The sequence below is a fragment of the Peromyscus eremicus genome, chromosome 10, assembly GCF_949786415.1.
Source record: "Peromyscus eremicus chromosome 10, PerEre_H2_v1, whole genome shotgun sequence".
NCBI classification, from domain to species: domain Eukaryota; kingdom Metazoa; phylum Chordata; class Mammalia; order Rodentia; family Cricetidae; genus Peromyscus; species Peromyscus eremicus.
This window is the reverse complement of record NC_081426.1, coordinates 78,957,785-79,029,873: the sequence shown is the minus strand read 5'-3', so window position 1 is coordinate 79,029,873 and position 72,089 is coordinate 78,957,785. Positions and strand designations below refer to the sequence as shown.

The window sequence follows — 72,089 nt, the reverse complement described above, 5'->3', positions numbered from 1 at the left end:
AAGGCAACCTAATAGGAGGAAAAGAGTCCCAAGAGAAGGCAAAAGAGTCAAAAACGCACCCACTCCCACTGTGGGGACATTTCTATAGTTTGTCACTTAAACTTTTTGAAAACAGTAGTGAATATCCTTCTTTTTATGAAATAAAATCTTAAAACGTCTGAATTTCTAGATAACTATGAAATGAACATTGCTAAATTAATGAACATGGAGCACAGTTGCCTACAATTCTGTATATTGAAAGTATGACAGTATCATTGACTACATATCATTATTTAAATCTATTTATTAAAATAGTTGAATGTTTAGAGTGTTTGCCAATATCTTAGTATTCTATGCTCTAATATTCTAGAACCACAAGTACTGTGGCAATGAATTATCAATTAATTTACATTGTGGGGGAATTACTTGGTTAGTTTGATCTTACCATGTAGTAAAACAAAGCAAATGGCTTTCTAAAACAAAGTTTTATCTTTCTTAGTAAGATGGTGCTTACGATTTGAGGACTGGTTATTTGTGTAGCAAATGGAAGCCATTAAGAACCAAAATATTAGTTAAAACAACACAACTTTTTTCTGTATAAGAGAAGTTACCACTAGGTTTTATGTGTATAAAAAAAAATTCCCAAGATTAGGTATTTAGACCGTGCTAGAATGTGATAGCTAATTTACTGAAACTTGGTACTTAGTGTAACAACCACACTTGCCTCAAAAATGCAGCCAATTATTGTGTGGGCAAACTAGGTAGGTTTTACGTTTCTTGATGTGTGCATCTGTGTACCCAAGTACACATGCACACACACGAAATATATATATATATATTTCATGTGTGTGTGTGTGTGTGTGTGTGTGTGTGTGTGTGTGTGAACAGCAGACTGGTTTATTTTGAGTATTGTCAAATTAAATTAAATATACTGTAAGTCAGCAACCACTTGAGAATTTCTATTACATCCCGCAGGGCCCCAGGCAGCTAACCCTACTACTGAGCCAGGAACTTGCCAAGGCTTTACACTAAACAGAGATGAAGATATCCTGAGATGAGTAGTTTCATCATGCTTTATATTCAAAATCTGAAGATACTTGTGAATGGCTTGTTTTATTTTCCTTTATTTAAAATTTCCATAGGTTGAATATTTTAAAGAAAAGGAGAGAAGGCTCCATGGCTAAAAGCATTTGCTGCTTTTGTAGAAGACCTGGGATTGGTCCTCAGCACCCACATTAGGTGGCTCAAACCTGCATGTAACCATAGCTCCAGGGGCTTCCCACTCTCTTCTGGCCACCATGGACACCACCAGCACACACATGTGCACGTACATGTACTCAGGTACACACAGAGGCATATATAATTAAAAACAATTTAAAAAGTAGTTAAAACTTTCCTTATATGTAACAGTTGAAACAACTGGAAAGCAACAGGCCATGCTTAGTACAGGACAGCTTCCAAGTCCCTGTATCCTAGTAAGCAATTGATACACCTGAGAGGAGACTAAGGCCTGGTTTACATACTGCAGTATGCACATTGTCTGTGTCTGTTTGTCTTAGTCAACCTTGTTGTACACATTCTCATCTCTATAATTGTGTCATTTACCTAGAACATATTTCTTTACATTTTGCTGAATAAATGGTTTACTTCATTTAGGAGAGGGAAAAGATGGAAAGATCCTGAGCAGTGGCATTCGGTACAGGTTAAGGTTCAAGCACACAGGATGAAGAACTCCAGACAGATATGGTCACTGTAACATCATTATTTTTTGTTTCCCCTCAATCACCAGCACACATAAAAATCCTTTATTCAAAAACTGCGTTCTACTGCCAAGAGCTTATGACTGTTGAGTTAGGTATCAGTGAAATTATAACTGCTCTGTCTCAATAACTTTAAGGATGAAGTGACTCAGCAGCTTGTTCTTTCAATGTGTTATCTTTGATCCCTCTATTAACCATCCTGAATAATCAGTCAAGAGACTCACAGAATATAGTTGTAGATTTGACCACTGTTCTGTGGATCATGAAAAAAAATCTGAATTTTAGCACTCCTTAAAATAAAATTTTTTTTTGCAACACATGAGCTATGGTTTCCCAGAACTTCTGACACATACTAATGCAGTTAAGATGAGTTACCTGTGTCAATGAGAGAAATGAGGTTTAGGAAGTCCAGTGTCTTCATTCACTACTTATTCATTGACACAAGTAGTTACTGGGAAGCTTCTATAGCCCATGTCCTTGCCAGGCACCAAAAGAACCTTGGTATGAGCGATAAGAGAATGGTTTCAGTCTCTAACGGAATGTAATTTTCCTTCACTGTCAAAAAATGTGAGCGATGGGGCTGCAGAGAGCTCAGCAGTTAAGAGCACTGGCTACTCCCTGCCTCCTGTCTGCCATGTGGTGGAGGGGGCAAGGGAAATGCCCTCCCCCACCTTGGCCTGTCACCTATGATGGGTGAGGGAGCTAAGCTTCCCTCTTACCAGCTGCAGCACTCGGGAAAGTGGGCCCTGCACCTCACCTGGGCAGCACAGCAGAACTGACCCTATTGACAGGGATGCAGGTGAGGTGAACCAGTCGGAGAACGTGAGTATGGGAGATCTGGCTCTACCCTTCATCTGCCATATTGTGGGGTGGGAGATTGAAGAGATACCCCCCATCCCCATCCCCACCTCTGACCACCTGTGAGGGGTAGGAGAGCTGTCCAGGTCCTTTCTCCAGCTATAGCACTCAGGAGAGTGGGCCCTGTACCTTGCCGGGGCAATACGGTAGAGCTGGCTCTGATGGTGTAGGTGTTGGAGAGCTGACCCTTACCCTGAGGGTATGAAAGCAGGAGCTTGGTCCTGCCTCTTGTTCATTGTTGCAAGGGATGAACTAGCCTGGGGCAATGCTGGAGAGGTGAGGATGGGGGAGAGCTGATGGGCTGACCAACCCTGCAACTACCCAGGTCCAGAATCCGGGTTATGAGTTGACCCACTAACATCCATCCCATCTATGATTTGCTGGAGCACGTGAAGGGGTCAGTCCTGCAGACTCAAAGCTGCAGTATCTTCACAACACCAGGCAACAACAGTATACTCAGGAATAGTCCGGGTGAGGACCCAGCATTGATGGTGTAGTAGAAATTAGACACTTCCAACCAGACCAAGGGCTCTGCAACGAGCACTGGCCAGTAAGGATACCTGGGCAAAGGGGTTTACCGCGTGACTCACTGTGTCACGCTACAGCTTCCATGATGAGATTTTTAAGCTTTTCCCGTTTAAAAAAAAAGATTTCACCTTTTTCCTCTTAAATTTCTTTTGGGCGTGGTGGTGCAGGGGCGGAAGGTGGATGCGAAGGGACAGGGAAATGGATGGGATCAAGATACATCATATAAAAGACACATACATCGAAGAATATTTTATTTGAGACTGTGTTTGCAAGGGCAGAGGGAGAATATGAAGGGATGGGGAAATGAATGGGATCGAGATGGATAATATGAAAGAGACAAAAATAAATAAAAAGGAAGTTAAAAAAAAAAAAAAGAGCATGGGCTACTCTTCCAGAGTGCCTAGGTCGGGTTCCTAGCACCCACGTGGCAATTAACAACTGTCTGTACCTGTAGTTCTACAGAATCCAACCCCACTGTACAGCTCCCATGGGCATCAGGGCAGGCAAGTGCCTCACAGTCATATGCAAAACACGTACGTACATGAAATAAAAATAAAGAAGGTAAAAAAAGAAAGGACCAGAATTGTGGTTAGAATTCTAGTCTTTTAATTCTTTTTACTTTTGCCTTTTGATTCTTAATCTAGCATTCTTTCTAAGGCATATAAATATCTAACTTGAGAGGAAAACACACAATACCATAATAATTTGTCACTAATTGGAAAAGTATAAATAAAAGTGAGTTTATATATTCTCAGAAATGAATTGTGATTTAACTCAATGAGGTCAATAAGTTTTTGTGACCAAGAGTTACCTTATTAGTAGCTTTATCAGAAAACCACGGAAGAAAAATACCAAGTTTTTATCTTTTCAATTATGTGGATGTTTATTTATAATTTCTGTGAAACTCTACTGTTATAGTAAATCACACTATTATAACTTTCTGCAAAGCATATGCCACTGACTGATGACTAATGTATCTAATTATTTTGTTTATCTGGTGTTTTAATCTTTAGCATTATTAAAACTAAATTTTCATACTTTATTTTTTACCTCTATTGCACAACTTCATTAGATCAGGACTTCTGTATTGCTCACTGCTTATTCTTGGTGCCTCTCCTAAACACACTTCTCAAATATTTGTTGAACAGTCGAATGATGACTTATAAATTCTAGACACATTTTACACAATGGCATTAAATATTAAAGCACTCACAAATATTGTCATAAAATATTTAACAAGACATTTACATTGATTAACATAACTGCTCTTCTCTATAGAAACTCATTTCAAATGAGTGAATTATAATATAATTATTTAGATGGATTTTTATATTCTAAGCAGAAACTATACATGCAGTTTAATTTAAATTTTTTTCTTTATGTAAGACTATTGCATCATTTCTGATGCTTATGTAAGAAAAAGGAGTGGAGATTTGTAATTATATGCTTCCAAATTTTTCTATATTTCAGCAACTAATTTTTTCCTACTTGAATACTGAATCTGAATGTTGCATGACAGAGAGGTGGATATGGAGGAAATATTGCCAGATTAAAGGATCAGAAGTCGGAGAAAGTTACAAATGTGAAGCTGTGAAAAATGACGCTGGAACCTGAACGCTGTAAGTCTGTCAGATAAGCTAATGTTATGGGATCAATATGGGTAAGCCTACAGAACTAGACATCAGTTTGTCATCCTGCTCCAACTTTGGAAATATTCCCCTACGTTTTAGCATTACTCATTGGTTATCCATAGTCACATAATTTTGTGACCTAAATAAATAAGTAAATGCCTCAAACACTCAAAACTCCCCAAATTGAAAACAAAACCAACAATAACAAAACAATAAAAGGTGTCTGATTTGAAGCAACTCCAAATTTCCTTCATGTTATTATTTCTACCAAGTTGAAATGGGATATTTTACAATGGGCTATTCACTGTTGAATCTGAAGAGATAGAAGCAGCAGATCTGGCACATCATTGTCTTTATTATCTAAAGAACTCTTCAAATAACCAATAACATGGATTATTTGCTTCCATAGTTCTTTATAAGGTGCCCCGCAAACAATGTGGCAATACTGCTGTAAGTTAGAGTGCCAAGAATCAGGTTCTTGGCTATGTGGTATGAATATGTTTTCTCATTGAATCCCCCTATGCACCTGCAAAGTATGGTTATCATCATTAAATTGAAAAGAAAACAAATTCTAAGGTTAGTTTGCTAAGTATGGCCTAGTTCTTCAGCAGTAGAGTTCAATTTTAACTGTTTATGAGCTTAATACTTGTTTCAGTATCATAGACTTTCTATTTACTTGAGACCAAAACACTGGATAGTTTTCTCAAGCATTTTTTGATTCTGTTGGTTAATATTTTTATTTGTACTTTGAGAGTTTTATATAAGGTGTTTGGATCATATTCAACCATTCCCCAACTCTTTTCAGACATACACCTCCTACCCACCAAACTTTATGTCCTTTTATTTCTAAATCCGACTAGACCAATTTATGCTGCCCAGATATTCTTAGATGGGTGTTCTTCCACTGGAGAGTGGTTGGCTTACCAGAAGCTGTACTCTTAGAATGATTAGAATTTTCTTTGAGGATTTGGTGAAAATTTCCCAGATCTCTTACATGCTACAACCCCCCATATATATTCTTTAAATCAATACCTTCTAACTTATGAACTTTCTGTGACTAGTCTTAAGTTGTTAGAGGATTTTCTAAGCTATAGCTGTTAAATAGGCAATTTATTTTTGCTTCTTCCAGAGACTTAAGCAGCTTGTATCTGTCATGAGGAAACGAATCCAAGATTGTTCCAGTCGTCATAGCACTTAGTTGAGATACTAAACATGAAGGTCACTCAGTAATAATGCTTATTGTTCAGGTTCTATTTTAGCTAAAAAGTATAATATTTCTCTGTTCCTTTTCCAAGGAGCCTTTCTACCTGCAATAACAATTACTGGAAGCAACCAAAGCCAAGAACTAAGAAGCTGGAATCACAGGCAACTTCCTTCTCTTAGAATGTTTTTAGAAAGAGAAGTGCCAGGATTCATGAGCATCTGTTGCATCAGTAAGCAGACTTATTTACAAGTTGTATCAATTTATATTTTTATCCAATAAGAAGTTCTTGTGATTTATGATATTATTTGAAAAGATTGCTCCTGTTTTTGCTATGCTATTTGTGACTACATTGGAGACATTAAGAATCTCAATTCTGTATGGCATTATTTCAAGGATATTTTGGCTCTCCTGTGCTCTATCCTTCCATATGTAGATGTGGATCCCTGACATGCAGACCATCCCTGCATTCTGTTATAAAACTTCACACTTAACCATTTTCTGAAGGATGATATTGATTAAGACATAAATAACACATCATTTACCTAGCATGCAGACTGTGTCAAGCCCTGTACAGATGTTTTATTTGTATGAATCAGTTCAATTGCACTACTTCTCACCACAACCCTAAGACATATTTAGATGTGATTTTGATGCTCTCATTTTCAAGTGAGGAACACAAGGCTCGTTAGGATTAAAAAGCCTTATCAAGCATATATGGATGAGGTCCAGTCCCAGAATCTGAACTGAAATCTAACTCCAGAATAGTCTTAGAAAATCACATTAAAACATGTGTGCTGGGAGCGATGATCCTCTGGCACATGAGGTCTCACAATGCATGTGAGATCACACTCTTATTAATATGTGTTTCTTCTATTATTATTGTATATACACATAAGAATCAAAAACATTAAAACAGTGCATATAACTTATTACTAAAACAGCTCTCAGATGATTACAATATCCTAGAAAAATGTCACCTCATGATTTCATTCACAAGACAGAAACTGAAAAAAATCTTGTAGATAAACCATTAAAAAGTGTTACTAAATAGAATCTAACCCAAAAGATAGAAATGAACATTTTTTTAACCAATTAATAAAAATCAGTGAAAAAGTATTACCATTTAAGATTTGGTAAGTGGGTTATTGGTTTCTACAAAGAAGACCAAAGAGTTCCATGAATAAACACTGTGTAATGATTTACGGGCTGTCTGAAAATGGGTTATGCCTAAGACCCAGCTTTCAATAAGTATTAGGTTGGGCAGAACTGCCTCTCTTAAGAACCGAGGTGACTGAAATAACTGGTGTGGAATAATTTGGGGTCAGTGAGGTTGACGTTTGGTTGCAAGAATGGCAGGAGGAGGCTGACTGCTGGGGTGCTCTCACTAGCAATTACTCATCTTTAGTTCCATGGAACACAAACTTCACTGAGTGGCTGTGTTAATTATGTCTCCAGTAAAGCTTGCCCATTAGGTTTCTATGTTGAAATAGCAACTTGATTTGCTTAGGGCCTTCATAAAAATTCTAAGCTCAGAACAACACAGAAAGTTAAAATAAGTAAAAAAAACCCCTATTCTAATTAAAGATAGTTAAAGGCACTTTTAGTATCTGCCTATAAAATACACTTATGCAAGAGTATAGAACTGAAAAATAGGGAAGCATTTCCTCATTGTACATATCATGGATACTTTGGAAAAATGACCTTTAGTTCTAAAAATCAGATGAGTTTTATCTTGGCATGGGTAGATGAGTAAAGGTTGAGTCCAGAGAGGAAGAACTGTTAAGATCTGGCCTGGAACTAATTCCGTTCATTTAGAAGGATGTGCTTGAGAAATCTTTGGCAACCCCTATGTGGTATTGAGAAATTCTCAGTGGAGAATTTCGAAAAACTAAATGCCCTATTCTTTGCTTTAAAGGTCAAACTAATACTTAGTAATTCAAGGGAATATCTTCTATAATGATGTATTAATGTCTGAGTGGGTGGGATAGTTGGGGTTTCTGAAAGTATGACCACCACGAGACACCTGGACCAGGAGAGGTAAAGCTGGCAAAATGGCTGCTGTTTCAGAAGTACAAAACTGTGAGTTCCAAACCTCCATTTTCATAATTGCTTCAATCTGATGTTTATAACATGTAAATCCTGTTTGGATAAAAATATTGTTAGGAGAAGGCTCTGATGAAATGCAGTGTGGTGGTTCATTAGGGTACTAGTGACTACCACTAAAGTGTGGATATGATAAATTTTTACATAGCTAGTTCATTTTATCTACCTAATTTATTTTCTGTACATGGCTGCTTAGTAGCATGAGCTCACCTTATGATGGCTTAGATCTGGCTGTCATTTCATGCTCTTAATAGCTATATAACTTTGGGAAAATTCTAATTACTCTACATCTATTCTTATCTCCATAAAATGGGACAAACTATAAATTTATAGGATGTCTACAGAAAGTGAGGAATGTTGTTCACAATTATAATGACCCTGACAAAGCCAATGTAGAGAAAATGTGACGCTGCTTGATCTCACAGGGAGAAGGCTACACAAGAAAGGTCTCTAAACTGACTTATTTGTGTGTGAGTCATCATGGCAATAAAAAAATCACCAGGTTTAATGAAGAAAAGTTAATTAGGTAAAAATCAATTTGATCAGTTGAAAGTCACCAATACTATTGTATACATGCCTATTCTCCTCTTGTCTCATTTATTTTACTCACTTTGCTAAACCATAGTATCCCCTATTAAAATGAAGACATAGTTCTTCAACAAAAGTTATTTATTGAGTACTAGGAATAATTCAGAAAATTTTCACTCAGATAATTACTTATGAGCAAGTGAGTGATACTTTTTTATGTGAAGATTAATAAAAGAAAACTGTGGGTATGTGCATTAAGGGTAAGTTGACATGATAAGTCCTCTATCTATCTATCTATCTATCTATCTATCTATCTATCTATCTATCTGTTATGTGCTTTTTTTGCGTTAGGGGCTTAAGCAGTATAAGTTTGCCCGTAATTCCCTGTATATTTCAAGAAAGCCTGCACACTTCCATCCTCCTGCCTCAGCCTCCTGAGTGCTGGGATTACAAGTATGTGCAACCATATTCATCTCTGACAAAATTTTATAATGCAGAAAATCCTGGAGTTGGGACATGGAGGCAGGGAAGAGTCCTATCAGGCAGATACACAAGGAAAGAACACGCTAAGCATCGTGTATCATGTGCAAATATGTTGGACATAAGATAACTTGATAGTTTGAGGATCATTACTAATTCAGGATAATTGGGATGTAAGATACTTGTGGTAAATTGATAGGAGGTGAGGTAGAGACAGTAGTTAGGGGTCACTTCATGAAGGATTTTCTTAGACAAATAAATATGATTGAATTTCATCCTGTTGGCAACTGGCATGTATTAATTAAGCAAGGCAATGTATGCACCACCTGTTAGTAATGTCTAGTAAGTATTTCCATTCCTCATCCCAGTACATTTCATGGTCTAGTTTGCAGCGTTTACACTCTGTGATTTGCTTTGATCAGCTAAATATGAGTGAGAAATATATGTTACTTCTGGCCAGACGCTTTAAGATAATGTACTGTTTTCTTTCTGTGGTGGCCACTGGCAATGTTCCAGAAAATAGCTATTCATCAACTTCAGTTTTTCAGTCTGGATTCCCCGGGGTCAAAAAATGTCTAGTGGAGTTTAGAGAAGATCTGCAGCACAGGGGAAGGGAGAGACAAACAGCTGAAATTGGTGAGATTTCAGGTCATTTGTTGCTGCAGGTTGCTTCTTCGTTATTAGTGTTAGGATTACAGTTTTGCGTGATCATTCTGGAAGAAGTGTTACAGACAGACTCCAGCAAGCAAATGAAGAGGTAACGCACCTCACCATGTATGCTTCGGCAAGAGCAGAGGTCCCGGCTGTAGGCTGTTTTGTTTTGTTACTTATATCTCTATCTTCAAGGAAGTTGTTTTCAAAGGCCAGTGACATCTATTAAAATCAGCCAACTCTGGTATTCACTTATACAGTTATCTACACACAGTGACAAAAACTGAATGAAAAAGTTGAGAGAGAGAGAGGGGGGGAGGGAGGGAGGGAGAGAGAGAGAGAGAGAGGTCACAAAGACATTTGAATCATGAATCTTTGTAAGTTTCCGTATTCCTTTCAGATTCCCCTGTTCTTGACCCTTTCTTATGACTTTTTTTCCCTTTACTCTTACAGAGGTTTCATCCCAGGGTCTTTCCAGTGAGGGCAGTTATTGGCATCGGATCATCCTTGCTCTGAAATATTTTACCTGTATTTCTGGTGAGAACCTACTCTCTTGAGACCTTATTTTCCTATCCTTAATTATAACTAGTAACTATGATAGTATCATTTGATTTGTGGAATTACTGTGAGAATTAAAATACATAATCCAAGAAATACTTTATACACTGTTTGAAGTACAGGGAGTCCTCTTTAAGAAGCCTCGTTCATAATCATCATTAATCATGCTGACACTTGCAATGCATTCTTGTGAGGCTCTCACTTCTTAGTATGCTTAAATGCAAGGGCATCAATTTCCAACAGTGATTCCAACAGATATTCTCTCTAGTTTCCAAATACTTCTCCCTGAATTCATGTAACATTTTTCCTTATCTGATTTCAAAAATCAAGTCTCTCATACAGGAATACTAAATTTGAATAAAATGATATATGGAACCATTGAATAAAATGATATATGGAACATATCGAACAAATGTGTCTTTCTATATCCTGGTGAGTCTGATCTTTGAATATTTTGTCTAAATATTTATGTGGCTAATTGAAAAGAAGTAGGATTTCATCATACGTAAGTGCTTGCCATGAATGATGCATGCAGCAACTTAGAATGCTGTACTGAGATGAATTTTAAGGTGCTAAATCAATTTTAATGGCTGAAATGGGTACAGTGAGGCCCTGGGGAATTCCAACTGTCAACACCAAAGCTGGTTAAATATCAGCTCATTCAAACTCCCTGGGCTGTAGCTCAGTGGTGCACTGCCCAGCCCTCTACCACACGAGGGCGCTCTCTCCACCAGCTGTGTGTTTGATTATTTCCATTAATGTTCTTTTTTCTTATAAAATGCAAACTTCATATTGTCGTGAAGCATTTCTAAATTTTTCAGATAAAGATTCCTGACCCTCCAAATCCAAATAATTGAACATATGCTTCATCTCAGTCAATTATATGCATTGAAGAAACTGGAAAAGTTATAGATTCTTGGATTGAAAAAATAAAACATTCCAGGATGATTTATGGTCATTTAATTCCTAGGTAATGGTAAATGTGGCTTCATGTTTTCTATAAGATATAAAGCATAGAAAATGTGTAAAATCAGAAAAAAGCCAATTATTTGGGAGAAGTCTGTCTCTATTGAAATCTAATTTTGAAAGCTTACAAATTGCAGACATGTCATTTGTTTGGATTTTACTTAATGATATTTAGTATAACTCAGAGCATGTGCTATAATCTCTCAAGGACTGTGCCAACAGTCGAACTGTATCCGGCTTCCGCAGGATTTCCACTGAAAAGGGCATGGACTAACGAGTTGTTGAAGACAACACAGAGCAGATTCACACATGACATATTCCAGGGATTAGTGTCTAGTATTAGGAAATTAGATGTGACATGAGAAACCAATGAAGGCACTCACAAACGAGAACAGGCCACCTTGTCTGCCAATGAGAGAAAGCCAAAGGAAACAAAGCCAGAAGGGAAAGTCAGAAACCAAGCCAACTCAAGCCACGCCACTGCCTTCCTCAACCTCCTACCCGGGGCAATGGCATTGTCAGTGCACCAGAGCTGAAAAAGCTTGGCCACAGGCCAGCCATCTGTGTACCCAGAGGCAAAACTGAACTGCAGTTTTACCAGTTATTTCGATGGCTTGCTAATTTCAAGGGTCAGGTGTTTTGTTTTTTCTCCCATCAATGTTTTCTACTTATCACCCACTCAGTGATGCAGGAATGTTCCTCAGAGAAACATGATTTAATTTTCAGTAGATCTTTTATTATAACTCTGCAGACTTTGGATATCATAGCTTTGAGTATAAATGAGTACTGTTGTCTGTCATTGAAAACAAACCTTTAAACATTTGCTTAAATGAATAAATGCTAAGCATTTAGATCTCAGGAGGTTATAGGTTGTGTGTGGATAGAATGCTTTGTGAAAGGTCCCTTTTATTGTTAAGGTGACATCCAGAGACAAGACACAGAAGCACAGGGATATGAAGAGAGTGAGCACATATCAGAAAGGGGACAGAATTAAAAACCCGTGGTCCCCAAAATCAGCTCTAGACAATTTGTAATTATTTCTGGTATTATTGACAACTTCCCAGGCTGTATTGTTTAATTGTTGGAACTGAATAACAACCTTCCCGAGGTAGGGGAAACCTCACTGTAAATCAGAAAAAAAGAGAGAACGAGCTTAAATGATCATGTCTAGATTAGTAACCTGAAGTGTGTGGAATGTTTTTAGAAAATATCAAGGTTCTAATGAAGGTAATAAGTTATCTGTGGAACTGATGTTATCATATAAGCTAAAGGAATGACTTACTTATTTTTTTTAGCCTGAGTAGAACTGGGTTTCAAAGTGGATGGAACTGTCTTTGAAACTACCTCGCACTGAGTTGAAGTGGTGCTCTGCATTCCCTGCTCTCCCACCTGTTCCCAGTACCTAGGTGTGAAGGCTGACTCACTTGTTTCTGGAATTCCACTGGGCGCTTTGCTTCCTTTCTCCGAGAAGTACCACTGATAATAATAGAGCCACCACAGAGGCTGTAGAGATTGACATGAGACAGCACATTATTTAGATGTATTTAAGGTGAATATTCCTTTTTTTAACTTATGAAATTTAGTAACACATTTAAAGGGTGTCGAGGATTTTCTGACATTATGTTTTCTGTTGCATTTGTTAGTGAGGAACAACTTATCCTTTCTTTAAAGCCTGAAGATGACAGTACTTTTTCTTTAGTCTTGGGAACTGCTCATTTCTTTGAGAAAAATTCAGCTCTCTTAGTTTTTTGTCCCTTTAAATACATCCTGTGGCCAGTCTCTCATAAGAAGATATCTTTCTGAATAATTTCACAGCTTAATTATTTCTGTTTTGAAAACTTCTTAACTTCTTTCTACTCCATTTTGTTGAAAAAAAAAAGTTGTACAGTCAAGAACTGGAATGGTATAAAGAAGAAATCTGGTTGAAGCAAATATAATTGTGTCTGCTAGTGTATATAATTGAGAGAATCAGGACAAAGTGATTTCCCCTCCAAATATTCAATTACCTTATTTTACTTGTTGGAAAATGATATTCTTTTCTTGGAGTAAAACTCCACCAATATGTAAAATGCCATAAGGATAACTAAAAAGTCAGGCTTCCAGAAGTAACACGGGAAGACTTGGGAATATTCAAGATTGTTTAGATTGCTAAAAGACTTGAGAGAGAGAGAGAAAGGGAGAGAGAGGGAGAGAGAGGGAGAGAGGGAGAGAGAGAGAGAGAGAGAGAGAGAGAGAGAGAGAGAGAGAGAGAGAGAACTATTACTTTATTAATACATTGTCCCTCTGCCTCAGACAGGCTCCAGCTAACTGGGAGATCACAGTTAAGCTGGGAAACTGTCAGGTTTGGTCTGGTAGAATGGGAGCAGAGGCAGAGAATTCTCTGTGCAGTTTGTCCAGCATTGATACTTCCGTGGATGTTTTTTAGTGATAGCGCCAGGAAGGAGCCTCACTTTTCCACCCAGAAAGAGGGCTGTTGGATTGCATTCAGCCTTTCCTCTGAATACGCCATTATCAGCCCTGAAGTAAGGTTAAAAAAATGACCATATGAAGAAGGGTGGTCCACCCAAAGAGGATCCCCTGTTCAAGAAAAGGCTGATTTGGCAGCCAAAATTTTGAGGTGCATCCTATTACAGGAATTGAATGAAAATATGGGTCTCCTAAGTGACTTCAGTGAAGTGACTGGGTCTAGGGGTGATGTAAGAACAATTATGTATTAATATAAGGAAGAAAAATATGCAGTGATCTTATCCCAAGCATATACCTTTTAGCACAAGTGTAGTGTCTTATCAGTATTCAGTGAAAAGAGTTGAAAATATTTTCTCAAAGGGCAGAGAACTGAAATCTTCCATGAGTCTAAATTTGGTTTTGTTTGGCTGAATTCCCTGGGCTGTGACTTATGGAGCACAGAAGAGAAAATGAACCAGTTGTAGAAAGGGAACACTGAGTATTTATAGCCATGTATCAAAGCCTTCCTGTGGAGTTGCATATTTTGGGTAGTCAGGAAATGAGATTTACTTGGGAAGCACTCATCAGAAAAAAAAAAAAAGAAGTGGATTGATAATTAAATCAAGCCAATGAGAGATCGGGAAGATGAGTTATAGAAACACGCACACACTTCTCAGGAAAAGGTCACTAGTGACCTTGACAGCACCCAGGAGCACAGAGAAGATAAGAGACTGGGGGCTGAGGAGAAGGAAATTTATAGTGAGAAAACAGTACTAGTGAAGATGTCTCTTTGATTAAATGTGTCCGTGAAAGCCAAACTAAACACGTTTAAAGGAAAACAAGTATGTTAAAGACTTTGTAATTTGCATGGTAAGCTTTGTTTTGTGAGAACCTAGCATGTTCAAAGGGTGCTGAGTTAAATACACCAAAATCAAAATTTAGAGAGAGTTATAGAAGTTTTGTGCTCAAGTTTTCCCAAGAGGTGTTTGTACTAACACACAGAGCAGAGGATTTTTGTAGTGTGGAAGGTACATGCCTTTTTGGTTTCTTTCCATTGTTCTTTTCTTCTTTTGTTTCTTGAGTCACAGTCTTGCTATGAAGCCCGGTCCTCTGGCCTCATGCTGGCCTCAAGCTTACATAGAATTTCTTGCTTCAACTCCTCTAAGTGTTGGGATTACATTCTACTTGTATTTTTCTTGTATAATTAAATTATACTTATCTTTCTTTTATATACTTACCTATTTCTGTAGGGAAGAAATGGAGAAAGTCATATAACCCATCCACTCAGCTTTCTCCTTGTACTATACTTCGTTTAGTAGATACAACATTTTCTTTTCATTTTTTTCTGATTGCCATTGACTACTTAAAAACATACTGGTATGGTGACTGGGATACCAAAAGAAAAGACTATATTTGGGGGCATTTGGGCATAGAATATAAAGGTGATAAGAGGTGAGAAGTTGGAGAGTGTAATGAATGGTACAGCTGAGGATGCAATCAGAAATCCCTGCTGTTTTCAATGTCAAAGTTTCTGTTAATACCGAAGTCAGGGCATCTTGGGGAGGCCACTTCTACAGCAATAGACAAGTAGGTTGGAGAAGGAGGTTGTCCAGGATGAACTGAGTGGCTAAAAATGAGAATTAGAACAGAGGCAGCTTCTAGGAGGTTACTTTCAAGGAGCTAACTGCCTAGGCCAGCTGGGATGCTGAAGGAAGGTATGGAAAAAAGACTCATGGGCCTATAGCATAGACAGGACTGAATTATTCATGCAGTCTATTACATTTCACTATTCTCAGGAGTTGTGGCTTGGGGATTTGATGGCAGTTAGGTCAGAAAGATTCTTAATAAAATATAAGATCCCAGATGATCTTAGTGTGGAAGCATAGGAAGCAATGTGATGGTTTGCATTTCTAGAGGCATGCTGCCAGTTTTCACGTAATACTGGGACAGAGTTCACCAACAGCAAGTCTGAATGGAACTGGTGCAGATCATAGGCTTGAGATATACTTTTACTTAACAGTAATGGCCACCATCTTTCCAGAACAACCCTATATTTGCCCAATTTTCAAATAAATCTCTTCCCTCTGATGCACTGAAAGGAGCCAGAAAATGCAAATGTACTCTAAAGTACGTTAGTAGTACCTGGTAAAGCCTTGTGCCAAGCTCTATCGAAGCACTATACTCTCTTCATCAGCACTTGTTTTATTCACATCTTGTTTTATCTTTTTTCTCTCTGTGTAATTCTGCTGTACTGTATGTAATATGACGGAGAACAATTATTTTTCTATTGTTGACACCTCAGTTCCTACTCCACAGAATAACTCCTGTAGCAGATATAATAACTCTTGTAGCAGATATAAGAGGACTAAAGGCTGCTTGTTAATGACTATATTTGGAGTAGTATAGAAGTAACCGTCTTATTCAATAAGAAACACAGAACCAATGCAAAGATGAAAGCCCAAGAGGTCAGAGCTAAGAGCCTTACCCTTCACTCTGCAGCTATCCTCTTCAGCCTATAGACTTAGCGTATCTGACAGACTCATTTGTGAAGTAGGATGTACACAAGGTCAATAGTTTGAACTCACATTGGGTGAGAGCAGTCCATGTACCAGAAACACCTGAATTCCACTAGTGTCCTGTCATGATTCAGGATTTTAAATTCTGGAAATTGTTGATTTTTTTTTTTTTTTTTTTTTTTTTTTTTTTTTTTTTTTTTTTTTGTGCCTCCTCTGTGGTTTGGAGCAAATGTCTCTCTCTCGGAACCATGAACGTTCTTCCCTAGAAGAGAAATCTTCACAGCAATTTCTCCCCACCATTTGTCTTGCCAAATTTTTTCATACTGACCTTTGCTGATGTTTTCTTGTAACACGATGGTCCTGGCAATTCTTCTTTGAACAAACAGCAGTAAACCTTTTGTCCCAGGTAGCAGCATCATTGTAGTCACCAACACGAAGAGAAGTAGCCAGCAACATGGAGCAGCAGCCTCTGCCTCCATGGTCCCACCACCATTTGTGGCTGGGCCTGGGTCGAAGCTTTTCCTTAGCAAGCCTCCTGGGCCACCCTCAAAGTTGGGATCCTCCTGCCTCTGCCTCCTTCAGCAAATCCAACCGGTGTGCACCACCACAACTGGCTGAGTGTAGCTGGGGTCTGATCAGGGACCCGCACGGCCAAAAGCAAGCAGCTTTTTCATGAATTCGTACCACGAACGTTGGGCGCCAGATGTAGCAGGAATCTTAGAGAGCCTTATTAATAAAATCAAACCTGAGGCCAGTTATTGGGGTGAAATGCTGGATGGTCAGAGAGACAGAACAAGTCACAGCTAACCTCACCTGGCCAACTTCTCAGGTGATCTGGTTTCCTTAGACTGGAAGCTTCTGTGTTCTCATCCCAATGGCTCTCAGCTGAACTGCTGCTCGAAAGCCTGAAGCCTAACCAGCTAAAAGCTTAACTAGCCAAATGCTTCTAGTTTCTGGTCTTCACACCTTATATACCTTTATGCTTTCTACCACCACTCCCTGGGATTAAAGGCTCGCTTTCTGGGATTAAAGGCGTGTGTCACCATGCCTGGCCGTTTCCAATGTGGCCTTGAACTCACAGAGATCCAGAGGGATTTCTACCTCTGGTTCGCTAGGATTAAAGGTGTGAGTGCCACCATTTTCTAGCCTTTGTATCTAGTGGCTGTTGTGTCTCTGACCCCAGATAAGTTTATTAGGGTGCACAATATTTTGGGGAACACAATACCACCACAGAATAGAGCTCAGAGAACAGCAACATGATATCTTCTTATTCCATCGAATATATTCCTCAGCCTAGGCTCTGCCATTTTGGGTGCTTCATTCTTCAGAAAACAAGGGGCTACTTTAAGATGAGTGGTTAATGGTGTGATATCAGGTATGATACATGTGTGGTAAGGCAATGAAGACATAGAAATTAGGTGAGATAAGCCAAAATATAACAGCATACAGCTTTGGCTGTTATACATAGGCTCCAGAGAAATTAAATAAAATGAAGCAAAACATTTAATGCTTGCAAGAGATTTATTAGTAAAAGTAAAGAAATTCCGATTTCAAGCCACTATTCTTCTCTACTGGTACACTTGATGTGGCTCACAGTCCCATCACAGTAGAAACAACCTCATGAGAGGAAAACGCTGAGTTAAACTTTGATTTGCTAAAAAAGGACCATGTTTCAAAGGTTTGCACCTGAAAATTTAAAAAATAATATATTAGTGACTCAAAATATAAGCAACTAGTTTGACTGATTTCATTTGTTTTCCCTCCAGGCTCCCTCCAGACACAGTGTGGTGTGTGGTGTAAAGTGTAAGGGCCTTGCTTTCTCCATCATATTTTCAGAATTCATTTCAGGCCGTGGAGGCTCATTATGTTTTCCATTCCTGGTTATGGCAGTCAAGAGTGTTCCTTCTCTCTCTTCACTCTTGACTTGAAACTTTGAGGTCATATGTACTAGAGGGAGCACATGAATGAGAGTCATGTGTCAGATACTTATGTATATGATCTAGTGTGAGGAAGAAATAGTATTCAAAGAACATTAATATTTTTGAGATAACTTGTTTCCATAGCATGATGATATAGTGACTGTTGACTTATTATCTAAATGGGGTCAGTCATCATACAAATATATGAAGAATTCTTTAACATCAAGACTAACAACCACATTTTCCCCAACAAGTATGTCATTGTTATACTACTTTAGAATATCATAGTGCTTTTTATTATACTTCTTTTGATTACAAATACATTACCTCAATTTTCATTCCACAGTTTTAACATTGTAAAGTATATTCTTGGAACTATCAATGATCATCAAACATTGTAACCAGTGTGAGTAAGTTCTCTATCACCCACAACCAATGTAATTCTAGGCAAATTAGTCATTTGTGTTTTAGTTTACTCATCAATAAAATAATACAGAACACACAAAATTAATGCTTATCTTAACATAAGACTTTGAAAGAGAGTTTATGTAGATGCATGCATGGGAAATAGAAATCAATATTTGCTTTTGAAAATCTATTTCTGCTGAGGTAATACTAATTTGGTGTATTTATGGGTACATAAGTATTCTAAACCTGGAAATTGTTTTTCATATGCTAATAAGCTAAGACAAACATGAATATTATGTCCTCTTTAAAATTTTCATTTTAAAATGATTCATTGAATAAATGTTCCTTTAAAAAAATCTTGAATCAATAACAATCACATTTATCACTTGATTATTTGGTGTTGCTTAATCTTATATGTTACTCAGACAAACACCATTCTTAAAGTACTATTATTTCTACTTGAAAGATGTGGGAATAAAATCACACCAATAAACAACAATTAGCTTGGGCTATCCTGTTACTAAGTGTTGATCTTGAGGTATTGAACATTGTAGTCTAACACCTGAAATTACCTTGTTTTCATTACACAGGAGGTGTAAAATACAGAATTTCTTCACTACCATAGTCTGGAAGATCTTGTAAATTGCCTCCTGGAGGCACCCGTTGGGAATAATCGTCATCCTGAAAGTTAAGATCATCTAAATGCTAAGGATGAAAAAGATAAATGAGAAATGAAGTGCTTGTGTTAATAATGAGGTCAGCATTCTGACAGCCTCACTGGTTTCTGGTCTGGAAGGGGTTTCTGGGTAAATACATTTCCAGAAATGTTGCTACCCATTATTGCTAACCTGAGAATGGGCTAAATTTATTTATATAACCTCTGGCTTACTCAGATGTCTTTGTATAGTCCTTAGGGGCATTTGGAGACCTCCTAAAAGTTCTCACCTTGTGCTTTTCCAGAAGTCAGCAGGTGATGAAGGTGACAGATGAAGATATGATGAGGAATGAATTAACTCTGGGGACATACCTCTTCTCCTACTAGAGCATCTTTCAACTTTGGGGACATACCTCTTCCCATACTGGAGCATCTTTCAACTTTTTGGGACATAACTCTTTCCCTACTGGAGCATCTTTCAACTTCTCTGATACCATCCCAGAATATCTCATCACATTAGATACTCATTAAATCCTAATTATATGATATGGTTGTTAAAATAATTCTTCAACAGAAATATCTTCTCCATATGAGAAAATTCATTAATTAACAGTGCAGCTAAGATTTAGAGAACCCACACAATAGTTTTAAGATCATGTCTAGACTCTTGGTACTTTTTATTGTATTTTATAATAACTACATAGCTTTATTTGGGGGTATATATTTATTTTTGTGGAGGAATATAATTTCTTGTACAAGTTGGAACAAAGATGATGTGATAGTGAACATCATCTGACTGGGTCACCGCAGCAAAGACAGGTCCAGCAGTTTGAAATCTAAGTGAGATATTTCGAACTGCATGTGCCACTGGCCCTTTAACCAGTTTAAAAAATATATCTGTTTTTTAACATTTCAACAAGGAAAAAAAACCTTCAAATAAACAGGTAAAAATTAGCACTTATTACTTAATTTTATATATTCTTGTTTATTCTTCAAACTTTAAATTACCAGTATTTATGTGATACATATTCTGTCTAGGCACAGCTCAATCACAAATGAAGAACATAGCCCGAAGGCATGCAGCCTTGGAGGCTCAGGCGAGAGGATGGGGAATTTGAGACCAGACTGGGTTCTATAGAGGAACAGTACTTTAAACAAACAAGCAAAAATCTACTCTCTAATTTTATAATTATATGTTTAAAATGAATGATGATACATATAATACTTAATTATCTAAGTTTTTTTTTCCGGTAGTCATAGTGATTACAACAAATTTAGTAAATGATTAGGGGGATTAAGAAATGCATTTCAGATGTGGTAGAAAAAAATCAGTAAAAGTCTTATTTAAATGTTAAAATATTAAATGATTACCTTTTCACTGGATGGATCCCAAGCACTTGGGACATTTTCCCACTGAACCAAAGACAGAAAGAGAGTTAGTTGTTTAAATTTTTAAAAAAATATTTTAGAATGTCCTCTATAACAATCCATGATTATTTATATTTAAAATAATTGTGGACAGAATCCTCTAGTTGCAATACTGAATTTCATAACTTACCTAAATGTATAGTCATTTTCAATTAATTTATCCCTCATCATATCACACAAAATAGCATTTTATAGAACCATTTTTAATTTCTGGCTTGGATTAAGATTTTTTACCTAACACATATATGGATACACACACACACACACATATGTATGTTTTATATGACTATATAAAAACATTTCTATTTTATTGAGTACTAAACTATTTAAGCCCATAGCAAAAAGTTTTCCCAGGTTAATTTGTAAATTCCTTAAATATGGCCTATGATTATATTAAATTAATTTGTCAACCCTGTTGTATTATATATTAAGTTTAAATTTAACCATATATAAAATTTACAATCTCAAAACTCTATTATGTATAAATACCATTTATTATTTTAAATTAAGTTATAATTACATAATTTACCCCATTCCATTTCCTCCCATTAGTCCTTCCCATACCCTACCTTGCTCTTTCTCAGATTCGTGTCTTCATATTCTTTGTTTTATGTGTTTGTGTGTGTGTTGATTCTGTTTAGTGTTGCTTGTATGAAAGTATCATTTTAATGCATACAAAATAACAGGGGCGACCTAAGCAAGTGTACACACTAAGTTCACATTGGGTAACATTTTGAGTGGGATGCAGTGGTCTTAGTTTACTTGGGGAAAACTTTAGCAGGCTTGATAATAGTTTTTTTTTATTGTAAAGGACCCAAGTTTCTGTGGCAAGACATTTTCACTAGTAAAATTATAAATTTGGGGTAAATGGAGTACTTATATTTAAATATGCAAGACAACTTGCTGTTATTTACAATTATTGAGTTTATACCTTAATATACAGTCTAACCATAATGTCGTTATTGTCTAGAATCCTTTTTATAAAGCAAGGGAAACCCAGAGTTTTTGATTTACTTACTGTTCCTTCTGTCACCACATTCAAAACACACATAAAAACCAGGAATTTCATTGTCAATTTCTATGAAGAAAAATGATAATATATTTATTAAATATTAAGTATCATCATTGGGAGAAGTCATCTTCTTCCAGGGAACAGTAGTAAAATAAGGAAGGAAAATTAATTTTCTCTTTGTAGAAGATATTTTATGTAGATTTTTCATCGTTTCATAATCTTCCCAATAAGAGAAGACCAGCTGAATTGATGAGGAACACATCCCTACAAGCACTGTGTTCTCTGGAGGGGTCATTGATTCACCTCAGTCTTATGTTTGAGCACTTAGAGCAATAACTGCATCTATCCATGCAGAATGACATTTTGTTCTTTTGCAAGTTGTTGATACTCCATTTCTCCAGAATGTGCCAATTCTTTGAGTATTGCTACCACTCATTGCTACCTACCCTTCCTTTATACACATTCACGATCTTGTATCACATTGGCTTCAGTGACCTAAAAGGTGGATTCATCATTTTCCTGATGGTTAGGCATCAAACTCCCACCCAAGGAATGAAGGGGTGCTTGAAATTATCACTATCCCTCCTGTACACTCTCCAAATAGTCCATCGAATCATTATTTAATTTTACTCCCAGAATTTGCCTCTAGAAGCCCTGTATGCTTAGAGACTCAGATTCCTACAAACTAGCCCATAAATATGTAGGGATGTATAAAATGCCCAGCTTTAGTTTCAGTGAGAATATATCTTAATCTGATTGGTTGGAAATTCTATTTTTTTTAAATGATTTAGCATTTTAATATTTTAAACATTGATTAATTTTGTTGATAGTTTTACCCATGAACATAATATATTCTGACCAGCTTCCCTTCTTTCACCTCCTTCCCAGTGCCTACCAGCCATTCCCCTCAGTGTTACTCAGCCCCTCCCCAGATTCATGGCTTTTGGTTTTCTTTCATGACCTCTTTAGTTTAGTCATCTGTATGACTATTGGAATGGAATTATGCCCTGGATCCTGGTAGGGTTATCAGTGGGTACGTATATGAAGGCAATAGCTTCCCATTGCCATGAATATGTCAGTAGTAGTTTTTTTAATTTTTTAATTGTACAAGGTTATCTAAGTTCGAGGTTTGGAAAATTCTTTAGGAAAATAATATGCTACCTCAAATGATCATGTTCTATCTAACATTGTCTATTTATATACCATGCTGGTTTGAAATAAGGTAGTTGCAACTCATGTCCACCTCTGTATACCATCATCCTATACAACCACTAATTAGGCCACTTAAGTCTATATTTGCAATGCAAACCATGAAAATAACATCTCACAAAGTTATGCTGCCAATAAAGATTGTTAAAATCTGTAATTTTTCTTCAGACACTGTTTTTTTTTTTTTTTTTTTTTAAAAAAAATTAGGTTTCAGCTCTTTTTCTTTATGGAACAAATTCAATTATATTCAAATTTGAATGTTTTCCCCACTTAGTGTTTTTGATATTTAAAATGCCTTTACGCTACAATTTGGCATTGAAAAGTGATTTTTTTTTTTTTTACATAGAGAAGCACGAAAAATACCTCAGAATATTTTATAGGATTATAGGATTCATACTTAAATCTTGGAGCAACTTAATTGAACATCTATCTGTTTCTACCTCTCTCTCTCTCTCTCTCTCTCTCTCTCTCTCTCTCTCTCTCTCTCTATCTATCTATCTATCATCTATCTATCTTTTAAATATCTTCTATCATCAACTTATCTACCAATAATCAATCTATCTATGTATCTATCTAATCTATCATCTATCTATTATGTATCTCTATCCTCTATCTATATATCTCTCATCTGTCAGTTCATCTGTTTCTCTACCCATTTTGAACTTAAGTTAATGATACATCAGGTGAAATGTTAGTACTATGTCATTAATGTCCTTCTTTATCCATAAATACTGACACTCTCAGTTAAAACTGGGTAAAGTAAATAAAATTTTACTTTTCTTAAGTCACCTAATATTGTCAGCAACAACCATTCTGACCCCCTCCAGAAGCCTAAAAGAATCTTTTAAAATAAATATTTTCATATGTAGATGGGGTAAATTTCAGTGATAATTAGTAACAGTATTTGCCAGGTAAAAAATTTCTTGGTCTAATAATTTTTCAGTTTTGGTGACTTTATTGTGTCAAGTAAAATGATGAATGAAAATAAAATAATGCTATTAATTCACTGTTTATATTCTTTTCAGATGTTAGAACTTCAGACAGTCTTGAAACTAAGTAACCATTACAACTTCTACCATTTAAAAATACTTCATAGCATCCCTGACAGCTTATGTTCTGAGTTCATTTTCTTAAGTCTCTACTTGTGTATTAAGTAATTTCTGATATACTTATATTGAAATAAACATACTATTCTAAGGCATCTTAATTTTCAGTCTCCATGTGGTAAATCATTTTTCCCTCCTGAAGAAAAAAAAATAAAACAGACACAGTGAGTCGTTTTGAATAGTGTTACCTTATTTCCAAGCTTTGAGATGGGCAGATGGTTCCCGACTTGAGCTGAGGTTCAGTCTCACAGCTATTTAAACTTTTTTCCTACTTGACTTGTATCTGTTATCTTACTGATGCCAATCTTTTCATTCAAGCATTGCCAGAACTGGCCAATATCTAGCTGTTTCCCTGATCTGTATCTATCTCAGGGCATTTGATCTTTTTCTGTTATGAAGTAGAATCAAATCAAATCTAGGCTGAAATGTAAGTAGAAGGTTCAGAGGCAAACTCAATGCATTTTTTTTTTCTACAAAAAGTGAAATGCATTCTTAGTAAAATTGTAGTTGTTTTTTCTCATTGGCAAATGATCTTTTAATAACATCTGATTTGTACATTTGATTTCTTGTCCTTTTTATAATGGGAACAAGAAGTAAATGGTACACTCACAGGATCTTAAAATAAAATAATTAGATCAGATGCAATTGTGCATGATTGCTTTGAGTTTTATATTGAAAAAAGATAGTAATTGGGTATATGATGTTCAGTGACAGAAAACAGGGAGCAATTTCAGAATTTATAGCAAAAGTTCAGGAATAAGGCCCAAGTCATGATAGTATCAATGTAAGCACGCTTATAGACCATTACATTCTTGGAAGTTTCAAGCTTTAGCTCACTGGATTTATTGAAAATCAGATACATAATTTTAGAGGAAAAGGAACCAAGGATAACATCCAGTGTTTAAATATTTATTTAAGCAATTTTTTTTATTCATTTTACATACCAACCACAGATCCCTTCTCATCCCTCCTCCCGCTTTCCCTCAAACTTCTCCCTCACCCCCATCCCTTCCTCCAAATGAATAAGGCCTCCCATGGGGAGTCAGCAAAGACATTCAGTTGAGGCAGGACCAAGCCCCTCCCCACTGTATCAAGGCTGAGCAAGGTGTCCCAACATAGGTAATAGGCTCCAGAAAGCCAGCTTATGCACCAGGGATAGATCCTTATCCCACTCCCAGGGCTCCTCAAACAAACCAAGCTGCACAACTGTCTCCTGCATGTAGAGGACCTAGTTTGTTTGGTCCCATGCAGGTTCCACAGCTGTTGGTCGGAACTGGTCTACCTCAAGACCCAATGGTACCACTCTTGGGCATATACCCAAGGAATGCTCAATCATACCAACAAGACATTTGCTCACCTATGTTCATAGCATCGTTATTCATAATAGCCAGAACCTGGAAACAACCTAAATGCCCCTCAACTGAAGAATAGATAAAGAAAATGTGGTACATATATGTTGCACAAATCCTAAATGGTCTTATAATAAAAACCTAGAGCCAGATATCAGGGTGAAAGCTGAAAGATCAGAGAAACAGAGCAAGCTGCAGCTATCACCTCTTACCTCACCAGCTCTGCAAGACAGTAAATTCCTGTCTTCTCCCGCCATGTATTCCTTTCTCTGTCTAGCCCCATCACTTCCTGTTTCAACCTTCCTAGTGTTGGGATTACAGGTATGTGATCTCAAGTGCTGAAATTAAAGGTTTTTGCCATTACTGCCTGGCTCTGTTTCTTCTTTAGCCTGGATTAATTTCGTGTAGCCCAGCATGGCCTTGAATTTATAGAGATCCAGACAGATCTTTGGCTCTACCTCCTGAGTGCTAGGATTAAAGATATGTGACACCACTGCCTGACCTCTGTGGCTAACTCTGTGGATGGCTCTGTTCTCTGATCCTCAGGCAAGCTTTATTTCTTAGATTACAAATATATCACCACACATGTACACAGTGGAGTATTACTCAGCTGTAAAAAGCAATGACGTAAAAAAAATAAAAAAATAATAAAAAAAAAGCAATGACATTATGAAATTTGCAGGCAAATGGATGGAAATAGAAAATATTATCCTGAGTGAGGTAACCCAGACCCAGAAAGACTTATAAGTGGATACTAGCTGTAAAGCAAAGGATAATCAGACTACAACCCACAGCTCCAGAGAAGCTAGGAAACAAGGAGGATCCTAAGAGGGATGCCTGCATCACCTTGGGAAGGGAAAACAGATGAGATCTCCATCAGTGTTTAGTCTTAGCAAGCAACCGATAGAAGTAGTCTCAGGACTAGGGAAAATGTATAAAGGACAAACAATGTGGGGGGGGGGTTAGGGTAAGAAGGAAAGGGATATCCCTCTGAAGAGTTTACAGTTTCAGAGTCAGGGCTTGTGGGGCTGCCACCCAGACTTCTGATGAGGAGTCTCTGTCATGTCTGTGAGGAAATAATAAGACTGATACTGACTGAACAGTAATATGTGCAAATTGAACCTGCTCTTGCTACTTCATGCCATCCTGAGGATGAGATGCAGAGGTGCGGGGGGGGGGGGGGAAATGGCTGGAAAGGAATGGGAATAGTGTCCTACTGCTTCTTTCTTGAGGATTCTTTTAGGGAAAATTTAGTAAGTAGTTGGCACAAAGAGGAATATGTTGTGTATTTTAACCTTACCATCACAAAGAAGAACATGAAAAGATGGCTTTGAGCTGGTGTGTGTGTGTGTGTGTGTGTGTGTGTGTGTGTGTGTGTGTCTACACACACATCTATCTATCATCTATCTATTTATCTATCGATCTATCTATCTATCTGTCTGTCTATCTATCTATTATCTATCATCAGTCTATCCATTCATCCACCCATCCATCCTCTTGGATTAGTCTACATGTACTATCTCCTTCTACATATATTTTGATTTTCATATAAAAAATGAACTTCTTTCCTCTCTAAGTAGAGAAACTTCCCTATATATAAGTGAAAAGACTTTTTTTTCCACAGATATTTTGCTTCCAATCAAATCTTCCATTGAGTGTCTTTACTTGGATTGGGAAAGTAAACCAAATTTGCATTTCTGAATTGCTGTGGGATGTATGGCAAACGTGTTGCTGATTAATCAGTAAAACACTGATTGGCCGTTGGCTAGGCAGGAAGTATAGGCGGGGCAAGGAGGAGAATAAAGCTGGGAAGTGGAAGGCTGGGAGAGAGACACTGCCAGCCGCCATGATGACAAACAGCATGGGAAGATACCGGTAAGCCACGAGCCATGTGGCAAGGTATAGATTAATGGAAATGGATTAATTTAAGCTATAAGAACAGTTAGCAAGAAGCCTGCCACGGCCATACAGTTTGTAACTAATATTCTCTGTGTTTACTTGGTCGGGTCTGAACCGCTGTGGGACTGGCAGGTGAAAGAGATTTGTCCTGACTGTGGGCCAGGCAGGAAAACTCTAGCTACACTGAATGTTTGGGAACCTAACTACCCCACCTTCTATATTATTTTTTAAATAATACTTTTCTACTAGCTTCAATATATGAAGTACTACCAAGTCTACTTGGAAACCAATGTCTAAATACAACATGATTTCTTTGCTTATTAGTTAAATGGCTGAAGACCACCAGAACTACTGGAACATTTTGGAGCATTACATATTTCCTTATTTATTTATTTATTTATTTATTTATTTATTTATTTATTTATTTATTTATTTATTTGTTTGTTTATTATGCACATGTGCACATGTGCCACAGCTTATGTGGGAAGGCCAAGAAGACGACTTACAGTAGTCACTTCTCTCCTACCATGTATGCCCTAGGAATTAAAGTCATGATTATCAGGCTTTCTTGTAACCAAATACCTTTATCTGCTGAGTCATCTCACTGTCCCAAACATTGCCCATGGAGTCTGTGAAGTAGTTTTGGTCTTTAATAGTCATGATTCATTAGGCATGGTGGTCCATCCTTTAATCCCAGCACTCCAGAAGCAGAAGCAGGTGAATTTCTGAGAGTTTGAGGCCAGCTTGGTCTTCATAGAAGTTTCCAGGAAAGCTATATAATGAACCTGTCTTTAAAATTATTCTTCATATGGTACATGAGATATTCACATCACCAGAATTCATCCCAACAAAAGTCTTATAACTGGGTTATTAAGTATAGTAATAAGGGAAGCAATTAATATTTCTACCCAGTTATCCCAGAAACAATAATACTATCATCTTGGAGAAAGAATAAAAGAACACTATATGCTTGTCACTGAATAAGCCTTATAAGGCTATAAGTCTTATATATACTATTTGTAAGACAGAAGCTCATGTTTTAGGAATATCAATATCCTGATGAGTGTCATAATTGAGTTGTTATTTGCTATTTCATTATTTTGGTAAGCTGGCTGCTTCTATGCAGGGTTCCATGGTAAGGTCTAGGAAGCCTTTGGTCATTGATGTCTTATTGTTTTTGTTTTGTATAATCTAATTCTGGGAAAAGAGGCAATAGTTTTCAAAGTCTTTTGTAACATTTTGTAAGACTATTGTCAAAAACAAAGTAATCTACATGTAGTACACAAGCCAATTTCTGGGAGAACAAAATGATGATCTTACAAGAATAAAAACCATTGAAGAACTATGTTAATTCCCTTAGGGAAATATCTGACATCTGGACTCAGCTTTGATTTGTGCTGATGGCATGCAAGAAGTGGCGGAACAAGGTCACCCTAAAAATGCATGACTTAAGCCAGTTTCTGGCCTGTGGTTTCTTGCCAGTATGAGTATTTTGTGCATGAGCCTTTTTAGCAAGCTTGTTATGGTTAGGAATAAATAATGATATTCATAAAACATACTGTGTGTATCTGATTACTGAGAACTTCTAAGGTAAGAGTCATTGGTAAACATATATATGGGACAAAATGTTTTCAATCTGGTACTCAATCCAAGAAGTCAATCAGTAGACCTATTCAAACCCCTAAAATCTTGTCACATACAAAGAGGTATATCAGGAGAAGATAGTGTGTCATTGCCCAATAACATGCATTATATCTTGCATCTTATAGCAATGTAGAGGTATGAATATCCTTAAAAACTAGCAAAAAAAATTATGTGATGATAGAATCTAGCACTGGGTAAGAATCAGATACTTTTTATAAACAACAAGAGTATGTAAATATCTTATAGCAAAATAGAATTCTCTATAGCAAAGGAATTATGAAGTAGACATATACATATACACTACAGATTGCAGATGTATTTTAATAATTGATCAAAATAGCAAAGTTTGAAATTATCTGTACAAAAATATTATAAAAGTTGTTAAAGACAGACAAAACTGAACAATATTATAAGGAATTCAATAAAGGCAGTAAAACAATAGGGAAAGCTAGAACTAGTGATCTTGTTTTACTAGATAATTTTTAAATCTAGGAACAAGAAAGAACATAGATAAATAGAAGGATGTAAGTGCTAAGTATCCAAACATATTTTATGAGTTTTCCAGACACTGGAAATGTGTATTTAATTATTATATTATACATCTATCTAGGCTTTTATCTAAAATATAGGCTTTGTAAATGTAAGTAAACAGATCCTTTAAAATTAAGAAGAATTTTGAAAAATTAAATTGAATAAATAAATGACAGAATAATTGAGGAAGTTCTCAGGTTCCCAGTATTCAGATTTGGTTGAATGTTCTTTACCAATCTCAGTACCCATCTTTACACACTTACCAGTTTTTCACAAAGGAAATGACATTAATTCAATCTGTTAATATTTACATTTCATTCAGTCTAGCTTTCCTCAATGCAGCCCAAATTAGGAAACTACACAAATATCTATCGTGTAATGTCAGATGACTTATTTGTGAATGACAGAAACATTTTACAGAACTTTGCAGTAACACTGACAAGTGTAAATCGTCCCCTATCATCAAATGCCATGTTTACACAAAACTTCATTTTTCAAGGCTTAATTACTTCCTGTTACCTCTTACCTAGAGTAAAGCCTTAAAAACAAAAAACAAAAAACAAAAAAAACAACCAAACAACCCCTGCCCAAAGAAAACACACTGCAAATGTTGTTATAACATGCTCTTGATATTTCAGTTCATTTTCTCCATCTCCTTGGTTTCTTTTTATCCACTTAATAGTTATAAACTTTAATTTCTGCAAAAGAAAAAGCCCAATCCTTGACACCACAATTATTAGAGTATGATGTGGGCATGTATAGCTTTCATTTATTTGTTTCATTCTTTTTTCTTTCGTTTGTTTCCTCCTACTCTTCTAAAAGTATTTAGTTACTGATCACTAAATTTGCCCCTGAACTGCTGTGGGATCCGTGGGACAGTGGTGAATATAAGGGATTCTTGCACTTACAATTGTCTATGTTGGATGAAAACAGCAATAAAGGACAGATGAATGAAGAGCTAATAAAATAACTGCTCTGAAAAAAATGTAAGAGAAAGGAAAGCAGCGGGGCTTGGGAAGAAGGATCTATTCATACAGAAGATGCAGGGAAGCAGACTATGAATAGGATAGTTACATGAGACCCAAAGCTCTGTCATGGAGAAAGATGAAGAACGTGATGGGGCGGTCATTAGCTAGGCCAGTTCAATGTGTCCATGGAGACCAGTGTAGAGTGTGTTCTGTGTCATAGAGAAGACCCTGAAAGGCTTTTGAAAGAGGTGATTTGAGTGGAGCAGGCTTTGAGTTCCCACAGGAGTGCTGCTGCTCCCTGGGGCGGAGGAAGCAAGTAGAACAATCAGAGGATATTCTTTACAGCGTAGGTACGTTCTCAGTTTCTCAAATTGATGTGAGGGATGGTAACAGTGCAAGTTGGTCCCCGGGCAGTGGAGAAGGTCAGAACGGTTAGGACTTAGGAGTATATTTCTCTTCTAGAATACAACCAAGTTTGTAGCTGGAGAGCTTCTCTCCAGGTCCCACCAAGCCCCCGCAGTCCCACAACCCACATATAAAATAGTCACTCAGACGCTTATATTATTTATAAACTGTATGGCTGTGGCAGGCTTCTTGTTATCTACTTCTATCTTAAATTAATCCATTTCTATTAATCTATATGTTGCCCCAAGGCTCGTGGCTTACCGGTACCTTACATCTCGCTTGTCATGGTGGAGGCTGGCAGATCTCTCCCTCCGCCTTCCACTTCCCAGAATTCTCCTCTCTCCTTGTCCCGCCTATACTTCCTGCCTGGCTACTGGCCAATCAGTGTTTTATTTATTAACCAATCAGAGCAATATCTACAGCACAGGTTTCTTGTTTATTATAAAAATATGTAAAATACAACTCTGCCCCAGTTGCTAGCCAGCAGGAAAAGCTCCTGTGGGCAGGCTCCCCCGCCAACCTCCTCCCATCGGACACTGCAATCTACAAAACCCATGCCATACCCCAATACCCATCCACCTGTGACCCCAGTAACTTCCTGAGATATGGACTCCACCAGCTTTCACTGCACCAAGAGGTGGGTGACTCTTTTTCCACCCAGAAAGTCCTATCTCTAGAACCCAGACCCTGGGACACAGCCAGTCCCCGGGAACTCCCACCCAACTCTGTCCCAGTTGCCAGCCAGCAGGGAAAACTTCTGCAGGCAGGCTCCCCCACTAAAACCCCCCATTGGACCCTGCAATCTACAAGACCCACACCATACCCCAATACCCATCTGCCGGTGACCCCAGTAACTTCCTGAGACACGGAATCTGCCAGCTCTCATAGGACCAAGAGAGGCTTTCTGAGCCACAGAATCAGCTAGTTTGGATTGGACCAAGAGCAGCTCCCTGAGATACAGAATCTGCCAGCTCCAGTTAGACCAAGAGCTAAGATTGGACCCAGAGGGGCCCCTGAGACACAGACACAGCAATCACAGATTGGACCAATAGCAGCTTACTCAGACACAGGTACCTCTTGCACCTGTTGGAGTAAGAGATGGGTAGACACCAGTGCAAAGATATATATAACAACATAAAGAGCAATATGGCATCACCAGAACCTAGCCCTTCTATAACAGCAAGACCTGAACATCACAATGTAGACGAAGCAGAAGAAAGCAACCCTAAAAATAACTCCATGAAGATGATAGAGGCCTTTAAAGAGGAAATGAAAAATTCCCTTAAAGAAATTGAGGAAAAGACAAATAAAAAATTGGAAAAAAAATCAACAAACCCCTTAAAGAAAGCCAAGAAAACCTTGAAAAAGCAATTAAACAAGTGAAGGAAACAGTTCAAGACCTGAAAAGTGAAATAGAAACAATGAAGAAGACACAAACAGAGGGAATGCTAGAAATAGAAAATCTGAATAAATGAACAGGGAACACAGATGCAAGCATAACCAACAGAATACAAGAGATGGAAGACAGAATCTCTGGTGTAGAGGATACAACAGAGGAAATGGATTCGTCAGTCAAAGAAAACACCAAAGCCACAAATGCAGTAACACAAAATGTCCAGGAAATCTGGGACACCATGAAAAGGCCAAACCTAAGAATACTAGGGATAGAAGAAGGAGAAGAGTACCAACTCAAAGGCACAGAAAACATATTCAACAAAATCATAGAAGAAAACTTTCCCAATTTAAAGAAGGAAATGAAGATACAAGAAGCTTATAGAACACTAAATAGACTAGGCCCCCCAAAAAGTGCCTTTGCCACATAATAATTAAACCAATAAATATACAGAATAAAGAAAGAATATTAAGAGCAGGAAAGGAAAAAGGCCAAGTGACTTATAAAGGCAGACCCATCAGAATAACACCCGATTTCTCAATGGAGACTTTGAAAACTAGAAGGACCTGGACAGATGTAATGCAGACACTAAAAGACCATGGATGCCAGCCTAGACTAATACACCCAGCAACACTTTCAATTGCCATAGACAGAGTGAAGAAGACATTCCAAGACAAAACCAGATTTAAACAATATCTATCCACAAATCCAGCCCTACAGAAGGCACTAGAAGGAAAATTCCAACCTAAGGAAGTCAGATACACCAATGAAAACACAGGCAATAGATAACCCCACAGCAATAAATCCCAAACAAGAGAAATACACACACACTACCACCAAAAAATAACAGGAATTAACAATCACTGGTCATTAATATCCCTTAATACCAATGGACTTAATTCACCTATAAAAAGATACAGGCAAACAGAATGGATATGAAATCAGGACTCATCCTTCTGCTGCATACAAGCAACACACTTCAACTTCAAAGACAGATACTACCTCCTAGTAAAAGGCTGGGGAAAGTCTTTCCAATAAAATGGACTTAAGAAGCAAGCTGGTGTATCTATCCTAATACCTAACAAAATAGACTACAAACTAAAATCAATAAAAGAGATTGAGAAGGACATTATATATTCACCACAGGAAAGATCCACCAAGATGAAGTTTCAATTTTTAACATTTATGCTCCAAATACAAGGACACCTCTTGCAGGCCACAAGAATATATCATAGAGATTCAGCTGTGCATTAAAGCTGAGCTTTGACTGGCCAAGGGTTTGTCAAAAGGCAAAGCCATTTACTATGAATATTTGGTGTTACCCAGCTTTTAATATTCCAGCTGTCTTCTGCTATGAAATCCTTGTGTGCCCAGACCAATTGGTAAACAGTTCAGCTCCCCAGATCTGCTGAACCTACTAAGCCCTGCCGAGCTTAGGAGACAAGCTGGCTGGAGACACATAGCTTTGTTTCCTGTGTTAATGAAACTCAGACCATCCCCTGGCCTTGAGGAGGCCTAGTGGTTCTCCAGAGCACTTTGACTGAGAACAAAAGAGGTTTTTACATATCAAGGTGAGAGATAAAACAGCATTCCTGAGGAGGCAGGGAACCACATGCCCAGGGAAAGAAAGAGCAGGCATTTTCTGTAGACAGAGACAGAACAGCATGGCGAGAGAGAAGAGAAGAAGACAGAGGTTCTGTAGAGGGTAAGCAGATCTTGGGTAGAGTTTTCTGAGTGCCAGAAGTAGAGAGTAGCAGAGATGGAGAAAGAGGATACAGAGGACGAAGATGAGGCTGAAAGCATAGGAGTTAGTTGTTAGCTGGACTATGAGCTAGGGAGTTGGACAGAACTTCAGTTATGAGACAGGATTTCATCCCAGAGAAATAAGGTAGACAGATATAGCGCTTGGTATGTCTAGAGTTCTTCCTGCCTTGAATGCCTGGTGGAACTATAGCTGAACTGATGTAATTTTTGTCTTAGAGGAATAAAGTAAACAGACATAAGAACATAGTATATGTAGATTTTTTCCCTGATATCCCACACCGGACATATCAAAACCCCCTTGGACCCTGGGGAATTGATAGGCACCCACATATGTAAAAGAAACATTACTAAAGCTTAAATCGCACACCAAGCCCCACACATTAATAGTGGGAGACTTTAAAACCCCACTCTCACCACTGGACAGATCTGCCAAATCAAAACTTAACAGATAAATAAGAGGCTTAACTGATATTATGACTCAAATAGACTTAATAGATATCTACAGAACATTCCACCCTAACAAAAAAGAATATACCTTCTTCTCAGCACCCCATGGAACCTTCTCTAAAATCAGCTACATACTCAGTCATAAAGCAAATCTCAACAGATTAAAAAAAAAAGGAATAACCTCCTGTATTCTATCAGAACACCATGGTTTAAAGTTAGATTTCAACAACAACAAAAATTACAGAAAGCCTACAATCTCATGAAAACTGAATAATGCTCAACTGAATCACCAATGGGTCAAGGAAGAAATAAAGAAAGAAATTAAAGATTTCCTAGAGATCAATGAAAATGAATGTACTACATACTCAAAATTGTGGGACACTATGAAAACAGTGCTAAGAGGAAAATTCATAGCACTAAATGCCCACATAAAGACGTTGGAGAAATCCTACACTAGTGACTTAACAGCACACCTAACAGCTCTAGAACAAAAAAACAAACAAACAAACTCACTGAGGAGGAATAGATTCGAGGAAATAATCAAAATGAGAGCTGAAATCAAGAAAATAGAAACAAAGAGAACAATATAAAGATCAATGAAACAAAGAGTTGGTTCTTTGAGAAAATCAACAAGATAGACAAGCCTTTATCCAAACTAACCGAAAGGCAGAGAGAGAGCATCCAAATTAACAAAATCAGAAACGAAAAGGGAGACATAACAATAGACAATGAAGAAGTCCAGAGAATCATCAGGTCATACTTCAAAAACCTGATATTAACCCACATATCTATGAACACCTGATTTTTGACAAAGAAGCCAAAACTATACAATGGAGAAAAGAAAGCATCTTCAACAAATGGTGCTGGCATAGCTGGATGTCAACATGTAGATGATTGTGAATAGATCCATATCTATCACCATGCACAAAACTCAAGTCCAAGTGGATCAAAGACAATGTAAAACCAGTTACACTGAACCTGATAGAAGAGAAAGTAGGAAGTAGTCTTGAATGCATTGGCGCTGGAGACCACTTCCTAAATATAACACCAGTAGCATAGACACTGAGAGCAACAATTAATAAATGGGACCTCCTGAAACTGAGAAGCTTCTGTAAGGCAAAGGACACAGTAAATAAGACAAAATAACAACCTACAGAATTGGAAAAGATTTTCACCAACCCCTACATCTGACAGAGGGCTACTCCAAAATACATAAAGAACTCAAGAAACTAGACACCAAAATAACAAACAATCCAATTAAAAATTGGGCTGTAGAGCTAAACAGAGAATTTTCAAAGGAAGAATTTCAAATGGCCGAAAGACATTTAAGGAATTGCTAGCATCCTCAGTCATCAGGGAGATGCAAATCAAAACAACTCTGAGATACTATCTTACACCTGTCAGAATGGCTAAGATCATAAACACTGAAGACAGCTTATCTTGGAGAGGATATGGAGCAAGGGGAACACTCCTCCACTGTTGGTGGGAGTGCAAACTTGTAAAGCCACTCTGGAAATCAGTGTAGCGGTTTCTCAGAAAATTGGGAATCAATCTTCCTCAAGACCCAGCTATACCACTCTTGGGCATATACCCAAGGAATGCTCAATCATACCACAGGGACACATGCTCAACTATGTTCATAGCATCATTATTCATAATAGACAGAACCTGGAAACAACCTAGATACCCCTCAACTGAAGAATGGATTAAGAAAATGTACATGTACACAATGGAGTACTACTCAGCAGAGAAAAACAATGACATCATGAAATTTTCAGGCAAATGGATGGAACTAAAAAATATCCTGAGTGAGATAACCCAGACTCAGAAGGACAAACATGGTATGTACCCACTCATAAGTGGATACTAGCTGTAAAGCAAAGGATAACCTCACAACAACCCACAACTCTAGAGAAGCTAGCTAGCAAAGACGACCCAAAGAGGGATGCATGGATCACCCTGGGAAGAGGAAATAGATGAGATCTCCATGAGTAAACTGGAGGTGAGAGGTGGGCAATGGAGGACAGGGGATGAGAACATAAAGGAATGGGATGGTTGAGCTGGAACAGGGATGGAGTGGGAAAGCAATGAAGGAGATATCATGATAGAGGGGGATATCATGGGGATAGAGAGAAACCTGGTGCTAGGGAAGTTGCCAAGAATTCCCAAGGATGACCCCAGCTTGGACTACTAGAAATAGTGGAGAGGGTACCTGAACTGAACTGGCTTAGCCCAGTGATCAGATCAGTGAATATCCTAACTGTCATCATAGAGCTTTTCTCCAATGACTGATGGAAGCAGACACAGAGATTCACAGCCAAACACGAGGCAGAGCTCCAGGAGTCCAGTCAAAGAGAGAGAAGAGGGATTCTACGAGCAAGTGCAGCGAAATCATGATGGGGAAACCTGCAGAGAGGGTCAAACCAAACTAGTGAGAACTCATGAAAGTTGTATCAATGGCTGTGGAGCCTGCATGGGACTGGACTAGGCCCTCTGCATGGTGAAACAATTGTGTAGCTTGATCTACTTGGGGGGCCCCCTGGCAGTAGAATCAGAATCCATCCTTGGTGCATGAGTGGGCTTTTTGGAGCCCCCTACCTATGATGGGACACTTCATAAAGCCTTGAGGCAGGGGAAAGAGCTTGGAATTGCCTCTACTGGATGTACCTCCCCATGGGAGGCCTTGCCTTCTTGTGGGAGAGAGTGGGGGGTGAGTTGGGATGGGGAGTCTGGCGGGTCAGGAAAGAGGGGGATCTTTGACGGTGTGTAAAATGAATGGAAACATTTTAATTAGAAAAAAGAAAAAAGTAAAATAATGAATGTATGTATGAATCAAGCTTGAGACCATTTTTACTTGTGTTGGAAACCCAGAAGTTTCTGTGAATCAGAGTCTTGTTCACCTATGGATAAATCAAGCCTTGATTTCAAATTTAACAGATTGTCCTTTAATATGAGCAACTCGGCCTAATTATAAGATTGTTGTGTTGTAGCTTACCAATGGATGTGAAAACTGCTATTGAATGTAATATACATCATATAGTATTATTGTAAGGTAAATCAAACTGTATTAACTGACTTGTTGATTTTGTGCAGAAGAAAAAGGTTGATGGAAAACTAATTTTGCATTTAAGCTACTAAAATCATGGATAGCATAAGGAGTTTGTTATACACACAGTCAAAACATCTGTGTTTTGTGGTGAAATATTCTTGATGAAAAATATGCTCTTTTAAAATTAATAACCCATCTCATTAAGGTCAACACTAAAATCACACTGAAGGAGTGCCCTCAAATCCTAAGACTGGAAGCTATTTCAGTCTGCTCTATCACAGCTTTCCCTCAGATCACATGGCAGCTTGCCTAAATTATCCTGACAGATTAAGGATTCTAATGATCCTAATGATCCCCTTTATAATGAATTCATTCTCTCCATTTTCTTCCATGTCTGTTGGTGGTATATATATTGCTACCAATATGTATGACTGTGGTACTTTACCATAGTCTGATTGTATTTCTCTACAGTTAGCCTGTAAAGTTTTAGAAGAGGTGGCCTTGGTTTCTAAATGTCATATATTAATAATTAATAGTGTCATATATTAATGTAGTATATGTTTATTCTATAGCTGATAAATAATTGAAAATTTAAAATTTATTTGTATTATTACTTAAAATGACAGTTTGAGCATTAATTTTTTACTTTTTCAAATTTTCTCAATTTCTGTGAATTCTAATATCTAATGTGATCACAAGAGTTGTTCATCATATATTGGTGGAAGCATTTGTCACATCTAAATGTTTAGTTTTACCCCCCAGTGAGAATTTTTTAATTAAAAGTTTTTTTTTAATTTTTGTTTTACACATCTTTGCAACTTGGCATTCCTAAGTGCATACTCTCTGCCTGGTGCCTTTGCCATTGAAAAATGGACATGACCCTGTTTTCTTTTTCCATATTTCCCCCTCTATACTAAAGTAGAATTCATCGTAACAAGTAATACTTTTCTATCTTTTATGAGTTGCTTATGTTTTTTTCCACTGACTTTTTCAAACAACACAGAAAGCCTAGATTCTTATATTTCTCCTTCCATTAACAGCATCGGTTTGTCTTAATTATCAAATATTTTTTTTATTATTTTTTCTTCTAAATGTCTTTCCTAGTATTTGTTGTTGTTGTTGTTAATGAGAACAGTCCTTTATTTATATTTGCTTAGAAATGAGAAAAAACATCAGTTACATGTAAAGGTCTTCAGCAACACAGGAATGATTAAGTAACAGCATCCAGAGGGATCACCACTTAGCTAATAAAATGATTCTGAAAATATTTTAAAACATAGAGAAGTATTTATAACCTGGGAATTGAAAATGTAAATTTTGTAAGGCTACATCTGTACATGGGGTTGGGGTCCCTGTACTTACAGAAATGTAAATGTTAAGATATTATTATGGTGTAATAGTGGCAGGAATGTGGGGGGGGGCAACCAACTGCTTTATGATGGGAATTGAGACTTATCTTGCTTAATGGATAGAGCATCAAATTATCTTCTAGATGACATTTTATACTTACAGATAAATAAGGTAACCTCAGCTTTTATCAGAGAAGCTTCCTTTTTGTGATGCATAGAGGCTAATACAAACTTACAATTGGTCAAATTGTGGAGAATACATGGTTACGGAACCCTCAGCCCTGAGACATTTAAAACACACACACACACACACACACACACACACACACACACACACACACACACACACACACACACCAAGAAACAACACAGAGAAGAAAGGGGTGGAACGAGTGTAGGAGACAATGTGGATGACAGCTGTCAATCAGTGTCTTCTGGACCTGAGAGGGCTATTGCACTCATGACCTCGGGGCGGCTGTGGTTGCCAGAGAAAGACTTGACCCTGCTCCTTGCTGCATTCTTCCTTGAGAACTTGGAAGTCTGTCCGGCCACTGGCTTACTCGCACTCAAGGAGGTGCAGCACGTTTGGGAAACGCTGGGATGTGGAAATCAGTCATTAAACCGAGAAGTCTCTCCAGGTGCCCATGTGGAGCTTGCCCTGCATATTGGATTTCTGGATTTCCAACAACTGATATTCTAAAGCTGAATGCTTAGAAGTTAAGTCTTTAAACTCCTTCATAAACATCTCCTTGACTTTTTCCATCTCATCCCTCAATTTCTGTTTTTCTTCCTCCTCTCATCTATCAACTAATTTCTGAAAGTCCTCTTTGGTTTTCAGCGCTTCCCCGTCTTCAGAGATCCTGACTGTGTGGGTGTGCGGGGTGGCCTCTAGCTGAGCCTTGGTGAACCGCAGCTGCTCCTTCAACATGTCGATCTCCTTCTGCAGCTTGTCATTCCGTGCCTTTGTACTTCTCCCAAGACAAGAATCTGCAGGGTGACGGCGATGAACGTGGCTCTGTAGAAAAGCTTGGCTCATAAAGGCTTTGTCACAAAAACGGCACTGGTAATGGCTGGCTTTGGCCTGGCCCATCATCAGCTGCTGGGCAGACAACACCTTCTTCCTGCGCCTACACTCCTGCTTGAGCAGTCTGATCTCCTCAGCCTGCTTGGTGAGTAGCTGTTTGTTCCGCTCACAGCCACTCAGACTGAGGCGCAACCGTTCCTCCACCACGTTCAGCTGTGAGGCGAGGAACTCCTGAGAATGCATCAGGTACTGGATCGTGAGTTGCGCCAGACGGGTGAGCTTCAACAGCAATGGGTCCACCCCCGACTGGCAATGCGGGCACTTCTCGTCCTCCAGCTTGCCAAAGGTGATGTTCATGATGTTCTCCTGAAGTGTCAGGATATCCATGGCTCCCACCACCTTGTCCACATCAATGGCGCCCAGCCGCCTCCAGTCCACATTCTCTATACGGGGTCGAAATTGGAAGGAGGGCAGAGATCCAGATGCTGAGCTGGGGGTGACAAAGACCCTGGAAGATGTTCCTTCCCTTGGAGCATCATGCCTCTCTGGGCTGTCGGACTGAGGGTAGCAGATGTGTTTCTGGAAAGGCATTCTTGAAAGCCACCCGTCTGTCTATCGTCTGTCTATCCTCTTGCTGGAGGAGCAGGGCAGTCTCTCCTACCTGGTTGGGCCATCTGTAGTCCCACACCACCACACCCAGTGTGAGAAGGTGAAGACCTGGGTCCCTGCTGCAGCCCTTGCGGCCAAAGACCATCTAGATGTCCGGGACGTTGCTATGGCAGCGCTCAGCCTCATCTTGGAGCTCAAGGCCTGTTGGCTCACGAGCATTCTGACTGCACCCACCGACCTTACAAATGGGGAGTGCAGCATTCTGGAGAACTTAAGTCTTACAGCGACTTGCAGGCCATATGATTCTTGTTTTGAGAGTCTTTGGGGGTGGGGTTGCCAGTGGTTTCCGTAGAGATCAAGGAGCCAAGAAAAACCAGGCATTCCTTAATCCACCAGGGAGGACTGGAACAACTATGAGCCCTCTCCCCTTTTCCTGTCTTCTGGCATTTCTGTGGATTTTGGGCTCCATCCACTGTGCTGGCAGGATTAGAGAGAACAAGTGGTCCTTGACCTCTGGAGTATTATCAGAACTTAACACAGTAGAAGAAAAAAGACTGTGTCCAGAAAATGCACGAATAAAGAACAATTGACTGAATTAGGCACCTAGTTAAGGAAATAATGGCTCTAGGCCCATATCCCTCCTATTTTCTCTGGCTAGGGCCTGTTCAAGGGACAAGCCCTCGCTCTGGGCCATAAGGCTATGAACTGTTGTATTTATTTGTATGTCACTAACCAACCAAGACTTTCTAACTGGGGTTCCCAGTTTCAGTCTCTTCTAGCCCACAATACTCTGTCTCTGTATCAATCGTCATGAAACTAGTACTTTGATACCATCATTCTCTGCTCTGAAAGTCCTTCTTGGCTGCCCAGTGCACAGAGGTCCTCTTAAGGCCTTTATTATGTGCAGCAGTTTGAGCAGTCGTTCATACCCTGGGGCCACTGAACTGTTAGATTTTTCCAAAATATTGCTTAAATTCTTGCAATAAGCTTCAAATTTCTCAGCATTTGGCCATAGGCAGATCATTCTTTAATGCTAAAAAAATTTATAGATTTAGGGCTGGAGAGAAAGCTCAGTGGTTAAGAGCATTGGTCGCTCTTCTGGAGGCCTGGGTTTGGATTCCTGCTTGGTGACTTGCGACCTTCTGGAACTCAGTTCTGTCGCCCTCTTCTGGCTTGAGCAGGCACTGCACACACATGGAGCACAGACAAGCGTGCAGGCAAACACTCCTACACATAAAATACTTTTTTCTACATAAAATATTTTTTAAAGTTAAGATTTATGAGTAAAATCTTCTATCTTCATAGAATTTTCAATGTTTCACTTCAAGATAGGGTATTATTTTTCCACAAATTAATTTGATACAATTTTTATCTCCCCTTTGTCATGTTGTGTGTCATCGTCGTCCCCCCCATGCCCCCCCCCCACGCCAGCCCATGCCCCTCCATACTTCTCTTGGCAGTCATGGGTTCCTTTGTAGCCCAGGCTGGCCTCAAACTCAGACTCTTCTTGCATCTGCCTTCCCAATGCTGGAATGATATGGCCTGGCCACTAGGCTAGCTTCATCTTTTCCGCAGTATATAAAGTCCATCTCAGCCATGAATGCACTTTAGAGTATGTGAGTTATACTATCTGCCTGTGATAAGATGGGACAAGAAGCTAACTCAGGAAATCTCCCTCTTATACATGGTATGAGGAGTGTGATCGCCAGAGGCTTGGACCTCAACAGAACTGAGAAGCTGACTTCTTACCCCAAATAATGAGTAAAATGCTGTTTAACATATCACATGCTGAAGGCCAAATGCATGATTTTAGCTTAATAACGTGACCTGGGGAAAAGATCTGGTGAGTGGAGTTATATTCTCATTGATTCCCTGCCACCCCACCGAGAATTCATTGGAGTAGCCAGTGAAGTAAGGGAGCAACATGTAGTGACATCAAGGTATGTAGAAAAGGGAGGGTTTTGTAATTATTGGCACACTAGCCTTCCCTGAAAGCAAGTTGATTAGCATCCTGAAGACTTTTTGCTATTAAATTAGGTTAATGTATTATTAAATTAAATCAGACCAAATGCAAAAGGCTCCATTGAGTATTTGTGTCTTCAGATAATTTAACTCCTTTAAAGAGATAGGCTTTACATTTAATTATAATCAATAATATTAATTGGTTGATTGAGATATTCTTTCTTTCTTTTTTTTTTCCCTTTCAGCTTTCTTGGGGTCTGACTGACAAAAATGTCTATTTTCAAAGTGTGTAATGGCATTTGATACATATATATGTATATATATATACATATATATATATGTGTGTGTGTACACATATGCATACACATGCATACACATAATACACATAGAGTAAAAAGATTACCACTATCATGTAAAGTGACATATTCACATCACCTGGAACAGTTGCATTTTGGGGACTGACTATCCTTAAAGTAGACCCTCTCCATATGTTTCTAGTACATAATACATTAATACCTGGTCATCCAGCTGCAGTTTTGTCCCCAGAATGTTTTATCTTCCAACTGAACATCAACACCCTCTGAACACTATTATTATTCTGGTCTTTACAAAGTAAGTCCTGGGGCTTCAGCCTTCCAAGCAGGAGGTGGACTTTTACAGCCCAAGGATGGAAAACAAACCTCTAGCATTACTGGAGAAAAGCATGGCTACAACACTTATTTGCAGAGAGGGAAATCATGCACATTTCTCTACCTTGGCTTCCCCGTTTCCATTTGGAATGCTGCAGTGGTGGTAATTTTCTAATGGGGAGTATTTTAGTTATTGTGTCTCAGGCTTATCATGGGACCACCATTTAGGGTACAGGTAACTTGTCCTTTCTGTTTGATGTTCAGGAGCAGGAAAAGTCCCATTTTGATGCAGTTAAGGGTGAGGATCTTGAATTTTTTTTCTGATATGGTGAGAACGTGTCTGTTCTATTTGTGGGAGTTAGACTGAAGTGGGGAGATTTTAATTAGTAAGTTAAGACATGCTGAGATTTGCTGTTTATTTATTTATAACCTAGGATTTCTCAGCTTCCCCTTTATTCCACTGGGTTCATTTAACTGCCTATCAAAGAACCAAAGGTGGGTAGAAGCCAAAAAAATGACAGCCCAAGGCAAAGCCTGGAAGAAACGTCCAGGGCTGTCTGAGTACATATTGCCAACCCACTGATCTTAATTTAGTAAAATTAATTTCGAACTTCTGATCTTCATGTCATGAGAAAATAGGTTTCTTTTGTTTCAAACTGTGCATTTTGTGGTAATTTGTTGCAACAGTCAAAAGAAACTACTCAAATCCACAGCACATTAGTTTACTTTGCCTTTCCTTCCAGTAACATTCAAAGTCCATAACTTCTTGGTATGCTTTTCCATCTTGCTGCAAATATTTTGTAGCTATTTAATTGTTGGCAAGTCGTTGTCTTTAAAATAGAACAATATTTATTTGTATGATTATTATCAGGGCTGAATATTTGTAAGGAACATGGCATAACTTTTGAGACTCAGAAGGGCCTTGTAAGTTGGTATTAAATGTGTTATTCAGAAAAGTGGCTGACATTTTGAAGCAAAGGGATTGGGGATGGGTGGGAGGGTCAGTGTTGTCAAAATGGTTTCTATGAGAAAGTATTTAGACACAAAAGACAAAATTGTCTTGTATGCTAGAGACCGTTTGAAAAAAGGTACTGTACTGCATATTTAAATTTTTAAAAATTTCTTTAGCCATACCTATGAAGTCTATATTTTATAATTTTAACTGAAAAGAAAGCATTCCATCAGTTTTGTTTTGTTATAAGGTCTAAAGAAATCCAGCACAAACCAATCACTATGGAGAGACTGATAGTTTTAATAAAACATAGTAAACTATTGGTTGAGAAAAGAAAGAACATTTAGATTTCTTTGATTTGTTCATCGGTATCTGTAAAAAAATTAAAATAACATCAGTTTTGTTTAACAAATTGTCACATTTCTTACACATAAAGCAAAATTATTTTTTTACAAGTTGTTTTGATAAACTATGCAGAATAGTCATTTAAAAATCTATGTCATAACACATGTTTAAAAGAAATAATGGTTTTTCTCCTGCTTTCTTACAGATACAGCATCCTTACAATTCTATATTTTTATAGGAATTAAAATAAACATACTTATTAGAGTTTAATTAAAATGCTATGTCACAGTTTATTTGAATGTATATATAGGTATCAAAAATTATGGGCTTGAGTGGCTTTTGATTTAGATCAACACTGTCTCTTGATATTGAATAATTTAAAGAAGAATTCTTTCTCCATTTTAACAGACTTTCCAGAAAGGTAGCATTTTCCCCCTTTATTTCTCATTGAGTATCTTACATGTAATAAATTTGAGACACATGCCTGTGATAATGTGAAATTGTTAAATGTATCTAATATTTTGATATTATTCACTAACAGGTCTCTCATCTTAAATATGAGCAAATAAACAGTGTCAAATAATTTAGCAGTGGTTAAGGTCCAAGTAAAAACTGAAAAAGGTTGAATGTCATTGGAAATGGCTATTGTTAAGGGGTAGGTATCACTAATATTACTAATTGTTATCACATTTGATTTTCAATATAACTTGAGGCACTGATATCACTTCAGTTGTTAGAATTTTGATTTGACTGACAGTCTCACCATTCCTTGTCCAGTGAACATTTATAATCATAATCTTGTAGTAGTTTTGGGGTAGGACAGAGGACCAAGGGATTATAAATAGTTTAATCATTTTATTTATTTTGCTGATTTTTGATTAAATAAGGAGTGGGGAGATGCTCAACTGAGCATTTTGGCCAGGGCTTTTATTCTTAGGACAGTGATTGAGGTGAGATAGAGGAGTAGAAACTGGGTAAGAATGGAAGCTGATAGATAACATACAAAACGGCCCACAGTCCTTAACGGGCAACACTTCTCTATAGTTTAGTCTCCTTCCCATTTATTGAAGCTTGTTCCTACATTGATGTCTATTATACAGGATAGCCAGGTCATAATCAATTTGGATCAGTTTAAAGAAGAACTTCCTATTCTCAAAACAGCCTGAAAATTTTACACAGGACATACATTCACCACATCTTAACTTCTGGGGCACAGATAATCATCAACCACACTCCACTTTTTCACTTTCAAGTAGTTAAAAAAAAATTGGAGACATATATATATATATATCTTCATATATATATAAAATTACATATATTTTATATATATATAAAATCTCCAAAGATAGTTTCAGCAGAGGAGATGTAGTATAGTTAATCTACAACATCCACATCTCATTATTATGCATGACTTACAGAAACTCTCTTCTCCAGAAAATCTCACTTCTCTACCTAAAAAGAAAAAGGATATTTTTATTTATTATTAAAATAATACTTCATTTGGTAGCACTAGGGCTTTCTTTCCTAAATAAGTGAGCAATTCTAAAATGCATTATAAAAGGTCTAGAGAAATCTCTTTCCAGACATGATGAGTTACAGAAAGTGGATTCCCTCTCTTGTCTGAAACAAAATATGTGCTTAAAATTATGCAAAAAGGACTAGGTATGGTGGTGTACACCTTTAGGCTTAGCACTCAGGAGGTAGAGGCAGGTAGATCACTGTAAGTTCTAGGCTAGCCTTGGTTACATAATGAGACCCTGTCTGAAAACCAAAATAATTATGAGGAAGAAGAGTTTTTTCATGATTTGAACTTCATGTTGTGAAGAATAGTTAGTAAGACACAGGAAGCAGAAAAAGTGGACCAGTAATTGGTTTAGCATTTTTTACCTGCACAGAGTTCCAGGGATTACACGTTATAGGTTAAATGTTAAGTATTTGTGTGTGTGTGTGTGTGTGTGTGTGTGTGTGTGTGTGTGTATGTAATATGTGGGGAAAAACACACATTAATTCTTCCTATAACACGACAAAGTCAATTTGTCCAGCTAATCAGTTTAAAATTTTTATATGTGTGTTTGTCTGCAATATATATGTATATATGTATATATATATACATATATATGTATGCATGTCACACACACACACACACACACACACACACACACACACTGCACATGTGTGCCTCGGGCATGTGGAGGCCAGAAGAGGGTGCTGGATCCCTTGTAACTAGAGTTACAGATGGATATGAGCCTCCATGTGGGTGCTGGGAACTGAACCTGCAAGAAAAAGTGCTCTTAACCACTGTGCTAGCTCTCTAGCCCCGATTCATTATTTTTATCTAACAGAAAGTTTACCAAAGACGTGAAATATGAGAAGGTGCGAGAAGGAACAAGAGGCATGGGGGTTCTGGTGGATATGTTCAAATATTCAAATCCTGAAAATTCTTTTCATGGGTATAAGCAAATGCCCTATACACTTTCGACACCTGCCATTTACTTATCGACTGTCTACTAAAACAGCATCTCCTGAAGCTGGTGTGTTTTCATGTACAGAAGATGGATGTCTTCCCTTCTGCAAATCCCACACACTGCAGTGGTGAAGAGGGTAACCTACCTGGTAAAACAGAAAAGGCTGCGGCTCTTGGCTACCAGGTTTGGCCTCAACAGGCTCAGGTGCCTCCACTTTGGCTTCGGTAGGTTCAGCTGGAATAAGCTTTCCCACAACAGACTGGCCCGCAATAGCAATAGGTTCAGTTGCAGGAGCTTGGGCGGCAGCAGCCTCAGCTGCAGGAGGCTTGGCTTCGGCAGCCTGGCCTGCAGCCGGCTCAACTGGTATAGGCGGGGCTACAGCAGGCTCACCTGAAGCAGGTTTGTTTTCAGCAGACTGGTCTGCAGGGTTTTCCCCTGGTACAGCCTGGGCTGCAGCCACAGATTGGGGTGGAGCGGGTTCAGGTATCACGGGGTGGGTTGCAGCAGGCTCAGCGGCCCCAGATGGGGCAGGAGCAGGTTCAAGTCCACCAAACTGGGCTGGAGCAGTCTCAGGCGCGCCAGCACCAAATTGGCCTAGAGCAGGCTCCGCTGCAGGAGGTTTGGGTTCAGCAGGTGGTGGTTCAAGTTTGATTGCAGGAGGCAGGCCAGAAATAGTTTTGTCCATAGAGAACTCAGGTACCAGACCCTCGCCTACAGCAGGCGCTGCTGCCGGGGGCGCTGCTGCAGGTTCAGCTGCAACAGATGAAACAGAAATCTTTGGAGGTATGACAAAGGGGTATGCCCTGGGAGGAGGCACTGGAGGAGGAGGAGCAGCTGCTGCAGGATCTGTGGGATAACTAGGGTTTTGGTATATATAGCGAACTTTAGAAGAAGTAGGAATCCAAGGGTACGGAGTTAGCCCTCTTTCAGCTTCAGGATTTCCAGAGAATTTGGTGATGGCATTTCCTTGGTGAACGTCAAGAGGAGGCAAAAGGAAAGGTGGTAAATTATCATTCCATAAGCCGAATGGGATATTGAGAGATGGAGTAAGTGGGTAGCGATTTCCATAGTAATCCTAAATAGAAAGGAAAGTAATTCATTGTAGTTGATTGTTTATACTCATATCTATACTCCTACTTCTGTTATGACTGTGGTCATACATAAGTAATGTTTTTAAAAGAACACCCGTTTAATCTTTCTTAATAGCTAATATGCATCCATAATAACTGAAAGGAAAATAGTTTGAGAAAATCAAATAAACCCAAGCTGCAGGAAACACTTTGCATATAGGCAAAAGAGTATTACATACTGAAGGAGAAACACTTTGTATATAGGCAAATGAGTGTTACCTCCTGCAGAATACACTGCCTAGGCTAGGATGGACGTGGATATGCATGAGTGTATTTTAGAAGATTGGCACAGGATGAGAGGACTGGTTGTTCCAGGCTTCTGTCCACCGTGTTCTTTCTCCATGCCTCCTGCACTCGGCACCCTCCCTGTCTCTAAATTTTCCCACTTGAGTTCTTCACTTCCATATTCCTCTTCCAGGTATAGGACTATTTGTGACCTGTGTCCTGGATTTGTCCTGTTGTATCAAAGCTTCAGTTCCTTCAAGGAATCGTTATCAGAAGAGTAGGCAGGAAATGTGGAGAATGAACTTGGCTTTACCTGTATAATTTTCCCAGTACTATTTTTTTTTGTTTTAAATGAGTATTTTAGTAACATTGGTCATGAATTTTTCATCAAATTTTCAAATTCTCCCTTGTGGTAAGACCTCCATATGTGCCTCTGACTGTTCTAGATTTGTCTATCCCATTCTGGAAGACTGGCAGGAAGCTCAGGTCATAAATTATGTAAGAATTCACAGAAAATACTCATGCATACATAATATTTTGTATCATATCATAAATCCTTTCATCATCAGACTACCCCTGGTTTACAAATCAGGATCTTAGAATTTTGGTATGCTCTATAGCTAAAGCTTGATTATAATTCAAAGAATTTTGACAAACTGCACTTAATGGTTTCATGCCCTGTGTTGTCTTATTTAGATTTGTTCCAAGGTGGTTTCCGAACAATGAACTTCCTGTGGATACAGATTCAGTTTTCACGTTTTGGAAAGTCCTGCCTTCCTTCTCAACTATACCTTCTATAATGTCAAACTTTATAAGATTATGTTTCATTTTAACCCACTCAACCTAATCAGCAAGCATAATGATGGGCAGGATGTCAGGGAGGATAAAAAGGTTTATGATGTATAAGCCTGGGTATGGTACATAGGCATACGTAAGTGGACCATGAGATGAAAAGAAGTGAACATGTTTCCAAATGAATCCCCTAGTCCTTCAAGGAAAAACATAATAAAACTGAATTATTTAGTATTATTTGATGGAAAATGATAACTTAAAGAAAAAGTAGTATAAGCAACATATTAGTATATTTAATTATAGATAGATGTGAATACACTTTACCTCTTCACTGGGTGAGGGTGATTTCTGAAATAAAGAAAAGATTCATTTTAAACTTGATGTCACTGAAAGAATAACACTTCAAATCCCTGCTTACAATTGGAGAGGTTGTGAGCAGTGAAGTTCTTGGAATTTTCTTTTTTAAGAGCCATAGATGGTTGCCTTATTTTTAGTTTTCCTATAACTATGTACCATCTTATTATTATTATTTTTCTTTTGAGATAGTATCTTGCTGTTTGGCCTTGGGGCTGTTACTTGATATATAACCCATGCTGATCTCAAAGTTATGGCAATCCTTCTGGGTTGGTCTCTTGAGATCATGGGCATGTACCACAATACCTGATTTTCAGTAAACATTCTGTAAATGTGGTATGATGCCTGACAATGTTAGTGAAGGAAGAACGTGAGAATCAATGAGACAATGGCAGGGGGGAGGAGGGCATCCACTACTACTATTCTACTAAATGGACATAACAATAAAATAACTTTTAATGACATACTGCTATACCCATAGATCAGTGCACTGCTCAATCATCACCAGAGAAGCTTCTTTTTGCAGTAGATGGCAATTAACACAGAGACCCACAACTGGACTACATGTAGACAGTGAGAGACCTCGGAGCACTTAGCCTTAAAAGAAATGTCTTTATCAGACCCCTGGATTCAGGTTCAGGAATCTTTAAAGAAGAGGAGGCAGCAAGATTGTAAGAGCCAGTGGTGGTGAAAGGCTCCAAGGACAGTGTCTTCCAGACACAGAACTGATCCACATATGAACTCACAGAGATGGTGACAGCATTCACAAGACCTTCACAAATTCAACCTAGACACAACCCCAACACAGGGAAGAGGAAGTGGGTACATACTCCTAACCAAGAAGCTATTTGCAATTGATATCTGCTGCTAGAGGGAAAATTGGCTTTCTCCGATGGAGTGATGCACTCCAGGGCAGACCTCATGCTCCAGAGTAGTATATCAACACCAATCAGACACCTTTTTTTTTGTGTGTGTGTGTATTCTTTTCCTTTGTTATTGCTTAGTATTTTTTCTTCTTCTTGGTTTTGTCTTGTTTTGTTTTCCTGTATTTTTTTTTGGGGGGGGGACTTTTTTTTTGAGAGAGAAAGAGTACGAAGTTGGGTGGGTAGGGAGGTGGGAGAATCTGGGAGGACTTGGGAGAGGAGAAAAACTATGATCAAAATATATTGTATGAAAAAAATTTAAAAGTAACAAAAATGTTATGTAAATAAATAATATTTAAAGAATGACGTGATATACAGGGCTGAGGAGATGTTCAATCTGTAAAGAGGGTGTTGTACAAATATGAAGACCTGCCTTTTATCTCCAGCATTCATACTAAAGCCAGATGTAAGATTTAGAGAAAGAGGGATAAATATGGTTCAAACACATCGTATGAAACTTGAAACTCTCAAAGAACTAATAAAAAATAAAGAATATTATGTACGTGGAATTATTTTCTTTGAAAAGCCAGACACAGAAGTATGCACCTATCATCTCAATTTGGAGGGTGCGCAAGATAGGACATGAAGATAGGAGAATGTCTACAGCTTTTTGGCCAGTCAGCCTTGCCCAATCGCTGAATGAGTAAGAGAAGGGACCTTGACTTGAAATATAAGGTAAAGAACAACTAAGATACCAACTTCGACTTCTGTTCTCCACACATGTGTGCACCTGCACCATCATACACATGCACAGCCTCCTGTGAATACATGACTGCACACTCAGAACACTATGGATATCCAAGCATTTCTCTGTTCACTAGTTCCAATGTTTCCATACTGCCGCTTAAATTTTTTATTCACAACCTATTTAGAAACTTTTGAGTACCAGAGCCAAAACTTCTTATTCATTTTTATATCTAGTTCCTTGTTTACAACAGGTAGCCACATTATATCTTCATTTGTGCTTATTACAAAATCTTAGATATAAAATGAGGCTTTCAGCGTAACTTTTCAGTCAATAAACATGTCTGGGATGTTTCTGGGATGAAGTAGTCTAAGCTTTTTCTTGAATAGTAGCATTTCTTTCTTATGTATACACACACACAGTGTTTGCTTTGTGGTACACCGGTTGTAGGCATTGGGATCCTAGCTATTACAAAATGCAGCCAGGTTTTTTAAATGCCTGGAATAATAAACCTGCAGCCAGCCAAACTTTCCAATTAAAATGTAATGTTGCTTTCCAATTTTAGATTGATTTTCTAGAATTTCTAATCTTAAATTCTTTCAATAGGTCATTTTTCCATATTCCCTAAGGTATGAGATATGCACAAGAAATAATATCCCAGGACAGGAACAGGGGCAAAGTAAATTATTTTTATTATAGGGTAAGGCACTGCCAAATCTGATGATCATTAACTTAAAAATTAAAAATAACTTTTCAATTTTGAAAAGTTTTAAAGATTTTCAACTGATTTACAGTAAGTTTAATTGTTTTTATTCAAACGCATTTACATCACAGGCCATTTCTTTTGGTCTGTCTTTACTACACTTTCCTATCCATGCAAAACACACTTATGGATAAGATCATTTGTAACTTTCTGATTACATGTTTATCATCAGAATTTGAGGCAAATATTATAAATAACTGAAGAAAATAAAATATCAGTAAGTATTTTTGTTTCCTATATGGACTAGTTCATGGCTAGTTGCTACACAGAGATCATCTAACTCCTTGGGGTATGCATGCATATTGTTTCTAGTTTCTAATATCTAGAAGAAAAATTCAATCAGGCATGATGGTAGATGTCTATAATCCCAACACTTGGGAGGGGGAAGCTAGAGAATCAAAATTAAACATCATGGCCAGAGACACAGAGAGTTTGAGGCCACCCAAGGCTACATGAGACCTTTTCTCAACCTCTCCTCTTTAAAAGAAAAACAACCCATATACAACAAAATATATAATTGAATATAAAGTTGCTCAGCATCTCATGCTTTCTTACCTAATATTTCATGTCACCATTGTCTAATCAGTTATATTACTTAAGTACAAATCAATATCGTAGAGGCATGACATTAAATCAGGACATAATAAACTTGTACTACATCATGAAAGGAGCATTTCATGCTTCTGGTCATCAGAAATGAAGGCTTGCTGGTATGTATGTTTATCACAAGTATACTTATATTCCATAAATTTTTGTCATCTAATATGAAGAAATTAATAAAACAAATATTTTAATAGCAACCAAAGTCAATTGCATTGCCAAGAAAAAAAAGAATCTTTAAATAAAATATACTTTAATGATAAAACATGTATTTTTATAGAAATTGAAAGGTTTTACCTTATAAATGAAGGGATAACGCCTCTAAAACAAAGAAAAATATTTTAATGTAGTTATTTATTTTTTGAGAACACCCGCCTTCCAACTTTCCTGTTAGTGATGAATTTTTTTCTTAATAGGAGTCTCTGGTCTAAATTGAGTAGCCATCATAATCATTATGATGTTTTGGACAGGACGTTTTATTTTGGCTGAGTAGAATTTAGTTTGCAACATTGTGTATGCAGGAAAATCTTTGCCATATGCAAGGTCATTTGGCTGTTACCCATCAATGTTGTTTTTACTTTTCTCTTTCACCACCCTGGTGTTGCTGCGTGAGTGTGTGTGTGTGTGTGTGTGTGTGTGTGTGTGTGTGTGTGTGTTAGGTCTTTTTGTAGATCTGTACATTGTTTTCTAATGAAGCTTCATTATGTCTTATGAATTCACCACAGGTAAGGAACCCTAAAGAATAAAATCTAGTGTAGGAAAATCAACATACACTGTTTTAAGAATTAGAAATTAACTTAGGTGCATTTAAGGGACAGAATAATATTTTGAAATTTAGCCAAGACTCTAATAATAATTAGAAGTGGCAAGTTGTCTGACTTTCTACTCCATCTTAGAAATTTTGCTAAGCACTTTCGGTAATTATCTTCTTTAATATTCAAAGCAATTACTTGGAGTCGTTGTTCCTGCTTTCCCAAGGAGAAAATTTCACACACTCATTTGCTAGTATTAAAACTGCTGTTGGTCTAGGTATTATGAGGCTACACCTTTAGTCCCAATATCCAGAAGGCAAAGGCAGAAAAAACTCAGAGTTTGAGGCCAGCTTGGTCTCCATAAGGAGTTCCAGGCAAGCCAGGACTACCTAGTGGGATTCTGAATGAAAAAAATCAATTAATCTAGAGCCTCATCAATTCACATCACACTCATGTCTATTTACTTCTGCCCCACTGAGTGTCTTTTGATTCACTATTTTATATCCCATAGCTGTCTCAGCAATGGGAGCTCACTGCAGGAGAAACCCTGCTAAGATTATCTATCCAGGATTCTAGTTCCCTATAAGGCTTTCCCCTTCCAGCTTCCTGCTTCTGAATTCACCTCTTCTCCAAGCTGTTGACCTGCTCCATGTTTTAGAACCCATTGTTTTTGCTTTTGAAAATGTCCTTTCTAGATTTTGACAAAGCCAAATTTATGCCCACAGCACGTTTCTCTGATGACGTGCATGAGCGCTGTACTGACTTGGCCTTCAGAATGACTTCCCACTAACGCTTAGTTGATGTGTTTACCCACTGTTCGGATCTGGAGAGTCCAGTTACTTACCCTCTTTGCAAAAGCGACGCACATGACGCAGGCCCAAAGAAGCAACTTCATTTTGATTGACCCTGCGGACATGAATAGTAGAATTTGCTTCTCAGAAAGGATACACTATGTTTTAAATTGCCTCTTTCAGAGAGAAACGGATGCCACGCGGGTTTACTAGTCTGACAAGAAGGTCACTGAACAGAAAGGCTGTCCTGCTGTTTCACTGCTGCCAGCATGGCTAAATAGGCCTGACACTAAAGTCCAGTAATTAATCAATTTCTAACTATATTTTCTTTATATGGAAGAAAATTCACTTTGTTATTCAAGGACATCTTTTGCAATTAATGTGTTTTGGCGGACATATCAGGAAATAGAACTGTTTTAAGTAGTCACACTGTGGGGTGCCTTATTAAGAGTTTGCATCTACGGACTCAACAGGAGACTAGTAATCACCTACCTGGAAAAATTTCTCACTTTTAATTTTTTTTTTACCATTGGTATATTAGATCTCTAATTACCTCAACTTTTATGTCACCTAAGAATAAAGGAGTGGGGCTGGAGAAATGGCTTAGTGGTTAAGAGCATTGTTTGTTCTTCCAGAGGTCCTGAGTTCAATTCCCAGCAACCACATGGTGGCTCACAACCATCTGTAATGGGATCAGATTCCTTATTCTGGTGTATATATAAAATACACAAATAAATAAATCTTAAAAAAGAATAAAGGGCCGGGCGGTGGTGGCGCACGCCTTTAATCCCAGCACTCGGGAGGCAGAGCCAGGCGGATCTCTGTGAGTTCGAGGCCTGCCTGGGCTACCAAGTGAGTTCCAGGAAAGGCACAAAGCTACACAGAGAAACCCTGTCTCGAAAAACCAAAAAAAAAAAAAAAAAAAAAAAAAAGAATAAAGGGGTGCTTTTATATATTTTTTTGGGGGCACAAGTCCCCAGTTGCTTTATTGTTAAGGTTTTAAGGTTTACTGCTCTTTCCTTCAACACATAAAACATCCCCATTCTTATAAAAATATCTCCATACAAAGACTATTTCAGCGTCGTTCTGAGTTCCCATATGTGAAAAATAGAAGTATCCAACCTGATGTGTCTTATCAAATAATAACATTACACTGGGTGATGGTGGCACACACATTTAATCCCAGCACTTGGGAGGCAAAGACAGGCAGATCTCTGTGAATTTGAGGCCAGCCTGGTCTACAGAGTGAGTTCCAGGGCAAGCTCCAAAGCTACAGAGAAACCATATCTTGAAGAACAAAAACAAAAATAAAGAAAGTGAAATAATAATATTAAATCCTTAATCTATTTGAAATGACCATTTAAATGATCAATAAATCTAAGGTGTGTTAAAAACCGTTTATAGTTATATATTAAATTTTTATAATTGTTTCCACAATTTTTATTTATTTTCTGTAACCTATAATTTTGGTGGTATAGGCACTAATTTTATGCTATGTATAGTCTCATAATAGGAGGGAATTCCAAGTTTGTTAGATGAGACTATGTACAGTTACCGCTGAATTTTTAAGAATTGTAGTTTGTGTGTTTACAGGAAAAGGCCTGGAAGAAAATACACTGTGTCCATGTCTCACTTTTTCCAACTCTTGCTCAACTATTTAAATGTTCAAGATGTTTTGGGCCACATGTTGCATGATTTTTGTTGTGATCCTTGGGTGGCACACCAGGTTTTTATTAAGACTTTAAAAATAATAGTAGATATAATGCTATCGAAAAATTACAATGTGTGGTAAACATTTATGTCATTCTGTTTACGTATGAGTAGCATTAGAGAATTCTGGGAAAAATCCTCAGAGACATTTCTTGAGTTATTGGTTTAATTATCTTAATGTCTTAGAAACTATATATATATATATTTGTTTTGCTATTGTTCTTTACTGGAAATTTCAGAATTTACTGTACCCACATTCAGAGCTCAACAGGGTGGGTGGGACCTCATTTTGAGATGGTTCCTGCATTTATGTTTTTTTTTTTTAATTAACTTTTTTTTTAAAGATGTATTTATTTATTATGTATACAGTGTTCTGTCTGCATGTGCCCCTGCAGGCCAGAAGAGGGCACCAGATCTCATTACAAGTGGTTGTGAGCCACTATGTGGTTGCTGGGAATTGAACTCAGGACCTCTGGAAGAGCAGTCGGTGCTCTTAACCACTGAGCCATCTCTCCAGCCCGCATTTCTGTTTTTAACCTTAGATTTTCCTACTCTATTTTCATCCCTTCTCAGAATAATCATGCCTACCTTTGTTAGCCACTACAATCTCTTTAGAAGTGATCACATTTGTAATCAAACAGAAAAAGTGATTTTAGGTAGTTAAGTGGATCTTCCTAAAATTACAAAATTATGTCAAAATTTTCTTGAGATGCTTCTTAACATGTAAATTTTTACCTTGCAGTATAGTATAACTAGTATATAATTAGCATGACTTAGTGATTGGCTATATACATGGTGATCATTCTAAAATCACTGCTTTTATCTCTGATTGAATTTCTCAAATAAGATTTTATTGGCAGTTGCCAGATTTTCACAAGCCTATTTTGAATGCTGTTTTTTTGGCAACCTATAATTCTGAGTCTACATAGTGATCCTAAGCTAGAAATATAGCTAGCACAGTATCTCAATAAGAGAAAATTTAAATGAAGCTCAAATGAATGAACAATTCTAGTAAAGACCTAATGATCACTTATTCTTCATAAAAGATATGCAGAAATATTTATTTCTGTCTGAATAACTAATTAACAATAGGTAATTAACAATATAGAATTAAAATGGTAGAATCCTTAGAAACCCCCTGAGAACTGAAGTAATCTAAGATTTGTTAAAATTTAAAAATCTTCTAGAAATGTCTTGTCATAAGGTCTTTCAACCTCAATACATAAGACTTCTGATTTAGTCCTTTAGAATATTCTAAAAGTAAGGAAATCTGTGCTGTTTAAGTCGTATAGATTTGGATCTTATTTTCCTGTTTATTTTTCTAACAGATTGTTAAACAGAGATTTTGCTTGATCCTATTGTTCCGTTTATGGAGTTTATGCCAATGTCTAACTATGACCTGGCCCCAGAGTGTCCAGAACAAGGCAAGAATGTGAAAACACCATGTGTTTATAGTTGTCCTATTAAGTTGATGTGTTCCAGATCAACTGAGAATCTTAAATAAAATCAAGAACATTTTAGGATGGGAAAAAGGTACCTTGTTTTCAGGGCTGAACCAATAGTTAGAGATTCTGGTCCTGATCTGGACTAAATGTCTCACTCCCTTTTCCTGTAGGGATAATTATAAGATGTATTTTAGTTATTATTATTATTTTTATCATTATCATTGAAACAAATTAGTATCAAATCTGAGAAGAAAAAAATCAGTCTAGCTGTGAATAACTTTCCCCATTTCAGGGAACTAGAAGACTTGAGATGTTATTTACATGGGATGTTATTATATAGCATGACAATCAAAGTCACATTTATGAACTCTCTGAAGCTTGATTACTAAACAGACTTTGGAAATATTCACTGGACTATATTTTGATACCAGTTAGAAAGGACCGTGAAGGAATTTCATGCTTTATTTCCATCTTCTGTTAAGCATTTAATATTATGAATTAATAAACATTCTTCAATTTCATTTTCCCTTTCTGTTTTAGGGATATAAATGAATTGCATAGAGTTCACAGTTGGGTGAGATGTACATGTCTTCTCTCCCTAACAACCTGAAGGACACCTTCCAGTATAACATGAGTCTTAAAAGGTCTTATTAATATATTTAAAAAAAAACCCGGAGTCAGATAAAGGGGTGAAAGTGGAAAGATCAGAGAAACAGAATAAGCCACAGCCAATGTCACCTCGCCAACTCCTCAGCTGATCCTGCTTCCAGGAATCCTTAGACCGAAAGCCTCTGGGTCCTCACCCCTGAGGGTCTCAGTTGAACTGCTGCAGCCACTAGCTTACCTCTATGAAATCCTCACTCAAAAGAGAGAGTTCCTGTTTCCTCATGTCTTATATACCTTTCTGCTTCCTGCCATATTACTTCCTGAGATTAAAGGTGTGTGTCCTTCCCAAGCAAAGAGATCTCAGGTGCTGGGATTAAAGGTGTGTGCCACCATGCCTGGCTCTGTTCCCAGTGTGGCCTTGAACTCACCGAAATCCAGAGGATCTATCCCTGCCTTCCAAGTGATAGGATTAAGGGTGTGTGCCACCACTGTCTGGCCTCTATGTCTAATCTAGTGGCTTGCTCTGTCCTCTGATCCCCAGATAAGTTTCTTTGGGGTGCACAATACATCATCACACTCCAGTACTTCAAAGCCATCTAGCAGGGAGGAAACTTCCTAGTTAGGACCAGCTTGATTTCTCCACGCCTGCTGTCAAAAGTGCATGGTGTCTTCAGCAACAGGGTCTTACTATCTAGTTCTGATAGATATCCAAGAGCAGCCGTCGTCAGTATTGTTTAGAAGGTCTCTGGGACATCACTGAGCAAAAACTAGAGAGAAGGTACTCTACAACTCTCATTGGGCTTTTTATTTGGCAAACTATGGCTTCTGGGAGGAGCATTATCCCTTGTGGAGAACTCCATTTAAACTATTTTATATGAATATAAAAAGTTTATAAAAGAATAGATTTCCATATAGCTTTTCAAAAAATCTTAATCTTAATTATCCATCCTTTACTCCCTCCTATATCTTATTCTTCCACCCTTCTCCACTTAAACCTCTCTCTGTATTCTCCTTTTCTGCTTCACCTCTTCTGTGTTCTGCTATATCCTCCAATAAGTTATCTCTTTCCCCTACACACACATAATGCTTTTCTATTGCCCTGGATTCTACAGACACTCCAAGTTAAACACACAAATCTAATAATGACCCTTGTGGCAAGATATGTGGATTCCTGCAATTCTGGCAGGAATGTTATAGGGCAACCAGCCATTTTCTAATTGGATTGAGGGCCTGCTTCTTAGGAAGAAATGAATGCCTAGTACTGCCAGTCTGGTCAAGAACCTATGGCTAGGGAGCTCAGAGATTCTGAGGGTTAATCTGCTACTATTTTTTTTTAATATATTTTTATTTTATAATTAACTTGATTTCACATATCAGCCAGGGATTCCCCTGTCCTCCCTCCTCCCACCCTCCAGCCCTCCCCCCAATCCACCCCCACTCCCATCTCCTCCAAGGCAAGGTCTCTCCTGGGGAGTCAGCCCAGCCTGGTAGACTCAGCCCAGGCAGGTCCAGTCTCCTCCTCCTTACACCAAGGTTGTTGTTAAGAGAACATAGTACCAAGCTGCTTTCTAAATTTGTATCTCTGTACCTACAGATTAGTGCAACTCTCAGTTCTCAGAAGAGAATTGTCTTTGTGAGTGGAAGGTGATTAATGCAGAAGCTCACAACTGGTCAAAGTGCATAAAGTAAGTGTCTGTGGAATGCTCACAGCAAATGTGACATCTATATAACCTGCTTCCCCAAGGCTCCAGGACTACTTTGAAAGAGAGAGCAGCAATATCATCAGAGCCAAAGATTAGGGAAGACCAGGGTATGGTGATATTTTGTTTGTGCTCTAATGAATAAGGCTTGCCTGGAGATCAGAGGGCAGAGCTAGCCACTAGTTAACTATAGAAGCCAGGCAGTGGTGGCACACACTTTTAATCCCAGCACTTGGAAGAAGGAAGCAGGAAGATCAGGAGTTCAAGGCCACCCTGGGTTACAGGAGATTGATCTAATCTAAAAGAGTAACAGAGCAGAGCCAGGTGGTGGAGGCTCTCAGCTTTAATTCCATCACTTGGGATGTCTTTGAACCCAGTACTTGAAAGACACATGCTTTTAATCCCAGCAGGAGGGAGGTGGAGACAGGAAGTTATATGGTGAGGTGGAGAGAGGAACATAAGGTGGGAGGAGACAGGAGCTCACTCAGTGAGGTAAAAGGTGGCTGTGACTTGCTCCTTTGTCTCTCTGATCTTTCAGCATTTACTCTGATATCTAGTCCAGGTTTTTATTATTAAGACCAATTAGAATTTGTGCTGCACCAGAGTAAAAGAGATCTTCTGGACATGACAAGACCAGGGCACTTATGAACTCATAGTCGCTGTGGTTGCCTTGGCAAGACCCTTAGAAGATCAAATCAATCATCATTCCAATATTGCAAGGTGCCGAGGTTGGGGTGGGGGCTCACAAGCTCCAAGAATGGCAGGGCAGCATGGAGTGGGAGGATCATAAGCTCCCATTCCTGAGAGATATTGACATCTACAACTTACGGCCTCTGGGAGAGGAGCCGGTTTTATTTTTATAAGTGTTATGGTCCCTGTTAGATAGACCACAGTCCAGTAGATGGCTCCACACCATGGGTGTATGGGCAATACAAATAGGAATCTGTGGGATCCACTATAAACCACAGTGTCCAATTTGTTGAGAGGTGTTAGTGTTTGGGTTGCATCTGGGAGAAGTTAGGGAAAGTAATGGAGGGTGGATATGATGAAAATAAATTGTATGCATGTATGAAATTCTCACAGACTTAAAATGCAGAAAATCAAGAAAAATGTCTGATGATTATAAAAATGCTACAATCAGTTAACATAGATTTTGCAACTCTCAAATCCAGCACTTATCATAACTTGAATGGCTTGAAGATTCTGATGGGAAGGGCAGAAAAGATGGACATTCACAGAGGAAATTTTGGCAAAGAGATAAGAACTATTTGAAAGGACATAATGTACATGCCAGGAAGCAGAGATTCAGTAATGGAAAAATGGAATGTTTTTAAATAGTTGGTACAAAACATCCCAGGAAAACATCAGAGAACTTGAAGATATTACTCAGAGAAATGACCAATATGAAACCCAACCTGAACAGTGAATGTCTTAACAAATTTGTTGTCGTAATCACAGGAGAATCAAAGAGGATACAAGAAAGAGTAGTTAAAGAAATAATGGCCATGAGTCTTCCAAAATTAATGACAAACTCTCCAAGTAGGGATGCACAGTATAGAGAACAGCAAACACAGAGAGAGAGAGAGAGAGAGAGAGAGAGAGAGAGAGAGAGAGAGAGAGAGAGAGAGAGAGAGAGAGGGAGGGAGGGGGGGAGGGAGGGAGGGGGAGGGAGGGAGGGAGGGAGGGAGGGAGAGAGAGAGAGAGAGAGAGAGGAGAAAAACAGAAAACAAAAATATATAATCACAGAAAGCTTGTTAGATTCATGTAAACAAGAAGAGAAGAGAAATGAAACCCCAGAAAGAACCAGAGAAGAATATTGCTAAAATGTGGTTACATCCTTAAAGAGTGAAGCATTAGAGCTGAGACCTGGAGCTTTTAGGTTACATCCACAGGCCCACTCCTCTCTGCAATACTCTCTGGGACATAGACTTAGAAGCTGTCTGTGTGACTTAACAGTTAGATAGCTTTCTCCTCCATGCTTCTTGTAATGTGTCTATGCCAAACTATGCATCTATGCCAAACACTGCCAAACACTGATAGGAAGCTTCCTGTTCCTCTAAATGGTTATAAAAATTCACATTGTTCCTTTGTCCTGGTTATTGCTTTGAGACTCCCCAGGAGGATTTGCTGGGTTGATTGCTCTGAAGGCTGATGTCTGAAGAGACTCCTCTGGCTTCACCTCAATCCCTCTATGGAGGCTACTATTTTTTGGTCTCTCTCCATTCCTCCCTCCCTTGTCTTACTCTTAATGAAGCCTCTCCATCACTTTCCTTCCCTATCCTGTTTAGTTCTCCAAATGGATTGTCTTTGTCTAATGCTCCCCCTCTGACCTGGAGGCTCACAGTCTTGAGATCCTTTCATTCTAAGAAACCTTATTAAAGGGACTCATGTCAGCTTCCTCCTCAGATAGCCACTGCTGTTCACATTGCAGTACACCAAGAAGAAATGTTTTATAAAACAAATGTCACAGAGGAAATTGCAAAGTATTCAGATAGCGACAGAAATTGAGCAGCACTCTCAACCCTGTTGGGGCAGGTGAATTCATCGCTATTTCCATCAAACAGGTTAAAACAGGGATGTACCTCAAGGTAGACCACATTTGTGGCCGTAAAACCATTCTAATCACATTTAAAATAATAATAAAACTATATTGCAATTTAATAGAATTAGACTAGTCACCATTTACAAAAAAAAGTATCTTAAAAGTCATCATATATTTTGGAAGTAAACATCACATTTTTCTTTTTTTAGGTCAGTAAGCAACTACATTTCTGAATGGATTTTTTGATAGTTATTTCTCTCTATATAGTATTCTGATTATTATATATTATACATATATATCGTATATGTAATGCTGTATCTATATCTATATATATTTCTGATTGGTCCCCTCTCTTAACTCCTTTACATCCAGTCCACATCCTTTTATCCCTACCAGCCCTTTTCTAAGATTCATGACTTTTGGTTTCTTTTTGTGACCCATAATTGAATCCTTAATTAATAACTAGGGTCATCTGTGTGAATATTTGCTATCTAATGAAGCCTTATGGGGTCATTAGTGGAGTGTGTATGCAGCTAAAATGAGTTCCATACTACCAGAATGTATCAGTAGGCAATAGTTCAGCTACAAGGGGTAGGGCATCCTGATTTCTTTCTTCTTCAGCCACAAGGAACAGGGCATCCTGATTTTTTTCTTCTTCAGCCACAAGGAGTAGGGCATCCTGATTTCTTTATTCCTCTATCCTTGCCTGGCTGCTGACAGGTCCATTCTTATGCAGACCCAGTGCATGTACCCACAGCTGTTGTAAGCTTCAGATTTGAACGGTTGTATCTTACCCAGATCTTATTTTACAGCCCTTCTCCTTCTTTTCTGACTCTTGCATTCTTTATGGCTCTTCTTCTGCAATGTCCCCTGAGCTTTACAGAGGGTAGCTGTTTATGACTGAATAGTCATGTGTCACCCATTCTCTGCATCTTGTTCAGCCATAAATCTTTGCATATACCTTTGTTCACAGGAAAGAGGGATTTCTTTGATTAAGGTCTACAGTGGCAATTGTTTTATGACCATAAACATATATTTAGAAGGCAGTTGGACACCATGTCAATTTAAATAAACAACAGAATAAAGCCCTACTCTCATGCCTGGTAGAGCCTATGATCTCCCTATAATGGATTTTTAACTAGCATTCAATACTGAGCACACATTCTCTCTCGAGGGGTGAGTTTCTCCTCATTAGTAGTGCCATGTAGCACAGTGGGCACACTGAGTACACAGGCCATCGATAGTCTTTCTTCCCAGCAGCTGGAACAGAATTTTCTGGAACCATGAGAACTTCCCTGGAGGGAAGAAGCTTTCAGTTCATTCTAGCTTACGTCCTCCATCTTGTGCTTCTGAGGTGTGTGGTATCAGCAACAATAGGTCTTAACACCTAGTTCTGGGGTAATCAAATGGAATGGCAAAAACCTACAGTGTTTAGGGGTGTCCCCTACCAACATCATGTTTTAAATAATTTTCAGTTTAAAAAGGCTGACTGATGGTAAGTAGGATTTTTTTTTTTTTTTTTTTGTCTTAACTCTGAAGATAACCTTTGGTTAGTAATTCTCCTCCCTTATTTCAGGGAGTTCATGCCATGTATGTTTTAATTCTGTTAGATTTATTTTATCTTAGATTTCCATGTCATCTTGGTTTATTGACTTTTTTCTGCTTGCAATTAGTAATAATCACTGCTAATGATTTAACTTTCTATTTTGACTATTACTTACTCATAGACCTACTACTATACATGAAAATTCCATCACCCTAGGACTTCCCTCAAGCGGCTCCTGAGTACTCATATCCTTTCCTTTCCCATAACATTTAGCAACCACTCAATGATTTTTTTCAATTTCTGAAATATTTCATATTTCAATTTCATATTTCAAATGTTCAGAAAAGTTATCATTAAATGTATTTTTATGAATGTGAAACACATGGCTGGGTTTTTGTAATGTGCTTTATGTTTTAATATTTTCTAAACCTCCAGTGGTGTCAACAAATGAAAAAAAAACAAGTGGATAACAATCATATCAATCCAATTATGTCACTGAGATCATCTTGAATCTGACTCTTTGAAAACCCTCAAAGCTTACTTACAATGGCAAAAGGAGACATGATTGGTTGCTTTGTTACAGTTTGGCCTGTTATAACAAAATACTGGTTCCAAAATATATGAAATAAGTTCAGTGCTAGACAATGTCTTGAGTAATAGAGACTTGAGAAAATTGATGCTTATTCCTTAATTTTTATATTACAGTTATAAAATTTTCTGTGAAAGCAGCAAATATAGGATGATACTCAGGAGATAATTATGTCATATTGGAGAGCTGGCAGCACATTTGAGGTAGACTTAGAGAATTGGAAACTACTTTTTAATCAGTGAATCATCAGTATAAATTTAAATGATTAAGTGAATTAGATTATATAGAAAATGTGTAAAGTTAGAAAATATGCAGCTGAGATGAAAGCCCTAGAAAATATCAATCTTTGTATAGATAATGGGAACCCACAAAAAATACCTTGGAGAAATAGTCAACGAAAATGTAAGAATGATTAGAAATCATGTCATGACAAGAATCAAGTGGAGTGGTGCTCTTGCAAGAAACATTTCATTTCTGATATAAATTTATCATCATTGAGCTACAACATCAGTAGTTATATTACAAATAAAATATTTTTAATAATAGTAAGATTAGTTAAGAGACTATGTAAGATACCTTAAAAAGTAATGCCTGGCCAACTTTAAGTAATAAAATCATTATTACTTCTGATAAAACATTCATTCAAGAGGATAGAAAACTGAGGAAATAAAAAACATGAAAAGAGTTATTAGCTTTGAAGATCACATATCTGTAGAAACTTGAGGGGAGAGTTAAAGTTATTTTCAGATTTAAATCATGTTATCAGCATGTTACACCAAGATTAAAATAAAGTTATCAATGTGAGCTGTGTTTTTATTCCATGGATTCAATATTGCCATATAGAAAGTGAAATATCTTTGAAACTTAAGGTAATTCTAGGAAGACTGCTAACTTTAATTCTGTCAAGTAAAGAATCTGATGAGATATCCTTAGCGACCATCAAAGTTTAGAAAATAAACTTACTTTGAGACTCGGATGCTTAGAGGAAACAGAAGCAAACATTCATTTCAGGGTCTTAAGTGGCCAGATATTGGCCAGTGTAGAAAGGCAGAAGAATTGTATCAGCTATGAGGATAATATTTTAAATTATCAAGGATGAAGTCTGGGAGAAGTGAGGCCACCAGAGAATGTAGCAGACAGAATGTCACATCATCAGATTGCTAAGGCATGGAAGGTTCTAAGAGGACAAAGAGGAGTTCTTGTAGCTTCTAACTGTCTACCTTTTCAAAATACATATCAGAGTCACCCTTTTCAGGAAAACTGTTGAGTCTTTAGACTGTACAGGAAAGGAGCTAAGGCCAAGGGTACATGATAGACTGAACTACGCTACTGGAGTAAAGGACAGGGGTAGTTTATAGAGTCAAAAATACAGGCTTCATCCATTGTCTTGGCATCGAAGACATCCTGCAGTGCTACCTACAAAACCTATCTAATGCTTCCTTTGTAACTGAATATGTAAAACAGATTTCTAAACTGAAGTGAATACCACCTTTCTTTTCTGCTACTTTATCTGCTTCTCAATCCTTTCCTCATCCCTCTGGAAGTACTGATCTACTCAGTTGCCCCCTGCAGCTCACACAGCCATTGGCTGCATGTGCTTGTCATTCTGCTGTTTGAGAACACCACAAATGGAGGGACTATGTTCTAGCTGAAGTGACCAAGGTAACACCAGTTTGTCCTGACTCTATTTCATGATTTCTTAGGCAGTTCTCAGCCCTCTATACCAACAGTCACGTCTGCCTTTGCAACACACTTGAGATTTTCGAGACAATGACCATGGTCCAGATGTGTTAACCAAAACAATTAAGTTTAAGAAAGTTTAAGTGAAATACAATTATCATGTAATGTCTGAAATAACTACTTTGTTCTGCCAAAAATAAATGTTGCAAGGTTACTCTCCTCTGACCTTCATTTAACATTTATGTTATTGTGTTTTGTCCTTTAAAAATGCTATGTCCCTGGGCTTTAGCTCCAAGAGACCCTGAGGTATCAGCCCTCTTTTTATCACTAGTCAAAGAGAAGGGACTTATAAACTCTTAACTGGCTTAGTCAACATAATGGTCTGTATCTTTCTCATGTAGATTATTTCACTAGCAGGATTCTGTTCTTAGTGTCTGATTCCTTTCTTGTGACTATGGAATTGGAGAGAACATGAAGGACTTTGGTGAAGCTTTGGGATTAATGCTGTGGCAAACTGTAAGCAGAAATAGGCAGAGACAGGGTGAAATAATGGTTTAATAGAACCATGAACCTACATGTCTTTGAGTTATGATTCAGTTGCTGAAGAACTTCATCTTACAGTTACTAGCCTTCTGGTTCAATATAAGTAATACAAATTACAATCTCACACAGAAAAGTGCACTTAAAATTTTATGTTTTGAAAAGCAACACAGGAACAGTAGTGAAAAGACATTTAATCGTCATCAACCCTGCTGAGATAAAACCCAGATATAGACCTAACTTATTCAACGTAAACAAGAATAGAAACCATTCAGGAGCTGCTTTGCAGCCTTCTTGTGGCTCAGCATTTCTGTGTCATTTACATATCTGTCCCCATATACTGGAACTAAGAAGTAATTATAATAGGAAAGAAAGTGGAGATGTGGATTTTCCACTCAAACCTGTTAAAAAAACACACACACACAATGATGAATTTATAGTCCAGAAGATAATGTTTATTTGTATATAGGATACAGATATACTCATCCATCCTGGTTTAGCATGATTTTAGTATTTCTAACTGATATTAGCATTTGCCTGCATCCCAGATGATGCCTAGTACAGTCAGAGTTTATTTTATTTATTTTTTTATTTTATTTATTTATTTTTTTCTGGAGCTGAGGACCGAACCCAGGGCCTTGCACTTGCTAGGCAAGCACTCTACCACTGAGCTAAATCCCCAACCCCAGTCAGATTTTAAGAATTATTTGCATTTATGCTTGATGGGGAGTACAAAGAGACTTTCATATAACTTTTAACAAATTAGTGATTGAGAGTTAATATTTATAAAGTGAGGCATCAATTTGATTTTGAGAATTATCACAGAATTCTTGTTGGCTGAGTATTGATTGGGGCAGAATTGATATTCTGAGAGCCAGTTCTGCAGAGCTTTGACAAGATGCAAGGAAGTCATTATAGTCCTTATGTTCACCTTAACTTGAGTGTGGGGAGTGGAACTGGAGGGGTGGGGAAGGACTGGAGCAGGAGGATTGATTTGAGTTTGAGTCTGGCTTGGGGTACCTAGTAAATTCCAAGACAGCTTTGTCTCTTTCTCAAAAACAAAACAAAACATCCCCCAAAATTTGCCATCAACAAAAAACTCAGTTTTCCCTAAAAGTTTCTTTTGGCCATTAGGATTTCATTAGTGTTCAGGAGTGAAAGTTTGCTAAAATGATTATATGGAAAGTGTACCATGGAGTCTTGGATGTTCTTTTCTTCTTCAGCCATCACAGTTTTCTGTTCAGAATAAAAACAGTTGTTTGAAATGCAAAAGAAAATTTTCTGGAACGATATTTAGTTAATTGAATAGAAAATACTTAACCTCAGTTGAGAACCTCAGTTGATTCCATGGTGGGTAAAATCTGCTTCACTGGGATAATCTACTGACAATTTTGTCTGTTAGGTCATATCCCTACTCCCAAATGTCACATTTTACAGAATTTATGGCTTTAAATATTATCAGACCGTGTTCTCTGAGCAAAATAGTTAACTAAAAATATGTATTACATCCAATTCAAACTCTTGATTTATCTTCCTTGTTCTCATCATTCTGAGGTTTCAAGCAGTGTAGGAAGGTAGAGGAAGAGGGAGGTTACAGGGGAGGGTGTGAAACACGTGACTTTCTTGGGGTGTCTGGCAGAGCCCTCGTGCCTTTGCTTGGAAGATCACTGTTTTATTGGGAGCCTCCAGTTCTAGGCTGGCAATGTTCAGATGAAGCATACTTTCCAGGCACTGAGGAGGAAGACTCCAGGCTGTGCCCGAGGCCACAGGCTCACATCCAGCTGCACCTCTCCCAGAACCCCCCCACCCCCAATTCTGCTCACTCAATTGGCTCATTCTGCAGCAGCAGGTATTTCTTGTATTTACACCGTCTTGGGCTCAGTCCAGAAAACAGTATTATAGAGACAGGAGAGAAGGCCCTATGTTAACTGCAGTCAAGGGCATTGAAAATCCTGGCCTGGCTTTGGTACATTTTAAGTGCATAGCTCCATGGAACCAAAAATCCAACTCTACACTGTTTGAGAGCATGGGGAGGATGGATGGCCTATGCCAGAAATCCTCTTCTGTGTTCTGTGTATGTTTCTCTCTCTCTCTCTCTCTCTCTCTCTCTCTCTCTCTCTCTCTCTCTCTCTCTATCTCTCTCTCTCTCTCTCTCTTTGTTTTTTCAAGACAGGGTTTCTCTGTGTAGCTTTGCGTCTTTCCTGGAACTCACTTTGGAGACCAGGCTGGCCTCGAACTCACAGAGATCCGCCTGCCTCTGCCTCCCGAGTGCTGGGATTAAAGGCGTGCGCCACCACCGCCCGGCTGTGTTTATTTCTTAACAAGAGTTTTATTTCTTTCTACTGGATACCATAAGAGATGGAGAGAGGGTAATTTAGTGGTAGACTTGCCTAATACACACAGACACACATACACATGCAGACAAAGACACACCTGCTTTATTGGATATTTTGTTAAAATTAACAACACCTCATTTGATTTGACTAGTCATCCAATAGCAACAAAAAGCAGTTTTTCTCCGTAAAGTGGCTGGTTATTTGGTATTTAAAGATACTGTTCGTCTCTCTAGATGAAGGGCTACAAGATTCCTTGAGAAGTAAAAATAGTAATAATAATATTAAGGAATCAATGATGAGGGGCATTGAGTCATTACAGGTATGTTCTCAATATTTGTGGAATTAAAGATCTTTTTCATATGACAGGGGCAACAGTCCAAGAATGACAGGGACCAACTTCAGTAAAGCTTGTATCTTAAGAAAGAGTAAAATTTTAATTTAAAAGTAAAAACAAAAAGAAACTGAGGAAACTATAAAACTTAAGGTCTGTGGATAGAAACCTTACATGAAGGTCTTAGCTGAAAGACTTCAGCTTGGCTGAGAGATTCAGAATTAAGGGGTTTAGGGAACCTTCATTAATATTTTAGTTACCTGTTGGAAACATGAGCCAAATACAGATCCTATAAAACCAATACACTACCCTATGAAGTCATCTTTAGTGTTTTCTTAAGGAAATAAATGAAGGGTTAAACACATTTTTCTCATGTGTTGATTGTACATAATTTTCTCTTATATATATATATATATATATACATATATACATATATATATATTTTTTTCCAATAATGACTTAAAAAGAAATGTGAATTAACTTGTACCCTTCCTTTAATCACAGTTATATATATCCTCCAAATATGAAAGTATGTAAGGAGCAGAATATTTGCTAAATATGTATTTTAAATGAATGAATAATAAATGAATGAATGGATTCCTAGGGCTAATTTAGATAGTCAATAAAGTAACTCATTTTAATAAATTAAACTATATGTTTATGTTGAGCATAGAAACATAAAACTAAATTGTAGAGCTGAGTGAAATGTGCACAACATTAACAATACTTTTAAAAAAGAGTAATTTTAAGAAAAATATTAAACAAATTTTAACTTAAATTGGAAATATGTAAGAAAACAGCATCAGTAAGTTTACAGATTTAAAAGAATGAAAACCTAGAGGAAAAAAAAGAAATTTATTTTAGGGAATCATTTACTCAGAGAAGAAGTGGATCAAACAGCCTTATCAATAATTATACTTAAACTCTTAGTCCCTCACCCTCATCAGAAAAGCTTATTTTTTACAATGGACAGAGGTTAGTTAATACAAATACCCACAATTTGTTAAAGAGCAGAGGGTAAGTGACTGTAGGGTATTCAGCCCTAAATAAGACATCTGTATTATCCCCACCCCCAAACAGTTCAGGGAACACTGCAGAAGAGGGAGCAGAAATTTTGTAAGAGTCAAAGGCCAGAAAGAGTTTATGTAAAAGAGTGTCTTCTAGACACGACAGGGATATTATACCCGCAAACTGACAGCAGCTGTGACTGCCTGTACAAGGCTTGCACAAGATCAAGCCAATCAACATTTGAGCAGGAAGGGAAGAGGGGATCGGGAAGAGTCAGTTTTCTTCAGTTATATAATAAGTGGTGGTTACCATGTTCCAGCAAATGACCCTACATCCATGAATACAAGGGAAGCCCTAATCAGACTCAGTGGGTTATAAACATACCAACAAAATACAAGGACATGAAACTGGTAGATATGAAGGGTGCAGTGGTCTGAGAGTAGGAGGGAGAGGATTGAGGAATACATATTATCAATGTACATTGTATACATGTATGAAAGTCTTAACGAATACAAACATTTTAAAAAAACAAGAAAAACAATATTCACATAGTTGTACTTGTAATAGAAAAGATGGGAGAGATATTCTCAACAAGAGACAACATCAATGTAAGTATATGCAGTGAAAATAATTTAAGAAGTAATACATAAAAAATACAAAGTAAATAATACTAAATGATCAGGTATATGTTTTCCTAATAGAAACTCACAAATTTAATTTCACTCACTATTCCAATCCAGATTAAATATTTACTTATTATTCATCAAAGTACAGCAGAAGTAAATATTGTCATTATCAGTATCTCTGTTCTAAAATTTTTGGTGGTCATTAACACCATAAGAAGTTAATGAATCTAAAATGAAATACGCAGCTTGAAAGTCACCTGACCGAAGAAGATTTACCATATGCAAGAATCGTGGTGAGACCCCAGGATCATAAAATGAAACTTTCTAATAACAATTTATAAATGTAACTATATAAACTATGTGTGAAATATGTACATGCATTTACATCATCCTCTATTGGCATTCTACTGATAAAAGTGTGAAATATTTTTGATTTTTTGATTATAAGAATATATGTCATAGAAGTCATTTTACACTATTCTGAGTTCAAAGATCCCGATATACTCAAATAAATTAAATAATTCCTGTCTTAGTAAAAATGAATGTATTTACAAAATAGTGAAATTTTCCTATTCAGCAAACTGTCTGTTGGTCTCAAATTAAGGTTACCCTGTCCTTTAGAATTTACATCCTGTCTTACTTAGAGTTACTATTGCTATGGCAAAACACCAGGACCAAAAGCAAATTGGGGAGGAAAGGATGTATTTCATCTTCTAGTTTTAAGTCCATCACTGAGAGAAGTCAGGGCAGGAATTCAGGGAAGGAACCTGGAGGCAGGAACTGATGCAGCAACCATGGAGGAATGCAGCTTACTGGCTTGCTCAGCCTGCTTTCTTATAGAACCCAGGACCACGAGCCCAGGGATGACACTTTTCACAGTAGTTTACACCCTCTCACATCAATCAGTAATTAAGAAAATGTACAACAAGGTGGTCAACCGAGTGGGACATTTTCTCTGTTGAGGTTTCCTCTTTCCAATTGACTCTAGCTTATGTCAAGTTGACACAAGCTAGCCTATATACAAACTAATGCATAAGCTATTTTTCAGTCACTGGATAATAAATTCAGTGTGAGTGTATTAGTATAGGAAGAGTGACCAAGATCCTGTTGAACAATCAACTTTTCAGAGTTACTGTGTGTAAATAGAACCTTCATGCTGGATTAAAGCTGCAAAAATTTTAACTTATCCTAGTAGTGAACTAAGAATACACATTAAATGCAACAACAAATTCAAGTTAAAATTGCAGATGCATTTAGTCACACATTCAAATGATTTGCTGTTGTATACTGCTTCCAAATCTGTCCTATTAATCATTTTCTCCAAAGCAGCCTAATACACTTGTGGCACATCCTAATTTTGGAACAAGGGTCCTCCTAAGTTAGTGATTTTGGCTGTTGGAAGGAATAAAATATGTATGTATCTCCTCTTTAAAAATGAATGAAGTACAAGTACAATTTTTTCTTTTCATTTTTTAATTAAGAATTTTTTTTATTCATTTTACCAAAGATCCCCCTCTTCCCTCCTCTTTCTCCTCCTCTGCCCCTCCAGCCTCCTCCTCCCATTCCACCCCTATTCCCTTCTACAAGAAAAGAAGGCCTCCCATGGGGAGGTACTTTAATAGAGGCAGGTCCAAGCCCCTCCCCCTGCCTCAAGGCTGTGCAAGGTGTCCCATCATAGAAGTGGGCT

General features: G+C 37.9%; 1 protein-coding gene, 2 long non-coding RNA genes and 1 pseudogene across 5 annotated transcripts; 1 reads left to right on the top strand and 3 right to left on the bottom strand.

Moving 5' to 3' along the window:
• Positions 1 to 17,709: 17,709 nt before the first annotated feature.
• Positions 17,710 to 24,244, bottom strand: LOC131920305 (uncharacterized). The gene is made up of 4 exons (XR_009381605.1): positions 24,133 to 24,244; positions 21,636 to 21,695; positions 19,107 to 19,239; positions 17,710 to 17,893 (listed from the first exon to the last, which is right to left on the bottom strand). It is a non-coding gene; the product is annotated as an uncharacterized LOC131920305 (long non-coding RNA).
• On the top strand, positions 19,111 to 19,735 carry LOC131920306 (uncharacterized). Its single transcript, XR_009381606.1, has 2 exons — positions 19,111 to 19,290; positions 19,495 to 19,735. It is a non-coding gene; the product is annotated as an uncharacterized LOC131920306 (long non-coding RNA).
• A 13,962-nt stretch (positions 24,245 to 38,206) lies between the features above and the next one.
• Positions 38,207 to 40,821, bottom strand: LOC131920747 (cilium assembly protein DZIP1-like; annotated as a pseudogene).
• Positions 40,822 to 44,198: 3,377 nt separating this feature from the next.
• On the bottom strand, positions 44,199 to 65,031 carry Prr27 (proline rich 27). Of its 3 annotated transcripts, XM_059274621.1 has the most exons (9): positions 64,845 to 65,031; positions 62,541 to 62,707; positions 56,991 to 57,062; positions 53,797 to 53,858; positions 52,498 to 52,521; positions 49,200 to 49,223; positions 46,874 to 47,803; positions 45,680 to 45,715; positions 44,199 to 44,290 (listed from the first exon to the last, which is right to left on the bottom strand). In XM_059274621.1, the coding sequence occupies exons 4-8, from the start codon at positions 53,845 to 53,847 to the stop codon at positions 45,704 to 45,706; spliced, it is 1,041 nt and encodes a 346-aa protein (XP_059130604.1). In that variant the 5' UTR covers positions 53,848 to 53,858; positions 56,991 to 57,062; positions 62,541 to 62,707; positions 64,845 to 65,031; the 3' UTR covers positions 44,199 to 44,290; positions 45,680 to 45,703. The 3 variants fall into 3 exon arrangements, with proteins under 3 accessions (XP_059130604.1, XP_059130603.1, XP_059130605.1); XM_059274620.1 differs by lacking the exon at positions 62,541 to 62,707; XM_059274622.1 differs by lacking the exons at positions 56,991 to 57,062; positions 62,541 to 62,707.
• Positions 65,032 to 72,089: the final 7,058 nt, after the last annotated feature.

What these genes read in the sequence shown, in the direction of transcription:
- Prr27 (XM_059274621.1), bottom strand. Translation starts at nt 53,847, where the DNA reads ATGAAGTTGCTTCTTTGGGCCTGCGTCATGTGCGTCGCTTTTGCAAAG. An exon ending in GCGTCGCTTTTGCAAAGAGG is followed by an intron (nt 52,522 to 53,796) that starts GTAAGTAACTGG and finishes TCTTTGTTTTAG; the next exon opens with AGGCGTTATCCCTTCATTTA. An exon ending in GTTATCCCTTCATTTATAAG is followed by an intron (nt 49,224 to 52,497) that starts GTAAAACCTTTC and finishes TCTTTATTTCAG; the next exon opens with AAATCACCCTCACCCAGTGA.